Consider the following 72,089-nt stretch of genomic DNA (forward strand, 5'->3'; position numbering starts at 1 on the left):
GGATCCAAATCCTGAAAATTGAATTTAAATGTTGTATGACTTTTTGACCTAGATCGTTTTGACCAACAGAAAAGCGTATAGTAACGAACCCATTTTTCATGTTTCAATTCAGTGCTTCTGTTTTGTGATCATAGAGAAGGGGAGCAAAAGAGGCAGCATTACCCCAAATAAGAAGACCCATTATCATCCAGAAACAATTGGGAAATTACTGTACGGTCGTGTTCTCTGGACCAGAAAAACCCAGCGTATATGCTCTTTTAAAGCAATAACAAAATACTATTGGTAAATTTTTGTATCGAGTTATTGTAGACCCTGAGCTGGGGTTAAATTTTAGATTTCCATTTTCCAGTTTCAATAAACAGAATCAGCGGCCCAAAACGAATACATATTACCTTTCATATTATGAATTGTTCAATACAGTTACGCATGGTTGCGAATGTGAATTTGAAGTACTTTGATTAGCATTGTTAAGGTAAATTGAGAATAAAAGAGAGGCCTAACTAAAAAAAAAACTTCAGCTATTTCATCTGCTTTGAGGCAACAATTGATAGAAAGCGGAAATAAGTGGTCAACCCTTTTGGGCGGCTAGTGATTTTAGATTGTCACCACACACACACACACACACACACACAACCCTAACTCTATAAATAGTAGTCTGGCATTTTTTATTGGGGTTATCTTAGTTTATCTTAAAAAATAACCTAGCTGGATGAATCCAAAACAGGCCACTGAATTTGTTCTTTGATGTCCCCGCTATTTATAGGGTAATAGCTTGCTTTAAATGGTTGCGATCAAAGCCTCTCATCAAAAACTTTCGTTAACCGGTATAAAGATAAAGGAATCGGAACCAAAAAACGCACAAAATAGTTATTACGCACTTTGAAGGTATTACTACAGCAATATTGGAATAATTTTGATACTGGCGTTGTTTTCAGTCGAATTATTTTCATCCATAATAGATAATTTTTTTATAAAGTAATGATTTTTCTTGCAACTTTAATCAACAAAAACAAAAATTCAAACAACGAAAACAAAAGATAAATTTACAACGGTCCAAAAATTTTCATCAACAATATCTGATATCGTTCAAATCTCAATTCTAATAGTAAGTAAACTTTAGTTATCAAAACATACTATTTAAGAAAAAAAATGAAAAAGATGATAATTTAAAAAAAAGACATCAAGTTTATTTACCATAAAAGTTCGCCCTAGTAACCGATAAATCGAAAAACTGGCAAGAATCTTGCAAGTTTTCTTGCAAGATCTTGCAAGAGAATGCATACGGCTTCCATCTTCTTGCAAGATTCTTGCAAGTTTTTCCATTCACTTTCAAGATTTTTGCAAGCTTTTTAATTCGCTTGCAAGAAACCTGCATGTTTTTAATTCCATTACCTGGCTACAGGGGGCGACCGGTCGAGCTGTAAAATGAAGAATATAGCTGATATTATGTCGGAGGATTCTTGCTAGATTTCATATTCAAAAGGCGTTTATGAAAAAAGTCAATTAGTTTCAGATCTGCCGATCAAAAATTCTGATATCGGTCAATTCATTTCGTTTTCAGTTAGGTTTAGCTATCAAAAATTTACAAATAAATTTTCCCGAATTTAAAGACTTGCAAAATTCTTACAAGATTTTGATTCCGTGCTCAAATTTTATTATTGAATTCGGTTTTGTAATTTGTTCAATAAACAATAATGCGCTTCAAAGATGTTTGCTAAAATATTTGTACTCTGATTTATTTTTTTGCCTTGATTGATATCTTGCAAGATTTGTGCAAGAATCTTGCAAGTTTTAATTCACTCATCACTAGGGCGTTGAATGATTTAGATTTATCACTAGCGAAACCATCAATGACAATTGTACGGTAACCATAACAATCGTTTTTTGAAATTTTTAAATCCTCAAAAAGTTGACAGACCTGAAAACTTCCCAGAAGCAAGAACTTCACACAGATGATTTTTTTTTTGACATGGTTTTAGCGAATGTGGCTAAGATATAATTCAAATTGCTCTCTTCGTTTTCTTATTTTATTATAAGCTACCGTTCCTCAACGATTCATGCAAGCCTTGAACGTTGTAGCTGACAACTTTTTTGTGGCTGCTCTTTTGTTTAACATGATAAATTGTATAGACGGACAAATGATTTTCGTTTTAAAAAATTTTGCTGTGTTTTGAACTCTCATACTTAATAACTTTCCATTGTCTATTTGACAATTAAAAAATAAAAACAATGGCACACTAATCTAATGTGAGAATATTACTTCTTTAAAAGTATATCCAAAACTATACCTAGGTTCGACGAAATATTCAGACAGAAAGATTGAAAAATTCATTACTAAAAACAATTATCCATCGAAGTTCCTCAACTGTAACAAAAACCAAAAGAGTTCTCAATTTAATGAGTGACAATCGTTGTTCTTTCTCCGCTCAAAATCACTACTGAATTTTTTTATGAAGATTGATCTCACTTTGATGATTTCCTCTATGCTATTAGGACAAATGCTGGGCCCTCTTGTGAGAAAATATCGATGTTTTGTGCTAAAATATTAATCGAGTAAGACATGGATTTTTGTTTTCATTTTCCAGATAGTAAAATTTGAGCAGCTGGTATTTTTACGGCTTGAAATATTCCTAAGACATATAAAATCCTTACCCGTACCAAACAATGCACTTTGCCCTTACTGTTAACCTGCAAATATTTTTATGTGCTTTCCCAACTTCACTCTGTAAACTATCAAAAAACATTCCATGGTATTTCTAACACAGATCTTTTAAAGTCATCGGAAAGTTTTGTACAATTCAAAATTTGGTTGAATGCTGTACGCCAGCAGAAGAAACATTGAGATCTTTACTGCAGCAATCAGTCGTCAAATATTTTTTTTGTTATCAAGCCTAAAAATATATTAATGTTTTGCTTTTACAATTGTGGCGTAAAAAAGAAGGGATTTTTCATTGTCGTGTTTTATTGATTAAAGAGGTATATGCATTTATTTTACTTAGCTGACATCTATTTGCCACCAATAATTGTTAGTTTGAAAAATTTAGTCTTTTTAAAACTTTTTAGTGCCAGCATGAGCTCCGGAATTGAAAACGGTTTGCCATTCTCATTTTTTGGGGAAACTTGAAAATCATCCGTATTTTTAAGATTAATTGCGGTGTTTAATGCGAATTTGACCATTAATAAATTTTAAAAATTTGAGGATGGCAAACCATTTTTAAGTCTTAGATGTCATGCTGGCTCTGTAATTTTGAACGGCCAAAATGGGTCAATTTTTGGATCTTACGTATTCTGTTCCATTTATCGATCCGGAAGAACAAACTTCTCAAACACTTAATCTTTGAGTCATATAACTTGTAAGCAAGTTTCATGGACAAATATTTGTTATCAAGCGTCTCGCTATTTTTTAAAGTTTTAATGCTGGTATACATTACTTAGATAGGCAATGTTGTGATGCAAGCGACTGAAATGCTTCATATCTTGGGGGTATAGTTTAGGAGAAACAAAACGTACTTTTAACACAATTGAACAAACTTGAAATACAGGCGGTTTAAAATACTAGGGATATTCAAAAACAAGGTCAAAAGCGAAAAAACATACCGTCGGCAGCCAACCATAGAAATTATAGTAGTGCACATTAATAAACGGTTTTGCACAACATTTTTTTCTGGAATTTTTAAAACTCTCCATATTTGAAACTCGTTGCGTAAAGATATGTAAAAAGTGATGATTGATGTTAACTTTCATCAGATTCTACATTACGTTAGTAACAGTTTCACTCAACATTATCAGAAAAATTGGACATTTTGAGAATTTATGTATAAGAATTTCTGGCGAATGAGCGATTAATTTTTCAATTAATTGTGCGGATTTGTTTCTTACAACATATTCACCGCCATCAATGCAAATCTTATGAAAATTGAACGCAAATTTATCTTACAACTCTCACACCTTCTCGGCGACCAACCATAACACGGAAAAATCCAGAATATGTTGGGAACAGAAGATCCAATCTCTGATCATTTTACAACCTATTGCTTAAAAAATTCTCTTACACATTATGCGAAAACGAACATTGCTACAAGTCGCGAGGTTGACATTACTGCAACCGAATGTTCCCTGTAGCACATCTTGTCCTGAACGATCCTTGAGTTCTCATTTATTACTTGTTTTTAATGGTTACTTTGGCGCGTGAGTTACGTTTTTAAACAAAAAAAAACCGTTATTAAAAAACAATATGCGAGAACTGACTGATGGAGTAGCCTAGATTGTGTTTTGAACATGTGGCTCTTGAGTACATGAATGATTCTTGATGTTTTTTTTTGCTATAGGGATATAATGAGACTTTTACGAGAAGCTTAATTGTTTAATTATATCGAATTGGCAATAACAACTTTTTGGTAAGATTTTAATCAACTGTCGAGGATCTATTTTGTCCCCCGGGTTGCCATTTCTTAGGAGTCATACAACGAGTATATCTGATGTCATATAAATCGTAACTTATTTCCTAGTTCACTTTTTTCGTTATCAGTGTCACTCGTCAACCTATTGTGAAACGTCAAAGTACCATAAAAGACAAGCTAACCCGACATCAAGAACAATTTCTAAGCTAGGATATACCGTAATATTGTCGTTTTTGTGTATATGAACAAGCACCATGTACCTTCAGACTACATTATCCCTGCATTTTGTCAATGTTTTACGTTAATGTTTTTTACCTTGTAAGTTTACTATGAAAGTTTTGCAACTTCTTTCAAAAATAATAATTACACAATTTAAGGCTCTTATGATTCTTATATGATTCTTGCATGATTACCAGAAAATCCGACAGATCATATATGACCTTATACGAATAATAAATATCATATATGGTTTAGAATGATGGGCAACCAATGACCCTCAATTACAAACAAGGCGGCTCGGTAATGTGCAATGGCACATAAGGTTCCGACCCGCCCATCCACAATTTTGGCATAATTGTCTACCAAGTGAGGAACAGATAGAAAAACCCAAAAATTATTTTTTGCGAATCCCAAAAAAGCCCAAGTCTTTTTCAAAAAATTCTGTATGAACGATAAGATAACCTCCAAAACAAATAACTCAGTGGAGTAAAAATTGATGCATTAGATTGCTGTAATAGGTCAATATTAAGAAAGCGAGTCAAAACGAACAGCAAAATCAAACAACAACAACAACAAACATTAATTACATCAAAAAATTTATGTCCCTCTTAAAAACTAAATTTAATAACAAAGTCAACATACCGTCAGATAAACCTGAAACTAAACAAAAATAACTTATAAATCACCAGAAAACATATGCGACCAGTCCATAAAAAAGTTTGGTAACAATTATACAAAAAAGAACAAAAACAGAAAAGTAAAAAAAATTAACTTATGTTTTTGAAACAATTAACTTCAAAGTAATAAATACCATTAGGAATAAATTAATATTACCACAAATTTGCGCATACCACTGCTTCTATAGAAGGGCATTAGGACCTGACTTTATTCATTTTTTAGAGCGGCTAAAAAGAACAACAAAGAACAAACAAAATTTCAATTGAAACTTGCCAGAAAACGCTGTCAAAACCGTCAAGCCAAATTTTGGCACTCAAAATATATTTGATTGCGCCTTCTTCAAACAGCTATAATGTAGTACGTGGCCATTCATTAGTAAGAATAGGTAACAAGTAGACAAAAAAGCGAAGTGCTAAAGTATGTAATACTTTTAATTTTTCTTTCGAAACAAAATTACATTCAATGTCATGAAAGGCATTAATTACAAAAAGAGCTATTTAAGTACCGTCGTTTTTCCATGAAAAGGAAACGCTCGAGACCTGTAATTATCCAGAATATTTCTTGCATCTACAAAATGAACGTCGAATATGACATAAATCAAATTAATTTAATTTTTTTTTGTGAAAAAGCGGTGTCGAAGCCAGTAAGGTCATAACAAAATCTTTAAAAAAAAGATTTTGGGACACCAATCCCTTTTATTCCCTTGACACCCATAATGTCATATTTGCCCTGTAATCAACTAACGAGATTAGGTAACAAAAAGAAACATAAAAAGAAGAAAATTGCGAAGTTAAAAAAGTTCTTTTTTTAATTTTTGAAAATGATGGGTTTGAAAGTCATAAAAGCCATCAGCTATCTGCTAATATCAGAATATCGGTTTTTCTATTCCTCCATGAAAAGCCAATGAAAGCTATCACTATACAGGAAATTTCATACGACCGAAACGACAAAGTATAAATGACAGTTAAGACAAAATTAAAAAATTCAATTGATTTCTTCAAGAAAGAGGCGTCGAGGCCGTTAAAACGATGATTTATATCTTTCAGGATTTTAATATGTTCAATTGTGCTTTCATTTGAATGCTAATAAGGTGACATGAGAACTGTCAATAATGTGATAATGTGACAAAGTTAGAAAACGTGAAAAACTTGCAAATATCAAAACAAACAAAAATCTAAAATCTTGTAGTATCAAAGCCCGAAAACAATAATTTCAGGCTAAAAACTGCAACCAAGAATAAATTTTAACTCAGTAGAAAGAAGAAGCAGTCTTTTTTTGCTGACACTAAGCTGGAAGTTGAACAAATTAAGAAAAAAATAGAGGAAAAGTTAATTAAGCCATTATTTATTGAAAAGTCAATTATTTTTAAAAAAGAAACGACCATAAACTTTCAATTAAAAAACTAAATGCATTAGCCTGGAGCTGTTTAGCAAGCGAATTGGTTGGACCTATCACTCCTGAGCTTTGATTTGATATGTTCTGTTCTTTATTATTAAAAAAAAAGTCTTTTTTTTTAAAAAAAAAAGACCGACTGATTACAACCCGATTTTTTTTTGGATTGTAACAGTCCAAGAATGGCCCAAAACTACCCCTGTTAATACTTATTGTTCGTTAAGAACAATTGATTTTTCGAATGTTGTAGATATAGATAATTTCTGAGTTGAAACTCAAATTAAATTTTGCATTTTTGATAATCAACGAGTAAAGTTAGCAAAAAACGGCAAAGTTTTAACTACAAGGCACTCTCTGCGGACTCTGAAGTAGAAATAGCCCCCCTCTGAGTCTACAAAGATTGTATGAGTGTTGTTTGGGGGTGTACTGTAGGCAAAATTAATCAAAGTGGACTAAAGTAGCTTATTTCGTGCTGTTGTTGATGAAAAAGGCTAAATTTTGAAATGTTTATCCAGATTTTTTGACCAAAAAATTAAATCAAAACAATCAAAAATGCTTGTTCGTCTTCAAAAATAAAATCAACGACACTATTCTTAAACTTTATAACAAATTTTAGCAAAATTGACGAAAATTTAGGCAAAAATTCCGGAAAATGTGAATAAAAACAACGTGAATTCACTCTTCTTTTCTCAGAAGTTTAAGCCTCGATAACTCCCTGTAGAAAACGAAAATTAAAAAAATCTTTTTAATTCCATATTCTACGCTGGACGAGCTTTCTAATGATACCAGTCTCAACTCTCTACGATGAATATATCGAGCGGCGAAAATTCACGGAACAAAAAAAAAACCCAGTTGAGTATATAGTTCCTCCCCCCTCAAGAGGGTCGGAACAATTATGTGTTGTCATATAGCCCCTTAGTACGAAAAAAGCGTCGATTGGGGAGTAGGGTAACAATTTCCCCTCCCCTAAACTGGGGGAAATCAATCCCTGCGCGACGTATTTACTTCCGTTAGGTGAAAAAATTTTATCACTATTTTTTGCCACTGTTGCCTTATGCACAGCGCGGAGAAACACAAAATTTTGTGGTCTAAATAACAAGCGGAGTGTTATGATTGAGATTTTCCAGGTAATTAGAGCTTCTTGTTAAGAAATTATTACATTATTAATTGATTCAACTGTTTCAATCGCATAAGAATTTTGACTAACTGATGCAAAACAGTGACAAACTTCTATGGCAGCTCTTTTACTCTTCTATCTGATCTTTTCCGTTTCAGTACGTTATGCACACCCCAGTCACATAACACGTGCCATTACACAGTAAATCATTGTGTAAAAAGATGGCACGTACGTCTGGTTGGTGCAAATAATATGCACTCACTAAGCTGGGGGACACAAACGGAAAAAAATCCCTGATATTTATTCCGGGGACTGAATAGATCCACCCTGAGTTATTATAGCTTGTTTTAAGATGTACACTTTTCGCAGACAATTGTATGGTTTTTAGGAGCTGTTTTGTTTCAAAACCCTGGCAATTTTTTGCCCCACTTCCAAATTGTGTGTTGTATAGCACGTTAATATGTACAAAATAGCACGTGCAACTTGGTACTCATAATTTATATGTTCACAAAGCTTGGCGAGATAAAAAAATAGATCCAGTCTCTATCCATTGCTTCTTCGCCGAAAAGATAGCAAAGCTTCGTAAATTCATTTATTAAGTAAGAAAATCCGGGTCTTTCCCATTATATCCCCGCCATGAAAATATAGCCCCCCATTATGGTATATTTACCATGATTGGGGGGGGGGTATAAGTTATCTGACCACTAAACTGGGGTGGGGGGCTATAATGGGAAACACCCGAAAATCGGATCTATTCTGTTTCGGCCCCCCAGCTTAGTGAGCACAAATTTTTTATGACCCCAGGCCCACGTGCTATTTTCTTACTTTGTAACATGCTATATAACAACATATAATTTGTAACTGGGGGTCATAAAAAACACTGGAAGCCAAAACAGATTCCGAAAATCCTATGAGTTTCTCCAAGAACAATTGTTATTGACATCAGTTTCCGCATCTTTTCCGTTTGTGCCCCCACAGCTTAGTTGGTGCATTTTTTTCACCCCCAGACGCACGTGCCGAATTTTTGCACTATGATTAAATATGTAACGGCACTAGCTCTGTAACTGGAGGTTGCATAACGTGCTGGGGGGACAGAAACGGAAAAGATCCCAGTTTCCTTTAATTTAAAAACTTTCGTTGATGTTTGGTAATAGCTGGTATTAATTACGGGACATCATTTTGCCTAAACACAAGCTCAGCGGCTCAGCTAAATTGCAATAAAAGAAACCGAATAATTTTGAAATTTTCCTCTCAGTTGTTGCAATTGAATTTGGATTAGTTCACAAGTTAAGATGGCGTGTGAGAAAATCATCTGGTTTAGTAGCTAACACTAACTCTAACTCTCACTACCTAAAACAAAAAGTACACTTTTGCCCGTTGTTATCTCTCAACTTCTAGTTCTTCATAATGCTCTTTTTTTGGTAAATTTATCTGAGCTAAAATTTTACTGTTGCTGTTACAAACTTTACTGTTTTACAATAAAACTCAAATTATGGCCGGGTTTATGCTTTTTCAATAGTTTCTACACATTAAGCACCTAGGAAATTAATACAAATAGTGCATTGGTTAATAGGTTTGCTGAAACTCCTACAAACTTTATCTTTTTATGGTCTCTGAAACTGATGATTCGAATTAAATAGAAAGTTTGTACAAATGGAAATGGATTGACGTCAGGGAGTTGATTTTCAAAACTATTTTTTATACTTCTGCGTAATAAGAGAGAGCAAAAATAGATTGAACCATCGATTTTCAACATTTCAGCTGCCCATTCATATTTATCCCCACAATTCAGACTGCTTTTTGTGTGAGGAAAAGTGCCTTCAGAGGTCCTCTATAAGTGCTCTCTCAAGTCTGGTCTTTTAAGTCTGAAACTCTCTACAAGCGTCACAACCAAGGTAGTCTGCGGTTGACCAAAAGCTATGGCTAAGTGAGTGCTCATCCTCACACTGACAGCGTAGCGGACATAAAAAATTTAAGCTCAAAAAATAGGATCGGAGAAATAACCACAGCAACGCAATAACGAAAACTGATAATTAAATTTTAATTTTTAATTAAAAAATCTCTCACCTTGCTTTTTTTCATGTGGCCTCTTTCTTTTTATTTTCATCAGCGGAACTAAGTGAAGAAAAACTTATAGTTTATTTATAAATTGGACTTTCTTAATTTTATAAGTTCCGGAGATTCAAATCAAAATCATAGATACCAACTTTGTATAATTTTGCTGTTTTGCTCATTTATATATAGCTTTTCTGAATCTATTGTTTCCCCCAGTGTGTTGTAAATTGTGTTTCGCAGCACGTACGTTACTACGTAAAAAGAATAGCGTAAAAGGGGGCACTAAGCTATACGCCCACAAAGCCGGGGTGGGGGGGGGGTGGCGTAAAAGTTATATGCCGACTAACGGGGGGTGGGGGGGGGGGGGGGGGTGAGAAGGGGGGTCAAGGGGACAGAATAGATCCACTTTCCTATTTACCAAATAAAATGTCGTGCAGCCAAGTTCGAGAGTTAAAAAACAGCGAGAGCAGAGGTATTAAATTTTATAATACCAATGCTACCATACGAACTGAAAACATGCAATTTTTATGAAATTTCTAATTTGCCATGACATCAGACCAAAGAGAAAGAGAAATTAGTTGAGAGCCCAAGGGAATTGATGGAAAATTTGTTTTGTAACTATTAATTTTAACAGCCGTTTGGTTTCTAACTGCATAATTCCAGAGAAATTCGAGACATAACGAATCTCCAGAAAACTTTTAGGGCTTTTCCTTACATGAAGAAGTTCGCCGTTTGACCAAAAAATAAACATCATCTAGTTTCCAAGAAATTAATTTAATGACGTCTATTATTATTTTTGTTTTGAAGAATTAATCATTATTATAATCTCAATAGAAATATAACCCTCAGATAATAGTTTTTGGGCAATCAGAAATAAGAGGTGAATAATTTAATATATGTGAAGACGATTTATATGTTCCAAGCTACACCAGTAGAACTCCATTCATGGAAAATTTGTAGTCATAGAACTTCCATTTATGAAAAAGTTTCATAGAACTTTCTTATGACAAAGCTGTAGTATTTCAAGTACTTAAAAACTTTTTTGATTTATGAGTTCAACCCGAAATAGCTGATAATTTGGGTAGTATTTAGGCCGGAACAAGTATCGTTATGAAATTTTATTCTTTAATAAATTGCTGACAAAAACAAATTAATAATTACATGAGGTCTAATCTGTCAAATTAATTTGAACGTTGTTCTCAAATAACCCGAGTTTGTTGTAGCTTCCTAAAGTCCAGAGATTGCTTATATCTTATACGTTTTCTTCTCAATTTTATCTTTTCCCACTGAATATTTATTTAAATGGCCTTCTTACGCACCCCAATGATTTTTCTGATAACGTCTCTGCTTCCATTATCTTCCACATTTACCCTCGTGGACCCTGAGTACAACAAGAACGTGAGACCCAGAGAGGGAGAGAGACCAGATGAGGTCAAGATTGGACTCTTCATCAACTCCATCAGAACTGTCTCTGAAGTGGACATGGTCGCCGTATTGGATGTTTTTGTACAGGTGATTTAAAAAACTCGGATTTTTCATCGATTTTTTCTCGAGGTGAGAAATCGGTTGTGAACTTAATAAAACACATTAAACACCTGTCGAATGCTGACACTCTAATCCAATCAAATTCTCTCAGTCATTTTCCAGCGAAGTGATCAGCAACTTCAATTTTGACTGGAAGAAGTTCTTCACAACATGTTAGGTAGGCTTCAGATAAAAAACTAGAGAAGTTTCATACATTTTAACCAGAAACGTTCTTGATTTGACAACGTCATTACTGCTTTCTGCTCTAACACGATTCTTTCTTGTTTCTAGCCAAATGATTCTTCTGATCAGTCAAAACAATCATTTGGAAAACATGAGCAAAACATCAAGACAGTCACAAGGGTATTTTTGATGCTATTCTATTTTAAAGAAGGCATAACCCAGTTCTGTTTTCATGTTTTTTTTTGTACTTGACCGGAAACTCATCAAACTGCAGGAAATTGCAAAACTTTGAGTTTTTCTGTGTTTTCGGCAATTTTTGGCTTATATTCAACGGACGTCAATATTTGAAAAAGCAAATTGGGGAGCAGGATATTGCCAGATGATTAATTGCCCTCAAACGAAGTTTGTAGCAATTATATAACACCTGTCGGTCATTTTTTCTGCGATTTTTCGCTTGACCATTTTTTCGTCTGACGCTTTTGACTTTTCGTCCTCAAAAACCGGATAAACAGGTAGCGCCCAGCAGGCATTAAGTGCTCTTAGAGCCTTTCAGCTGTGTCTCAAATCAAACTGTTTTGGAGACTTATACTTATGGTGTGAAGAGCTGTTCTTAGAGGTTGAAGATACCCCCACAGTTGACCCCCCACTATTGCGCCCCACCGGGCTGCTGCCCCCACACCACTGTTGCTCACCCCACCCCCTCCCACTCCATCCTCCCTCCCCATCAACCCCCCCGGTGCACCCCCCCCCGTGGCTACTGACGAACAACTGATCGCGAAAAACACGCAATTTTTATACTAAATTTCACAATTTATTTGTTCATGCTTTTTGAAAGTTTTTATCATTTTTTGAGTTCTTTCAGTCCTAGGTGTCAAGAAACCTCCTCTAGGGTTTTATAATAGTTTACTGCATAGTTTCTAGTGGTAGTGGAATGGTTTCAACATTTTAACATCACGAATTTTAGCATTTTTTTTCGACAAAAACGCAATTTTTTAAAAAATTTTTGTGACATTTGTTTTTAATTATTCACGTCTTTCCAGACGCAGAGGCCAACAATCCTCCTTAGGGGTTTGATAATAAGTTTTGAAAAATTTTTATTTGCCATTGTATAGCTTTCATATGACAAATTTTAGCAATTTTTTTGTTGAAAAATTTTTTTTTCAAGTTTTTGAAGTTTATTGTCTGTTTTTAGGTTTCTCCAGCCTCAAGAGCCAAGTAACCAAGAATTTTAGGATTTTTTTCTTTACAAAGATTGCAATTTTGTTTTCAATTTTTCTGATATTTATTATCAATTTTCAGGTTTTTCAGCCTAGCAGAACAACTCCGTTAGGGTTTGATAATAAACTACTGGAAAATGTTTTTTGGCCATGGATTAATTTTCAACTTTTATTATCAAAAATTTGACCAGTTTCTTAAGCAACTTGCAATTTTTTGCAAAATATTTTGATTTTTTTCCTTTTATTAGATTTCTCTAGCCTCAAGAGCCACATAACCTCCTCTAGGTTTTGACTATAGGCTACTGCATGGCTTCTAGATGTAATGGAATGTTTTTTCAAGATGTCAATGTAAGCAATTTTTATAAAAACATTTGCAATTTTTTCAAGTTTTTTGAATCTTTTAAAAATTTTTTTATTATTTTTTCCGGCACCAGGGTCCTAGGGACCTCCTCCAAGGTTTGATAATAAACTCTCGCAGTGTTTCTAGAGTTAACGGAATGGTTATCAATCTTTTAATGACTGAATTGTTAGCAGTAAGCTTGAAAAACAGATACTGGATAGCCTCTTGAGACAATTAAAATGTTTTGAAGACTTTAATATCTTGAATTTTTTGCAAGATTCTTTTAAAATTTGTGACTGTTTTCAAAACTTTTGAATATTTTCGTCCTTTTCTGAGCTTAACGATCATTAAACTGGCCAACGAAGCTTTTCAAGTCTTGCAGATGGGTTACTTGACATAACTCGAGAGACAAAAAATAGTTCTGAACCTTTTCACTGCAAAATCTGGAAGCTTTTCTTTTAGTTTTTGCAATATTATACAAATTTTTAAAATATCAGTTTTTTATTTGATTTATTTACTAACAAGGCCAGAAAACTAAAAGTTTCAGAGCTGAATCAAACTAAAGCTAGCCTCAATAACCCGTGGCTAGCTACTAACAAAGCCTACCACTCGCTCGTTGTTTTAGAGCAATTCGCCCGACGTTATACGGTTATGTTTATGCTTCCGTTCTCTTTTTGCAAATATTTGCAGAAAATTGCATGTTTTCTAAAAAATTTACACTCTGCAAATATTGAAGTTATTATGGCAAGACGGAGAGAGTTTTCTACAAAATCTTTCAACATTTCGTTAATGATATGTTTTGATTAAGGTTTAAACTGATTCAAAGTTTTTCAATGTGCTAATTCCTTGTTTTTGACCTATTGTTTCTCAAGTAGCTCTGTAGTTTCTCAAGAAGTTTCTACTGTTAGAGTTATCCTGTTTATTTATAAAGTTTTAATGACTCCAGCTTTAGCAATTTTTCGATAGAATTTAAATTTTCGGAAAATTATTATGATGTTTACAAGTTTATGGATCTTTATGAGCCGTTGAAACTTTTTAAAGCTTGAAAAAGAGAACTCGTTAGGCGGTTATGTTTATGCTTCTATTCTCTTTTTGCTGACATTTGCATAAAATTGCATGTTTATTAAAAAACTTTCGCTCTTCAAATTTTGAAGTTATTATGGCAAGACGGAGAGAGTTTTCTTCAAAATCTTTCAACGTTTCCTTAATGATATGTTTTGATTAAGGTTTAAACTGATTCAAAGTTTTTCAATGTGTTTATTCCTTGTTTTTGACCTATTGTTTCTCAAGTAGCTCTGTAGTTTCTCAAGAAGTTTCTACTGTTAGAATTATCCTGTTTATTTATAAAGTTTTAATGACTCCAGCTTTAGCAATTTTTCGATAGAATTTAAATTTTCGGAAAATTATTATGATGTTTACAAGTTTATGGATCTTTATGAGCCGTTGAAACTTTTTAAAGCTTGAAAAAGAGAACTCGTTAGTCGGTTATGTTTATGCTTCCGTTCTTTTTTTGCAAACATTTGCAGAAAATTGCATGTTTTCTAAAAAATTTACACTCTGCAAATATTGAAGTTATTATGGCAAGACGAAGAGAGTTTTCTTCAAAATCTTTCAAACTTTCGTTAATGAAAAGTTTTGATTAAGGTATAAACTGATTCAAGGTTTTTCAATGTGTTTATTCATTGTTTTTGACCTGCTGTTTCTCAAGTAGCACTTTAGTTTCTCAAGAAGTTTCTACAGTTAGAGTTATCCTGTTTCATTATGAAGTTCTAGCTAATTTCGGGATGATTTGGACCTTACTCGTGCAGTTTTTTCTCTCAAATATGCCATATACCCACCACGAATGCTTTTCTTAGAAACCAAATCATAACCGGATTTTTAATGGTATTCTTAGATACCATGAGCATACAATCAATGGTCTTCTTAGAAACCATAGAGTCACCATTAGTTGTGATCTTAGACACCATAGAGTAACTTTAATGGCTATCTTAGATATCATACACCCGACCATGTGTGGTATCTTGGATACCATGTTAAGCTCATACCCGAATTAATTTTGCCCTCAGTGGATGGAACCATAAATGATCTTAAGTATGGTATCTAAAATGGGCCCACCCGCGTGAGTTAAAACAGGCTCACTGAATAATGGATAAACCATGTACTGGTATCTTGTTCAATTTCGTCATCTTTATTGATATCTTTAATTCATAGGTCCAATTGATAATAATTCTCATCACTTTGGTAAAGCGTGTGCTTATTTCTTTATTCTTCTCCTCCAATGTGACAAAAGTAAATTCCTTTGTAAAAGTGGGACGATCAGGCATAATTTTGAGTAAATACTCCATTTCATGAATAAATCACGAATGCAGAGACGTTTTAAATTTTCATAGCGAAGTTCATGCAAAAGTTTGTTTGTGATTCCTCTAAAATTGATCAAAAGTTTGAGCTCAAACACCAAATATCTATAACTTAAATCAATCAATTTACGAGCAATTCGAAACGGCTACTTTGAAATATATTCTTTCCCCACAAACAATTAACATATGCACTAAATTTTTTTAATGACTAATAGGTCACATCTCTCATGTTTTATTTTCCCTTCAAATCCTAAAGATGACATTTTTTGTATAGATTTATTTTGATTTTTCTGCGCCATCTGTCCAAGATGCTGTTGTTGTCATAAGCCTTTTTGCTGGCTAAGTTTACAACGTAAATATTGCAGATAGTTTTTATTATACGGCAAAGTTTTCCAAGGACTACAGGGGTTGTAATCTATTCATTTATGCCATTTGTTGCTTTATTAAGCTGACTGATGTTCACAGATTCTCTGATTATCTTTGTTGATGTCGGCTCCATATTTAAATTTTTGCTGGGTTTAGTTTTGAAAAAATCAGCTTGAAAGATTTTTTGGAAACTGACGTCTCATTAGCACAATATTATATGCTTCAAATAGCCAGCTTTACATTTTTTCTCATTGATTTTGAAATTCTGCACGCAAATGTCTGATATCCGTTTTACAAAAAATCTAAGAGTTTCGAATAAAATTTCATCTTGTCCAATATATTAGAGACAAAAAATTTTTTCTGCAACGATCCGTCAAAAGTTCGTGCAATGATCCTTCACGTCAAGTCTGGATCACACCAAGATCAGAAGCTTTTATTTGATTTCTGACAATGAGTAAAATGTTTTTTGTTAACTGAATGAAACATCATCCCACTATATTATGCCTTCCTACTTTTTAAATATCAGATATAAATATGTCAAAATTGAACCTAAAATATCAATTTTAGGGAAAAAATGCTCTCGTCTTTCTACGCTGTTAGAAATAGTTGTCCTTAGGAAAAGTGTATGCACAAATCTTTGTTAATTTCTTCTAAATCAACTTTTCTAAAAACTCAAAAAGTTTCTTCGGATGAATTTTTTTGCCTTTAACATGGTTCATGCTGCGCAGTAAAACAAACTCTGCTGTGGTATTAGAATGTTTTGAATGTTAGTTACTTGTAATGTTAACTTGTAGTGTTATTTGTGATGTTAACTTATTTGAGTTGAATGTTTCTTGTGTCAGAGTTGTTTTATTCTGACCATTCTGAATTATCAATCAAGTGGAATTTTAATACACTTTTCTTAAAACATTCATTAAATTGAACACAACAAATCTTTGTCGGAATCCAACGAAATGTATTTTTGGTTAATATGTTCAAGCGCATAGAATTAAGAACGGACTGAAGCAATTCAAAACAGCCATACAGAAATATTGATGACTGTTTAAAAGCATATACCAGCGTAATTGATTTCAGTGCGCGATGCTTTCAATAATTATTGATAATTAAAAATGAGCAGAAAACAATCTTATTCGTGTGAAGTACTGATAGAACCCTGTAACTATGGGTTAAATTCCCTAGGTTAAGCTAATTACTTCATTATAAAGATTCTACATAATTCGTTAGAGCTTTACTTCTCATAACTTCTGCCATTGCATCGAAAAAATCAGTTTACAAAATCGAAGAAATGCAACTGAATGTTATGAAATGCAAGATATCTGCCCTGCCAGATTCTAGGGTGCCAGATGTTCTGATATACAGTGGCAACCAGATTTTAATACTTAAAACGTGCTTTTTCAAGCTAGATTGCAAGATTCTGTCAGAGTCACAGTGAAGCTCTGTCTGATATCTGGAACTAGTTCATGGTTCTCTACAACAGACTGATTTTCTCACGGACTTCATCAGATTCACAAACAAGGCATAAGGTCGGTAACGCTGCCTGAATTCAATAAAAACTGCTGTCGTTTTTCCATAACTACTTAGCAATTCGAAATTTTGGACAGAATTTTAAACAGGTTTGTAAAGATTCACGCATTCTTGCTGAAAACACGCATAATGGCCCTTTAAATTGAAAAAAGTGAATGATAGTAAATTGCTCTCTAATTCTGTCATTTTGAGGTGTACAGTTATCCTTGGACTGGAGCTAAAAACAATTGATGAAAGCGACTGTTGAGTTACACTGCCTAATGTGCCTTAAAACAAATTTATTTTGTGCTCCATTTCTTTTCTTATCCCTTTAATGAATAGTGTTTGTCAAAAAATGGTAAAAACTGGCCAGTTTTGACAGACAGTTTTGATTGTGCCGTTGAACTGATCAATTAAAAAACAACATACGACGGCAAAATAATTTTCATTAATGGGTCGACTTCCATCATTAGTGATAAGTGCAAATGAGCAGAAAAAATATTATTTGCTGAGGTACTGTTAAAAATTTGTAGTTATGGATTAAATTTTCCTACGTTAAGCCAATTACTTCATTATATATATATATATATATATATATATATATATATATATAAATATTTATATATATTCTACATAAATTGTTAGAGCTTAACTTCTGATAACTTTAGCCATTCACTGAAAGAAATCAGTTTAAAAAAATTGAAGAAAGCCCCCTGAATGTCATGAGATGCCAGATATCTGCCGTGCCAGATTCTAGGGTGCCAGATGTTCTGATATACAGTGGCAACCAGATTTTAATACTTAAAACGTGCTTTTTCAAGCTAGATTGCATGATTCTGTCAGAGTCACAGTGAAGCTCTGTCTGATATCTGGAACTAGTTCATGGTTCTCTACAACAGACTGATTTTCTCACGGACCTCATCAGATTCACAAACAAGGCATAAGTTTGGTAATTCCGCCTTTGATAAGAACTGCTGGCGTTTATCCATAACCATGTATCGTTATTTCAGACAGAATTTTATAAAGGCTTTTATTAAATTCTATAAAGAGTTACGCAACCTTGCAGTGAACACAAATATTGAACCATTGAATTGAGAAAAGTCAATGAAATTCAACTTCTGGCTATGTATACTGCAAATTTTTTTGCCATTTCACGGATACAATTATTAATGGTCCTAAACTAACAGATAGGCATAGTAAAACAATTGATGAAAACTGCCGTTGAAAAGCAGTTGCCTAACGTTCTTTAAAACAACTTTGTTCTGTGGGGTTTTTTACAAATTGTAGAAGACTGGTCACTTTTTACAGACAGTTGTGTCGTACTGTTAAATAAATCAATTTAAAAACAACATACCACGGCAAGTTAATTATTATTAACGGGTCGACTTCGGTCATTAGAAATGATCAGGAAATATCTCATTCCGGTAAAGATAGAAAACTGGGATAATTGGTTTTAATTGGATTGTTTAAGCTAATTAGCTCATTGAAAGTGTTCGACATTAATCGTTACGGCTTATCTTTTCACCATTTCAGCGGTTGCATTACAGACAATAACGTTGATTCAATTTGTAGAATCCTTAACTTTTGCCCCCCCCCCTATTACATTAGGCACCCCTCCACTTTTCTTTTTTTGGCCCACCACGATAAATACTTAGTCAAAATGCTCCGAAATTTTTCAAGCTTTATTTTTATATAAATCTAATCATGTCACTTTACAAAATTGAAAACAGTCACGTGCAAACATTAAAATGCCAGATCTGTATAATTGCCAAATTCTAGAGTGACAGATTTTCGTATGTGCCGTGTCAGATTTTAAAACTTACAATAAGTGTTTTTCATGCTCAGATGCGTGACTCCGTTAAAATTACTTTAAAATTCCGACTTACATCTGGAACTACTACGCGCTTCTTGGCGACCGTCTGATTATCTTACTGACTTCATCAGAGTCAAGAAAAAACCTACTAAAGCGATTTTAATTCTTATCATTTAGCAGATTATGTTTAGGCCAAGTGGCGTGACGAAAGGCTGAACAAAACGTGGCTAGACCTCTACAGGAGCATCCATGGCTATGACTACAAAGAATGCGACACTAAGGCTGCATGTTACAAAACCATCGTCATGGGAACAAACTTTGCTGAACAAATTTGGAAGCCTGATTTTTATTTTAAAACAGGCTAGTAATTGACAAAAGCTACAATTTGCGCAAAACGTACATAATTTTAGGCATTTCTGGACGACAGACAAAAATATCTTTTAACCTAAAATTCATTTAGAATTAAGTATTCGAAATAAAATTTTTTCAAGAGATGTTTGCAATTTAGATGCTTCCGAAACGACAAAACCGACTCTCTCTTGCGTTTATTAACAACTATACCGAAGATGCCGCCCTTATATTGCGCCGTTTATATTCGGTGTTCTCGACTAGGGTTGTCTTCTTAATCCCAATTACTAAGTGACTTTCTCTGATATATGTCCATTGGCACGCTGTTAAGAGCAGTTGTGATCAAAAGTGACAAAATCAAATTAATGTAGATCAAGTGTACCTTTTGGAAATTAATGCGAAAATTTAAGCGTGACTCGGTTGGAAAAAGATGATGTTTCAAAACCCTCACCCTATTGTCAATTTTAAATGTACTGCGAATAGTCAACAGGCTGTTCTCTTTAATAAACAATACTCCAGAACTGGGACTGAGTTTGGAAAACCTCGGCGCAGGCTAATTTGGACATGCTCGTTATTGGGGCAAAAATTTGTTACGGCAGACAGAGGAAAAATGCGTTGCTTCTACTGTGTTTACTTTTGTTCTATTTATCAGCTGTCTCAATTGAGCCAACAGATGACAAGAATGACAATGTGGCTACTATCTTCTTCAGAGACGGAACAGTTCTCTATTCCAGCAGATACATCCTCACAAACTCGTGTCCCATGGAGTTGACTCATTTTCCATTCGACAGACACAGCTGTAAGGTAATAAACACCCACACAAGTTGAATGATTTCAGAGCTCACTTCATTGTCCCAGATAAGAGAACAAACGGGCAGAAACTAAAATAAGTTGTTGGAAATGAGCTTTGTTTGCCAACAATTTTATGTAATTAGTGCTTCGTTAGTTTTATCCACCGGTTTCTTCGTTGATGTCCGTTTTTGCCCGGTATTTTTTTAGCAGATTATTTTTCTGATAGTCTTTTTTAAAAAACCTCTCAAATCCCGATTCTCTGGCTACAAAAAAACTGAGATTTGTTTACGCAAAAGGTATTTCTACTATTGTAATAAAATTGTTCTTCATTTTTCGTCATTTATGCTTAGTAAACAATACCTAAATAGTTATTTTTGATTTTTTAACTAGCAAAATATCTATATCTATAACATTCGAAAAATTGAGTGGTCTTAATGGACAAACAGGGTTCGCAGGGTTAATTTAGGGTTAATTTTGGCTTAATCTTGAACTGCTGAGATCCAAAATAGTTCAGATTGTAATCAGTCGGTCTTTTTTATTAAAATAACTCGATCCTTTTGATATTAAATAAATAACAAAATATTTCAAAACAAAACTCACCATTGACAGGTCCAATTGATTTCCTAATTAGCTCCAAAATAGTGTGTCTAGTTGATTACTTGAAAGCTTGTGGGCGTTTTGACTTTTAAAAAAAATTGATTTTTAAATAAATAATGGCTTATTGAACTTTGCCTCCACTTTTCTCTTAATTTGGTCAACTTTGAGCTTAGGGTCGGCATTGAAAGAATGCTTCTTCTTTCTACTGAATTTGAATTCAATCTTTTTTGCGGTTTTTTGCCTTAAGTTATGGTTTTCAGGCTTTGATAATACAAGATTTCACATTTTCTTTTTTTTAGGTATTTGCCCATTTTTCACATTTTCTAGTTTTGTAACATTATCACGTTATTGACAGTTCATATGTCACATTATTGGTGTTCACAATATAGAACAATTGATAATATTATCATCCCTAAAGATATAGATTATGGTTATAACGGCTTCGACACTACTTTATCGAAGAATTTGATTGAACTTTTTAATTTTGTCTTTAACTGCAGTTTTTAGTTTGTCTTTTTAGTCGTATAAAAGTTTCTGTACAATGATCCGTTTTAATTGGTTTTTCATGAAAAAATAAATAAGCCGATATTATAAAATTAGTAGATGGCTGATGGCTTTCATGACTTCGGAAACAATTGTTTTCCAAAAAAAAACACATATAAACTTTTCAGTTGTGTTCATTTTTTGTCCTTTTGTTTACTAGTCTTGTTAATTACAGGCCAAATAAGGCTTTATTGTTGTCAAGGGAAGGTGTCAAATGAAATTGGTGTCAAGAGGTCTAAATTTTTTTAAGAATTTGTTATGACTTTACTGGCTTCGACATGCGTTTTTTTTATAAAAAAAGTAAAATAATTTTTGATTTTAGTCAAATTCGACGTTCTTTTGTAGACATAAAATATATTCTGGATAATTTCACGTCTCACGGGAATCCTTTGGAAGAACAAATGAATCTATTTCTTTATTTCATTTTATAATTAATGGCTTTCATCTCTTTGGAAATTATTTTTTTTTTCGAAAAAAATTTTTACTTAGTTTTGCCTTTCTTTTTGTCTATTTGTTACTTACTTTCGTTAGTGAGAGGTCACATAATACATACGAATTACGTACAAGTGCTTACTTTGGAAGAATAAACGAATCTATTTCATCATTTCATTTTACAATTAATTGCTTTCATCTCTTTGGAAATATTTTTTTTTTCGAAAAAAAAAAAAAGTTTTACTTACATTTGCCTTTCTTTTTGTCTTTTTGTTACAAAGTTTCATTATTGAAAGGTCACATAATACTTTATCGGTGTTCAAAGAGGGTGCAATCAAACATTTTTTGAGGGCCATAGTATGGCTTTACGGCTTTCAAAGCGTTTTCTGGCAAGCTTTAACTGATTTTTTGTTTGTTGTCTATTTGTTGTTCTTTTTGTGACCACTAAAAAATTGAATACTGACAGTTTTTATTTCTTTTCTATAGAAGCATTGGAAATTGTGTGTCTATGAGATAGTTACTTGATTTCTAATGGTTTTCATTACTCTGATTTTAATTGTTTTTTAAAAAAAATTAGCGAAATTTTTTCAACTTTACTGTTTTTGTTCTTTATTGTCTAATTGTTAACAGTCTTATTATTGACTGGTCCCATATCTTTGTTTAGTTTCAGTTGTATTTGAGAATATTTTGACTTTGTTATTAAGTTTTGTTTTTAAAACGGACATAAAGTTTTTGTTGTAATTAATGTTTGTTGATGTTGTTTGATCTTTGTTATTGCTGTTCGTCTTGACTCGCTTTCTTAATATTGGCATATCTCATCAATCTAATGCATCATTTTTACTCCACTGAGTCATTTGCTTTGGAGGCTATCTTTTCGTTCACACGCCAATTTTTTTGAAAATTACTTGAATTTTTGGGTTTTTCTATTTGTTCCTCATTTGATAGACATTTATGCCAAAATTGTGGACGAGCGGGGTCGGAACCTTATGTGCGATCGCACATTACCGAGCCGCCTTGTTATGTTTATAGAGTAGAAGAGAGAAACACACCTTAGTAACGTATTAAGATAAAATTGATAACATATCAATAGATTTTTTTGTCGAAACAGAAAACAATTACTCATCTCAACTAATTTCTAGCGACCAACTTCTTGCGACTTTAACGAGGTCATCTCATTGTTAATCATTGATGGTATCTATCAGTTTCAATCAAGACTTAGAGCACGTTGCGTTCTACCGTTGTGAATTCCTCAGGCTGAGGTTCCAGGCCTAAAGTCGGTATGTTGAGACGAATATAATGTAACAACCCAACTGTGGTATTAATTAACTCAATATACTGCTAAAGAATTTGAGCCTAGAGGACTCGAACCTACTATCCCAAGACCCGCGGCAGGCATGCTACCGTTGCACCAAAGCTCTGCTGATGTATCAATTTTGTTAACTTGATATACCACAAGCTGGGTTATTACAATAAATGCATAAGGGGCGTCTTGCGCTCATATTTACATAGTCTGGTAAGAAATTGGAGCACAAGAAAGTATGAGTATGGACTTAATTTAGTTTAGCATATCTTATTTTAAGGTAAAACAGTTTTTGAACGCAAAACGGGTAATATTGAATAAAACTTTTCTCTATTTCAAAGAAAATAAAAATTATAGAAAAAAAACGTTTCATTCTATTATCGACAAAAACTTGAAGCATACACAGAAACTGACTGAATATATTTTGCTTTATTATTTAAAGCTGCGGATGCATAGTTTTGAGATTTTAATCAAGCAACTATTTCATATTGTAAAAAGAAAAATTTCTGTACATGAAAATATTGCAAAAAAAAACAAAAAAGAATTTATTTCTCTGGGTTAACCTGACAGAGTCTATTCTGAGATTTTTGAACATTTGTGATGTTTTGAGCTAATTTTTGGATAGTTTTAAACAGGAATTAATCGGAAGTAGAATTCTTCGGTTTGGGACGGTCGGGGCAGGGACCCCTTAGATTGTCGGACCTATTTTGAACACGGAATTGACTTTTTGAATCTGCAAATAAAAAAAATGTTTGGCAGGGACTTGATTCAGCCATTTATTCAATCATATTCCTTGCGCAATTTTTGTTGACGTGCATTTCTCGAAAATTCCTACTCTGTAAAAGTACAAAACATTAACAAGTGCTGGTTTATTTAAAATCATTGCAAAGTTAAGCAAAATTTAAGAGGTCATTTATGAAAACCAATTGATACAAAACTTTAGAAAACCCCTGAAAACTGGTGATATTTGCAGCTAATGGTGAATAACTTCACTGTAATAATTCTCCATATTGAATGACATTTGGTATTTTAAATGCCCAATCTAAGGTAAACGCCCTTATCGAGGTTCCGTTAATGACAAACATCATTTACAGTCCAATGATACCCAATGAACAGAAAATTAGATTTGAAGGAATCGCTCACATTTTTTGGCTTCGACTCTGAGAGTTCGTAATTTCTAAGGTAATTTTGATTTTCTGTTTGAGATTTTACTGACTTTTGAAGTCCTATGCCGTAAACACGTTGACTAAAAGTGCAATAGTTGCCCTAATGAGCATTTACTGAACCTATTTAGTGCTTTGAGTGGACATCTAATGGCTGTTAAGACCTCAAAAAATAAATTTGGATTTTTTTTGAACGTTAGCTGATCTTGAATATTTTTTTGCGATTTCTATGTCAGTTTCAGTAATGACAGAACCCCGTTTTTTTTTAACTGCAAGCAAAACTAATATGATTAGTTGTTTTATCCTCAATTATTGGCTTTATGTCTACGATGCGACGAGTTCTCTTTTATTTTTTTCAAAATTTTTGGACAACTATTTTTCCATTTTTGTTTCCCTTTGGAATCTTATCACATTATCCTACTATTGATAGTTCCCATTGGCTCATAGAAGACGTTAAAAGAATCAAGGACAAAGTTTTCAGTGGAAAAGTTGTCGATTAAATGGATTCGACAATTTCTTCCGACTTTTTCTTAAGCATTTTTAAATTGTTGAGAGTTCTCATAAGCTTCTTATTGAGGATTGAATGAATGATATAACTCCAGGCAGTGAGATCATAGCGAATAGTCTTGAAGTTTATGATATTAATTGTTTTTAATTTTTTAAACAATTTTTTGGTTTTTTGTTTTATTTGTATTGTTTTTTAATAGTTTTTGTTGTTTTTTCGTCAAGTTGTATTTATTTCTCATTATTGAAAGGTCCCATTCAGCTCCTTGTATTAAAAAAATTAAAATTTCTATTGATATTATGTCGTATATGATGTTTTTTTATAGGAAAATATGCGTTTTCATAAATGTTTTGTGAGTGGTCTACATTTTATTTTTTTCTTTTCTTGTACCACATTCGCCTAATATCAGAGCCCAATTATTTTCAAATAAGGCCTACGTGATTTTAACTGTTCGTTCAGTTTTTTTTTAACTCAATTAGAGAATTGTGAGTGGTACCACTAAAAACCTCGTCCTGCCTAGAATTCGAAATTAAAAATATTTTTTTTGAACTTCGTTTTCTTTTGAGGAAGTATCGAGGTTTAAAATTTCATGTGAACATGGGAAATTGTGTTTACTTTGATCACTTTAGCGTAACTTTTGTTCGATTTAACATTTTTTCTATAAAAACTTTAATTCCAAAATACCTTTCATCCTGAAAATTCATCAATTTGGTGTTCCTAATAGACAAAAGGCAATTAAAAGAGATAGTTCCGGTCTCACAGGGAAAATTACCATAAAAAAATTCGAATTCTATTTGAGAGTTAAATTTCTTTTGAAAAATTTTTATATTTTTTCGTTTTCAAGTCACTAAGAGAATGGTGACATTTCTTATCGAGGTTCCGTTAATGACAAACGTCATTTACAGTCCAATGATACCCAATGAACAGAAAATTAGCTTTCAAGGAATCGCTCATATTTTTTTTGGCTTCGACTCTGAGAGTTCGTAATTTCTAAGGTAATTTTGATTTTCTGTTTTAGATTTTACTGACTTTTGAAGACCTATGCCGTAAAAACGTTGACTAAAAGTGCAATAGTTGTCCTAATGAAAATTAACTGAACCTATCTAGTGCTTTGAGTGGACATCTAATGGCTGTTAAGACCTCAAAAAATAAATTTTGAAAAACATTTTTGAACTTTAGCTGACCTTGAATATTTTTTGCGAATTCTATGTCAGTTTGAGTAATGACAGAACCCCGTCCTTTTTAACTGCAAGCAAAACTAATATGATTAGTTGTTTTGTCCTCAATTTTTGGCTTTATGTCTACGATGCGACGAGTTCTCTTTTATTTTTTTCAAAACTTTTGGACAACTGTTTTTCCATTTTTGTTTCCCTTTGGAATCTTATAACATTATCCTACTATTGATAGTTCCCATTGGCTCATAGAAGACGTTAAAAGAATCAAGGACAATGTTTTCAGTGAAATGGTTGTGGATTAAATGGATTCGACTCTTTCTTTCGACTTTTTCTTATGCATTTTTAAATTGCTGAGAGTTCTCATAAGCTTCTTTTTGAGGATTGAATGAATGATATAACTCTAGGCAGTGAGATCATAGCGAATAGTCTTGAAGTTTATGATATTAATTGTTTTAAATTTTTAAACAATTTGTTGGTTTTTTGTTTTTTTTGTATTGTTTTTTAATAGTTTTTGTTGTTTTTTCGTCAACTTGTAATTATTTCTCATTATTGAAAGGTCCCATTCACTTCCTTGTATTAAAAAAATTAAACTTTCTATTGATATTATGTCGTGTATGATGTTTTTTTATGGGAAACTATGCGTTTTCATAAATGTTTTTGTGAGTGGTCTACATTTTATGTTTTTTCTTTTCTTGTACCACCTTCGCCTAATATCAGAGCCCAATTATTTTCAAATAAGGCCTAAGTGATTTTAATTGTTTGTTCAGTATATTTCTAGCTCAATTAGAGAATTTTGAGTGGTACCACTAAAAACCTCGTCCAGCGTAGAATTCGAAATTAAAAAGATTTTTTTTTGAAATTCGTTTTTTTTTGAGGAAGTATCGAGGTTTAAAGTTTCATGTGAACATGGGAAATTGTGTTTACTTTTGATCACTTTAGCGTAACTTTTGTTCGATTTAACATTTTTTCTATAAAAACGTTAATTCCAGTATACCTTTCATCCTGAAAATTCATCAATTTGGTGTTCCTAATAGACGAAAGGCAATTAAAAGAGATAGTTCCGGTCTCACAGGGAAAATAACCATAAAAAAATTCGAATTCTATTTGAGAGTGAAATTTATTTTGAAAAAACTTTATATTTTTTTGTTTTCAAGTCACTAAGAGAATAGTGACATTTCTTATCGAGGTTCCGTTAATGACAAACGTCATTTACAGTCCAATGATACCCAATGAACAGAAAATTAGCTTTCAAGGAATCGCTCATATTTTTTTTGGCTTCGACTCTGAGAGTTCGTAATTTCTAAGGTAATTTTGATTTTCTGTTTGAGATTTTACTGACTACTGAAGACCTATGCCGTAAACACGTTGACTAAAAGTGCAATAGTTGTCCTAATGAGCATTAACTGAACATATCTAGTGCTTTGAGTGGACATCTAATGGCTGTTAAGACCTCAAAAAATAAATTTTGAAATTTTTTTGAACGTTAGCTGACCTTGAATATTTGTTGCGAATTCTAAGTCAGTCTCACTAATGACAGGAGCCCCGTCTTTTTTTACTGCTAGCAAAACTAATATGATTAGTTGTTTTATCCTCAATTATTGGCTTTATGTCTACGATGCGACGAGATCTCGTTTATTTTTTCTAAAATTTTTGGACAATTTGTTTTCTCATTTTTGTTTCCCTTCGGAATCTTATCACATTATCCTACTATTGATAGTTCCCATTGGCTTATAGAATACGTTAAAAGAATCAAGGACAAAGTTTTCAGTGAAACGGTTGTGGATTAAATGGATTCGACTCTTTCTTTCGACTTTTTCTTATGCATTTTTAAATTGCTGAGAGTTCTCATAAGCTTCTTATTGAGGATTGAATGAATGATAGAACTCTAGGCAGTGAGATCATAGCGAATAGTCTTGAAGTTTATGATATTAATTGTTTTAATTTTTTAAACAATTTTTTGGTTTTTTGTTTTTTTTGTATTGTTTTTTAATAGTTTTTGTTGTTTTTTCGTCAACTTGTATTTATTTCTCATTATTGAAAGTTCCCATTCAGCTCCTTGTATTAAAAAAATTAAAATTTCTATTTATATTATGTCGTGTATGATGTTTTTTATAGGAAAATATGCGTTTTCATAAATGTTTTGTGAGTGGTCTACATTTTATTTTTTTCTTTTCTTGTACCACATTCGCCTAATATCGGAGCCCAATTATCTTCAAATAAGGCCTAAGTGATTTTAATTGTTCGTTCAGTATATTCTTAGCTCAATTAGAGAATTGTGAGTGGTACCACTAAAAACCTCGACCAGCGTAGAATTCGAAATTAAACAGATTTTTTTTGAATTTCGTTTTCTTTTGAGGAAGCATCGAGGTTTAAAGTTTCATGTGAACAAGGGAAATTGTGTTTACTTGTGTTCACTTTTATCCTAACTTTTGTTCGATTTAACATTTTTTCTATAAAAACTTTAATTCCAAAATACCGTTCATCCAGAAAATTCATCAATTTGGTGTTCCTAATAGGCGAAAGGCAATTAAAAGAGATAGTTCCGGTCTCACAGGGAAAATTATCATAAAAAAATTCGAATTCTATTTGAGAGTTAAATTTCTTTTGAAAAAACTTTATATTTTTTCGTTTTCATGTCACTAAGAGAATAGTGACATTTCTTATCGAGGTTCCGTTAATGACAAACGTCGTTTACAGTCCAATGATACCCAATGAACAGACAATTAGCTTTCAAGGAATTGCTCATATTTTTTTTGGCTTCGACTCTGAGAGCTCATAATTTGTAAGGTAATTTTGATTTTCTGTTTGAGATTTTACTAACTTTTGAAGACCGATGCCGTAAACACGTTGACTAAAAGTGCAATAGTTGTCCTATTGAACATTAACTGAACCTATCTAGTGCTTTGAGTGGACATCTAATGGCTGTTAAGCCCTCAAAAAATAAATTTTGAAATTTTTTTTGAACTTCAGCTGATCTTGAATATTTTATGCGAATTCTATTTCAGTGTCAGTAATGATAGGACCCCCTCCTTTATTACTGCAAGCAAAACTAATATGATTAGTTGTTTTATCCTCATTTATTGGCTTTATGTATACGATGCGACGAGTTCTCGTTTATTTTTTTAAAATTTTTGGACAATTTTTTTTCTCATTTTTGTTTCCTTTGGAATCTTATCACATTATCCTACTATTGATAGTTCCCATTGGCTCATAGAATACGTTAAAAGAATCAAGGACAAAGTTTTCAGTGAAAAGGTTGTGGATTAAATGGATTCGACTCTTTCTTTCGACTTTTTCTTATGCATTTTTAAATTACTGAGAGTTCTCATAAGATTCTTATTGAGGATTGAATGAATGATATAACTCTAGGCAGTGAGATCATAGCGAATAGTCTTGAAGTTTATGACATTAATTGTTTTAAATTTTTAAACAATTTGTTGGTTTTTTGTTTTTTTTTTGTATTGTTTTTTAATAGTTTTTGTTGTTTTTTCGTCAACTTGTAATTATTTCTCATTATTGAAAGGTCCCATTCACTTCCTTGTATTAAAAAAATTAAACTTTCAATTGATATTTTGTCGTGTATGATGTTTTCTTTATGGGAAACTATGCGTTTTCATAAATGTTTTGTGAGTGGTCTACATTTTATGTTTTTTCTTTTCTTGTACCACATTCGCCTAATATCAGAGCCCAATTATTTTCAAATAAGGCCTAAATGATTTTAATTGTTCGTTCAATATATTTCTAGCTCAATTAGAGAATTTTGAGTGGTACCACTAAAAACCTCGTCCAGCGTAGAATTCGAAATAAAAAGATTTTTTTTTTGAAATTCGTTTTCTTTTGAGGAAGTATCGTGGTTTAAAGTTTCATGTGAACATGGGAAATTGTGTTTACTTTTGATCACTTTAGCGTTACTTTTGTTCGATTTAACATTTTTTCTATAAAAACCTCAGTTCCAAAATATCTTTCATCCTGAAAATTCATCAATATGGTGTTCCTAATAGACGAAAGGCAATTAAGAGATAGTTCCGGTCTCACAGGAAAATTTACTGTAAAAAAATTCGAATTCTATTTGAGAGTTAAATTTCTTTTGAAAAATCTTTGTATTCTTTGTTTTCAAGTCACTAAGAGAATAATGACATTTCTTATCGAGGTTCCGTTAATGACAAACGTCATTTTACAAACGTTAATGACAAAATCAAGATATTTGCTAATGATTTTAATGGCCTCGCTAATATGTTTTTTATTAGATTATTTGTAATTTTTTGAGGTTTTTTGCATCTTTAGTCCAATTCTGTGGCTTAGTCTGATCAGAGACGGGTCCCATTAGTTTTGTAATGACTTTATATTAAATTTATCGGGTTTTTTAAAAAAGTTAATGATTTTTAAGACTTTGATTTTTAAAAGCTAATGATAGTTTTTGAGTTTTTTAGAAGCTAATGGTTTTTAAAAGCTAAAGATAATTTTTGAAATTATTTGGATTGAAAAATGTTGATAGTTTTTTGATTTTCGCCTCATTATTTTTTCTTTTTACCTGTTGACTAGTCTCAATAAGGAAAAGTCCCATCTGATGTATAGTTAAGATAAAAATTTTGTGGAACAAAAGTTTTATAAAATTGCATCTTGACATTGTTTACTAGGTGCTTTTAAATTTAGTTATTGGGTTTTTGCAGTTAATTTTTTAGTTTTGTTTGTTTTGTTTGTTTTTGTCTCGCATTCTTTTTATTGTCACATATTGTGAGCGGTGTAATGAGGCATAGCATTATGTTATTCAATTAGTAGTTTGCGTGTGAAATGGTTTTTTAAAATTTACACATCTATTTTTGGCAATCTGTTCATTTGGTTGACAATTAAGTCAAAAATATAGATCAGCTCGGGTCAGAAGTTCATGCGCGAGCGCACATTAACGAGCCACCTTGTTTTATTCTGCTTTTTCTTTAAAAAGCTCTTCCAGCAAAGATTTGAAAATTTAAAAGATTTTTTGAATTTCCTTGTTTTCGAGGTTTCAAGTTTCATGTGGACACGGGATAATTGGTTCACTATTAATCAGTTTAAGCGTAATTTTGTTCAAAGTAATATTTTGTATGTAAAAAAATCCGATCAAAAATTACATTTCACGCAACAAAATGCTTCCATTCTGTGTCCTTAATAGACGATATGCGACTAAAAAGACTAGCTTTGGTCTCACAGGGAAAGTCACTATCGAAAATTTTCTTATTCTATCCGAGAGTTGTTTTCTTTTAGAAAATTCAAAAATAATTTATAATTCATATCGAGGTTCCGTTGAAGACAAATCTGATTTAAATTTCAATGGTGCCCATTGAACAGAAAACTAGCTTTCAAGGAATCGCTCAAATTTTTTTTGGCTTCGACTCTGAGTTTTTGTAATTTCTAAGGTATTTTGGTTTTCTTTTTGAAGTTTTACTTATCTTTTGAAATCCTATGCCGTAGACACATTGACTAAAAGTGCAATAGTTGTCCTAATGAGCATTAGCTGAACCTATCTAATGCTTTGAGTGGAAAATAGTTTTTGAAAATTTTTTGAATGTTAGCTGATCGTAATCATTTTTTGCGAACTCTAAGTCAGTCTCAGAAATAACAGGACCCCTGTCCTTTCTACTGCAGGCAAAACTAACCTGGTTAGTTGTTTTATCTTCAATTATCGGTTTTATGACTTCGATCCGACGAGTTTTCATATATATTTATTTATATATATATATATATATATATATATATAAATTTTAGATGATTGATTTCCTAGTTTTGATTCCTTTTGGAATCTTATCACATTATCCTGACGTTGACAGTTCCCATGGGCTCAGAGAAGACGTTAAAAGAATCATGGATAAAGTTTTCAGTGAAAAGGTTGTGGATTAAATGGCTTCGACGCTTTCTTTTTGTTCTTTTCTCACGAATTTTTGGTTTTTTCCCTCTATTTGTTATTGTTTACATAGTCATACTGTTTACATAGACTTATTGTAATGTCTTGTTGAAGACGGGTCAACGACAAAAAGCACTCTCTTCTTATTGAGGCGTTACGTAACGTGTTACGTAACGTAGCGTATTGGTTTGACTTCGTTGAAAGCTATTAAATATAAAGTCGTCGATACTACGCGTTTTCTCGAAGATTTCGCGGTTCTAAATTATTTGTTCATATTTGTTGATTTCTTCAAGTCTTATAGTTAAGGAAAGAGGAATCCTTTTGTTGTAAATTTTTGTTTAAAAAAATTGAAAATAGTATTTTTTGCACTGAAAAGTTCACTTTTTGATGGCTTCGACACTTTTGTCCCATTTCTTTAGATTTTGCTGTTTTTGGGGTTTTTTATTCATTATGCAGTCATAAAATGCTGCGAAGCTTCAAAAGCTTCTATTGAAGATTAAATAATTGATTTTGCTCTATGCAGTCAGTTAAAAGCGAATAGTCTTAAAATTTATTATTTGAATTGTTTTCATTATTTTTATTTTTACGTTTTTTGTTATTTCTATTGTTTTTTGTACACTTTTTGTTCTTCTTTTTGTCAATTTCTTTCTAATTCTCATTTTTGAGAGGTCCCATTCAACTCCTTGTATTTCAAAAATTGAACATTCTATTGATATTATGTCGTAACTGATATTTTGTTTGTGGGAAAATATGGGTTTTCGTTAATGTTCAATACTTTTGCTTTTTTTCTCTTCTTTCACCACATTCGCGTAATAACAGAGCCCAATTATTTTCAAAGGGTTCAATTGAACTTATTGTTTTGTTCAGTTCAATTTTAGCTCAATTAATATGGATAACAATTCAAGTTAGTAAAATATATTTAGATAATTGGTAAAGATTTTAATTGGCTCGATAATATGTGTTTTAGCAGATTGTTTTTAATTTCTTGAGATTTTTTGCATCGTGAATCCGTTTCTGTTGCTTAGTCTAACCTAGGACAGGTCCTATTAGTTTTGTAATGATTCGATATAAAGTTTATTGAGCGCTGTAATGAGGCTTGGCTTTATGTAATTCAATTAGTAGTTTGGGTGTGAAACGGCTTTTCAAAACTCAAACATCTAATTTGGTTATGTCTTCATTTGGTTGACAATTATGTCAAAAATGTAGATCAGCTCGGGTGGGTGGAACTTCATGCGAGAACGCACATTAACGAGCCTCCTTGTTTTATTCTGCTTTATCATTAAAAAGCTCGTCTTGAGAAGATTTAGAAATAAAAAAGATGTTTTTTTTTGAATTTCATTTTTTTGAGGAGTTATCGAGGTTTAAATTTTCATTTGAACACAGAATATTTGCTTCACTTTTGTTCACTTTTAGCGTAATTTTTTTCTATAAAACAATCCAACTCAAAACAAATATTACGCTACAAAATGCATCAGTCTGGTGTTCTTAATAAACGATAAGTAATTGAAAAGACTAGCTCTGGTCTCACTGGGAAATTCACTAACAAAAAAGTTTGAATTCCATTTAAGAGTTGTTTTTTTTAGAAAAATGTCCATATTTTTTTGCGTTTGAAATCACGAAGAGATTAGTCAACTTTCATATTGACGTTCCATTGATGACAAACCTCATTTACAATCCAATGAGGCCCAACGAACAGAAAACTAGCTTTCAAGGATCGCTCATATTCTTTTTTGGCTTCAAATCTCAGGTTCGAAGTTTTTAATGTAATTTTGAATTTCGTTTTAAAATTTTTTGAATTTTCGAAATCATATGCCAAAGACACGTTGACTAAAAGTGAAATAGTCTTCCATTTGGGCATTAAGTGAACCTATCTAGTGCTTTGAGTGGACAGCTAATATGAATTTTCGAAATTTTTTTGAACGTTAGCCGATCGTAAATATTTTTTTGCGAACTGTAAGTCATTCTTGGTAATGACAGGACTCCATTTTTTTTACTGCAAGCAAAAAATCTGGTAAGTTGTTTTATCTTCAATTTTTCGCCTTATTTTTTCATATAATTGATTTTTATTCTTTAGAAAATTTTTTGCGTAATTTTGTTTCCTTTTGGATCTTATCACATCATTCTGATATTGGCAGTTCCCATTGGCTCCTTGTATTTTAGAGGACATTTCCCATTAGAGGTCCCATCTAATTCCTTGTTTTTCAAAAATTAAAATTTTTTATTGATATTTTGTCGTAATTTATATTTTGTTTCTGGGAAAATAAGTGCTTTCATAAATTGTCAATTTTTGTGGTTTTTTTTTCTCTTACCACATTCTCGTAATAACAGAGCCAATTTATTCTCAAAAAAGACCCAATTGAAATTATGTTTTGTTTACACGCTTTAATATAGATAACAATTAAAATAAAAAATATTTAGACAATTTGTGAAGATATTAATTGGCTCAATAATTTGTGATTTAGAAGATAATTTGTAATTTTTTGAGCTTTTTTCATCTTTAGTCCGTTTCTGTGGCTTAGTCTAACCAAGGACGGGTCCTATCAGTTTTGTAATAACTTTATATTAAACCTATCGAGATTTTTAAAAAGCCAAAGATTTTTAAGACTATGTTTTTTAAAAGCTAATGATTATTTTTGAAATTTTTAAAAGCTAATGATAATTTTTGAAATTGTTTGGATTAAAAAATGTTGATAGATTTTTGAATATCGCCTCATTATTTTTTATTTTTTTCTTGTTGACTAGTTTCAATAATGAAAAATCCCATCTGCTGTATAGTTAAGATAAAGGAAAACTTGTGCAGCAAAGGTTTTATCTGATTGCATTTTGACGTTGGTTACTAGGTGCTTTTACGTTTAGATATTGAGTTTTTGCCGTTGATTTTTCAGTTTAGCTTATTTTGTTTGTTTTTTTTTGCCTTATTTTTTTTCTTGGCAGATCTTGTGAGCCCTGTAATGAGGCATGGCATTATGTAATTCAGTTAGTAGTTTGGGTGTGAAACGATTTCTTAAAACTGAAGCATCTTTTTTTGGTTATCTTTTCATTTGGTTGACTATTAAGTCTAAAATGTAGATCAGCTCGGGTCGGAACGTCATGTGCTAACGCTCATTAACGAGCCTCCTTGTTTTATTCTAGTTGAGTACTATTGCAGTAGTTTTTTTTATAATGAATTTGCACATTGTTTGGGAAAGCTAAATCTCATGCAGACACTAAAAATCGGCCGCACTTTTTAATGAAACCAGTCTCGAGCAGAAGCTCATGATTCTTATATTTTTGACAACAACGAAGTGTGCTAATGTATTAGAAAAGTCATACCAACATTTATAGTTAGAGTTGAAAAAACATATAGAGACCTGTAGCGGAATAATGTCACATCAGACGTTTACATTGATGGTAATAAAAATTTTAAAAATATTTCTGGATGTTAAACTTTGCTCAACGCCGCGGGAGTAATGAAAATATGGTGCAAACGTTCTAAGAATAGACGTGCTTTGATACTATTGTTTAAATTCCGAAAGTCTGTTATATGCACTTGATATTATCAATCACTGTACCCTGAATGCCCATCATGCAACTTTCCTTGATTTCATACAATGTTATATATGGTCCCCGGTAATCATACAAGGTCATATATGATTTTTCTGATTTCCTGATAATTTCATTTGATATGTAGTCTAATTTTTGGATATTTTAGATTGGAATCGGCAGCTACAAGTACCACATGGCAATCCTTCACCTCGCCTTTGATCCAGATCTAACTGGCATGTACAAAGGACAGTCCACGGCCAACTTCCAGTTCCTAGACTTCAACTTCGGAAGAGACTACTCAAATATTTCCACAGTTTACTGGGGGAAAGACTTCATTGAGCATGATATCCAAATTCACATGAGGAGGAAGTTTGGCATCTATCTACTCACGATCTATTTGCCAAACTCCTCATTGTCAGTTCTCTCGTAAGAGTTATTCGTAATAATACAACAATATATAAATTGTAACGGGGGGAGGGGGTTAAAAAAACGGGAGGGGGTCGGGGAGGCAAAACAGAATAGATCCCTATATCGATAAACTGCTTGAGAATTAGAGCTTAGAGGACCCAAACATAATATCTGCAGAACCGCGAGCAGACATTCTACCATTGCACCAAAGCTCTGATGAAGTGCTAACTTTGTCAGCTTGACATACAACAAGCTGTATTGTTGCAATATAATGCACATTTATTTTTTTAATCCACTTTTGCTTTGCTTAAATACACTCATTTGTGCTAATTATAATAACTGTGTAATGGTTAATTTCACGTTGTAAACTTTTCTCCCATTGATCTCGCATTCCTTTTACCCTATCCAATTCATACCTATTGCAATCCAAAAAATTTGGATTGCCTTGGTGCTCTGTGTGTCTTTTTTGTAAAATATTTTCACACCTTTTTCCATGACTTTGAGCTTTTGAAGCGTGATAAATAGGTACAGCTCGGCGGGAATTAAGTTGCAGTAGAGTACCGCAGCTGGTTTTAGTAGTTTATCTTTTTATAGAGTACTGCAGGTGCTTGGAAGGATTAATTGAAGGTTAAAGAGTCATTTTCAGTAGTTTTTTAGCCCAAAATTACGTTTTTAGTCTTTTTCGAGTTTTTTGTTTGATCAATCTGCAATTAACGTTTGTCAGAGTTGAAAGAGATACTTTGCAAGAAAAAATTATACTTTATGATCTTTTTGTGACCTGTAAGGTTCAAAACTGCAAACATAAACACGCAAAAGGATACTAATACTTGCAATTTTTGACAAAGATTTAAATTTTTAAAAAGATTTGCCAATTTTTTTTTCAAATCTTTTCAACGTAGGGGCTGAAGAACCTCCACTAGTATTTGATAGTACGTTACTCTATTGGTTACTGTGGCAATGGATTGGTTTATAACATCTTAATAGACAACTTTTCCTATTTTTTTAAAGATTTTAAGTTTTTTTTTGAAAATTTTTTAAATTTTTTTGAGTTTTTCAAGACCTAGGGGCCATAAAATTTCCTCTAGGGCTCTATAAAAGGTTCTTGCGTAGTTGCTAAGGTCAAAAAAAGATTATCAACTTTTTAATATCAGAAATGTTTTCAAATTTTGATAAAATTTGAAATCTCCCAAACTGTCTGAATATTGTCATATTCCGAGTTTATCGATCTCTATAGTTCATTGAAATTTATTTAGGCTTCAAAATGCATTAATGGGTTATTTGTGGAGACAATAAAAGTTTTCTGAAGATATTATTTTGAGTGCTTAACAACATTGCACTAATATTTGCAATTGTTTTTGAAACTTAAAAAAAATTTTATTGTTTTTATAAGTTTATCCATCATAAAGGGCCAAAATTTTAGGCCCTGCAGAGGGGTTACTAAACAGATTTGATAGGCGAAATTGGCCTTAATGTTAATAATAATGGAAATTTATATGCGTACATTAAAATAATTTTTGCCATTTTTCCCAGAAAAGATATTTTAATTTTTTTTGCCATTTTCTGAAATAATCGATTTTTAAGTACAAATGAAATTTTTGAGCTGGTTTACTGGACAGATTCCTTAATTAGAAAATGGTTTTTGACAAATTAACAGAGCAAAATTTATAAAATTTAAACAAAATTGCAATTTTCAATTATTAAATGTATCTTAGCTCTCAATATTCTCTTGAAGGCTTGTGAGTGGGTTAGTGGGTGTATTTAAATAGATAAAATTTGGCTTTCAGGGTAAAACCTGCAGGTGTTTCAGCAAAATTTTTTTAGTTCATTAGATGTTTTGCTTATTTTAGTTTTCAGATTTTGAGATCTCTTGTCTTTTTAGCTCACGTTGTTCATTTGATCTGCTGGTCAGACAGAAACAGTAATTCTAATTTTTTCTTTCAATTCTTTTCAATGTATTTCAGCTAACGCTAGTTTTTTAAATTTAGGCACCCGTTGTTTCAAGTAACCCTCCAATCTTGATTTTTACAATTTTTTAACATCTGCTCTTACATTATTACAAGCATGCTCAAAGAGGGGCAACTTTATATATCCTTTTTTTTTCGATATAGCCCTTTCAATATTACCAATTTGAGCATTAATTTTAAGGGTAGCACCTGAATAATTTCTTTCTTAATTTCGATTTCCCCATCACACATCATTGTACTCCATAAACCAAATTAACCCGCCTTGAGTGATTACCCCAGCTTTGAGTACATCGTTTTTTGGTAATTTTTGGAGATTCATTCTATACGTGCAGCTCTCTATTTCCTCGTCGTCAGAAGTTGATTTCAGAATGTCACACTGTATATACAAAAATTATTGGTTCTATTCTGTTTCGTCCTCTGTCTTATCAAATCACAGAGAGCTGATCCTTTCGCGCAAGTTGAGTTTTTATAGGGCAGCACTCTTCCAATTCAATGTTTTCTGATCTTCTTCGCTCTTCTTTTTGCACTTGGGGAATTAGAAATTGCGTTTAGCAGATTTGTTTAAAATTAATAACAGGTGAACGGCTTTTATCGTCTCAACTCATTCGTTTCATTTGCTTTGTTTCTTTGCCTCTTCATTCAGCTGAACTAAGGTATGACTTTAAAGTTTTACATCATTTTCACTTAATTACTTTGTGAGGCCAAAGCGAACCCAGGCCGAGACCGGATGGTTAACTTGTAAGAACTTGCAAATTTTTCTGCAAAAGATGACTAACTTGTAAGAAATTGCAAGTCGAATGGTTAACTTGCTAGAACTTACAAGTCGAATGGCTAGCCTATAAATTTTTTGAGAGTTGATTCCTGTCGTTGTCAATTGTAATTGGTTAATTTAATTTAACATTCTATCGTTTTCTCTTGAAAGTGATTGAAAGCGCATATCTCAATGCGCTTTTTATTTCCATTTTTCGGCCAAAATTTTTGCTGCAATGAAATTAGCCCGATTAATTTATTTTCAGAATGTTCTAAAAGTCTTTGCTCTTTTTGGCTTTGATTAAATGATTTTCATATCAATGTGTCAGCACATTTCCAAAAAAATAATTAAGTTACCATCCATCCTTTTATATCATTTTTTTCAGTTCAATTTCTTTTTCTTTATGCATTTTTCCTCCGTTGATGCACAGAATATGTACACATTCATATCTTGTGACGGTTTTTTCCCGTAGCATTAGCAGAATAATTTTCTTTTAAGAACTCGTGATTTTCTATTTGAATATATGTTTTTAGTCGTCTTGAATGGGAAAGCAGTTGACCTAACCATTTTTTCATCCAGAAACCTCAGAGGAATGAAACATGTTTGAAAGCAAGGTTTTAGCAATCTCAATGAACTAAACTGTATAAAATCAAGTATCAAGTTTGAAATTGTTGTCAACGAGAAAATCATTTACGCAAATAGTAGTTTTATCTAGTTCCCTTATTGTTAAACTTCTAATTGTGATCTAATTTGTTTTTCAGCTGGGTAAACTTTTGGATAGACCCCAAATCTACGCCTGAGAGAGCAGGGCTTACAATAACTCTGGCACTGGCCCAGATAGTGTTGATAACTGGAGTTGAACAGAACTTTCCTTCAGTTAGTGACTTCAAGATGGTCGACATCTACTTGATAGTCAACTTCCTGTTCAACATCTCCTCTCTAGTTGAAACTGTGATGGCATCAGTTGTCACAAAAAATGTCCCGACATCGTTGAAGAAGAAAAGCTCGACTTCGAACGTTAATCAAATGGTAGTATCCAATTTTGATGCATTGGTTTCTAGATTTCGATAAGATTCTGTAAATTTTGCGCTTTTAAACTGTTTTGCGGATTGACGTACCATTCTAATGGTTTTTTATTCCGTGGGTCGGGGTGTTGGGGGTGACTCGATGCTAAAAATTACAAATTGTGGTGAATGCGATGAGTGGTGGTAAGAAATCGTGTTTTTAGAACTTATTACGGTGTTGAAAGGTTCCCTAGTTGAGAATTTTTCGGTTTTTAAGCATAAAAGATCGTCGGTATCGTTCCTTTATTCTAGCCAAAAACGACAAAATTTCCTATGATATTTTCATATTTTCGTCAGTATCGTCTTTGTTTGACATTCAACATAAGAAAGATTATGTATCGTCGTTTTTAAACGTAGGGCAGATTCTGTATGGTCGTTTCTAAACGTACAGAATTGGTATGGTCGTTTTTAAACATAGGGCCGATTGGTTAATGTCGTTTTTAAACGTAGAGATTTGTTATCGTCGTTTTCAAATTTAAGATTGGGTATTGTTTAGAGAAACACCAGGATGTTTCAAACTCTGGGTCTGAAAAGCAGGTTAGCCCAGCAGACCGAACAATAAAAACGATCGGCATTGGGCGTTTTCAAACGCAACCAACCGTCAAAAACTTTGCTTGCAAACTACAAGAAAGCGTGTAAAAACTCAGTGAAAGCGAATTAATCAACAGAATTTTCATCATTGTTCAATAAGTATTTTACATTTTTGAAATCAAAATTAATCAAGAAATCTAAACTCGTTCATTTTTTTGTGAATGAGTTTAAACAGAATTTTCAATGAATTCGCCATTTTTGCAGAACTTTCTCAAAGTAAAGCTATTGAAATTCCTGCAAAAAAACCGAACTCTAGAGTTTGATTACATTATATACAGAAAAATAAAAATTTCCAATGGAACAAACCGACAATTTCTTATGTCTAAAACCGAATCTGCCGATGATCTCTTACGTTTAAATACCGAACATATCGAATCTTAAGAAACCGCACATACCGAATCTGTATTGCGTCTAAAAACGACTACAGCAAATTTTTCCTACGTTCAAAACCGACAATACCGAACAGACCGAACATACCGAAGCTTTCTTCCGTTTGAAACCGAAGATTTCTTACAAATTTTTTGTTTTGTTTTTGTTCGGTTTTCTCAACTAGTGTTTTGCATCTCTAAAAACCAGAAATTACAACAATTCACAGCAAAAAATTTAACGCAATTTTTTAAACGTTGTGTTTTTGTAAGATTAACGCCAAAGATGGTTTTTATCAGCTCTTCCTGTTGGTAACTTTTGTTCACCTAAAAACATCTAATAAAAATTTTCCACGAACCCTTATGAAAATTTTACCTCTAAAAACCGCCAATAAAATTGTATCTGCTAAAAACAGCTAATGGTACAAAAATTTACCGTGTATGTTTCATATAAAGTGGATCGATTCTGATTTAAAAACAAAATGAAATGACGGTTGAGCACTGGAAAAGAAGTGACTGACTTTCATGAGGGCAGAGGATTTTTTATGTAATCCGGATTTTTTATGTAAAAAATCCGGGGAACGAATTGGAATCATTTTTTTTCACCACCAGAAGCCATAAATATTACACCGCAGTCACCGATAAAAGATGCGAGCGCTTCGTTGTGAAAAATATTCATTTTCACCGCTCTTATCTGCAAAAAAACTGTTTTTCTCTTTAAAACTTTGACCCGAGTTACAATAAAGAAATTGAAATACACGATTTTAAGGAAGCAAAAGAAGTCATGCGAGCATTTTTGTAAAACAGAAAGTTCCACCGTTTTTTTTAAGCTAATAATTATAACGTTTTAAAAAATATGCAATATACAGTTAGAGCAGTGTAGGGAAGTTGTCTTTTTCGGAAAAAAACTTTGCTCTCAGAAAACAGACAATGAGTAATTGTTATCAACAGATCAATCTGACCATATCAACGACAATGGAGAGGAATTGACCTGTTAGAAAAATTATGTTTTACACAAGGTCTAGCTGAAATTTCCCACTTGTAATTGGAATAATTTTGAAAATTGTATTGATATCCTTTTTCCTTCTTTTCAATCAAGGAGAAAGATCTAATCTATCGACTTGGACGATCAATCGCGTGTCGTAGTTTGCAGAAAACAGTCTGGTGACTGGAGAACAATAATATTGTTGGTTATTTTGTCAATTATTATTTTTTGCAATTATATTGCAATTTTAAGTTTTCAAAATTTTTCTTGAGTTAAGAATCGTACCTTTTAGAGCATATGAAAGAAATAGAAACCTATCAGAATCTTTATACTACGAACTCGCTAACTCATCCCAAGTTTCTTTTGCTGCAGTTTTTTTGAATTTTTCGAAGTCAATTTGATTTTTTTTCGAAAACCGCGAAACATACACTGTCTATTTGATCCGATACGCTAGAATGTAGGTTAAGATGACAATACCGATTAGGGAAGATATAATCACATAGAGAAGAGTTATAAAAGATATATAATTTTTCAAGTAAAAAAATTCATAAAAGTTTTTCATTTTGAGTTAGTCTAGATATGATCAATCCTATCCATATTTTTATGTTTTCAGTCACTTGTCAGCACCAGTTTTCACAATCCACGCGAAAAATACCTGAAACGGAGAGAAGAGGTTTTCGAGTTTACCTACACAACAGATGACCAGTTAAATAACGAAGAGAAAGAAGTGGAAGTCGATATTGAACCCACTAATCCGGTAGACTCATGGAGCAGAGTTGGCTTCCCGTTAGCATTTGTGATCTGGAACATTTCCTTCTTCACCCTCACTCTCCGCGTGACAGAAGAGACCAGATAACGGAAAAACTAAAAACGGCCTTATTTTCTTGCTATTTTCGGTTAATTTATGATACCATACATGAATGTAAACAACATTAAACTTGAGCACCAAAGAATGTAAAATATGATTTTAACCTTTAATTTTTTTTGAAAAAAAAACTGAGAAACACAAACTGATGTTTAAACTCAGCTACATGAAATAACTGCTGGACGATAATTTGATTTGCCTAAAAACTTGAAGTTTCGTGAATTTTTTTGATCATGGCGTTATTTCAGTATAGGTTGCGTGAATCTGCTTGAAGTCACTGAGAACTTCTGGTGTTGATCGAGAACCTCGTAACGGTCCAAGTTAAAAATTCGATGTGGTTTTGCAGAGCCGCGTAACTTTGCTTAAAGCGAGCAACTTGCAAGTTTGGAAATTCCGAAAGTTTACGGTGAGCAACACGGGCAATATCACTTTCTGGCTATGCATATAGGAACTTCCAGCATTTGAAATTCTGGCACTGCAGGCCTTCGGTATTTAAAATTGCAAGTGTTTGTTTTAATTTTATTTCATTTGTTATGTGTCTTTTGTGAATTTAGATAACCATGGATCTTTTTACATTGACAAAACTTATCCCTAGTATAAATTCCCACCAAAAAATAAATGGAGATGTGATTGCCCTAAAATCTGTCTTGAGGTACAATTTTACTCGTCGTAAAGTGTCGCGTTGGCCTTATAAGTGAGCAACAAATGCAACACTACACAATTGTTTGAACAAAGCATTGAGTATCAGTCTATGTTAAATCATCGAATTTTAAATAATGGGCCTAAGAAAAGTTTTTCTGTCTCCAAAAACTTGAGCCAAACTTGATAAAAGCAGTCAGATAAAACCTTAAATACACAAATTTTCTTTTTCCTAACTAAACAGCAGATGGAAATTTTTCTTAATGAGCTTAGGTAACAAGTCGACAAAGAGAACGAATAATGAGGCGAAATTCAAAAATTAATCAATATTTTTTAAACCAAGAAATTTCAAACGATTTGCGAAAACACATACTTTTGATACAATTAAAATCATTAGCTATTACGTGAAGATTATGTACTTTTAAATCAATTGTTATTTCAACTAATTCAGCTAAGAATTTATATTGAGATGTTAACTAAGTTTACCTGGGCCACATTTGAAGATTATTGGGATCTGTTATTACGCCTTTGTGTTGTAAGAAGAGAAAAAGAAACACAAAACTGACCACTTGAAAAACGTTTATATATATGCATATTGTCCAACAAACAAAACGTCAGTGAAAAATAAAATACGTAGATATGTTATTTTATGAAATACAAGAAACTGAACGGGACCCCTCAATGATGAAATTAAGTTACAGGTTGACGAAAAGAACAACAAACACTGAAAAGTTTGAAAAAAAATTTAAAATGTTTATCAGAAATTTTTAGACAATTTGCTATAAACTGAGAGCTTTAGGTAACATCATTTATTCAATCTTCAATTACTAGCTGATGCGATCGGTCAGCAATTTACGGCTACCTAAAGAGCAAAAAACAGGAAAAAACAGCAAAATCAAGAAAAAAATTGAGCGAGAAAAGTGTCGAAGGCATTAAAGAATGAATTTTTCACTGAAAATTTTTCTAAGTTCAATTAATTGTTCTAACAGCAATGGAATTCTTCTTTTTTCTCAATATAATTTCAAAAAATCAAATATGAACAGGAAGTTTTTAATAAATACTGTTCTAGTTTCAAATATTTTTTTAACAGCAAAGGAATATTTGTTTTTATCAATAAAACTTCAAAAAATCATCAAATATGAACAAATACAATAGATCTACGAATTTTTTGAGAAAAATTGTAGTATTAACGCCATAAAATTCAATAGCTTTCAACGGATGCCATTAAATACGCTAACTTGATGGGACAACAAAGATGTTTGCCATTTGAATTTCATCAAAAAACCATTACAACACGTCCTTGACTATGACAACAACAACAACAAAAACATGCAAAAACCAGAAATTCAGTAGGAAAATGCGAGAACAAAGTGTCGGAGCCATTTAAAACATAAGCTTTTGTCTGAAAACTTCATCTGTGATCCACTGAACGTCTTCTGTAAGCCAATGGGAGCTATCATTTTTGGGATTATGTGACATGTGTTCAAAATTAACCAATAATACGAAAATATCCAAAAATATATAAAAAAAATTGAAATTTGTCATTGAAGTCGTAGAAAAAATAGTTAGAAGATAAAACCACTAACGAGAATAATTTTGGTTGCAGTAGAGAAAAGGGAGTCCTGTAACTACTGAGACTGACTAACAGTTAACGAAAAAAAGTTTATGATCGGTTAATGTTCAGAAATATTTATTCAGAAAATTATTTTTTAAGCCTTAACAGCCATTAAAATCATTAGTTTTCAATGGAAGTCAATAAATACGCTCATGTATAATCCGATGCGAGGACTATGACGTTTTTCATTCATTGGTAATCAATAAGACATCACAATACGCTTTATGACTATGAAAACAACAACAAAAACAGTCAAAAACCAAAAGTTCAGTAGAAAAGTGCGAGAAGAAAGTGTCGAAGCCATTTAAACCATGAGTTTTTTCACTGAAAACTTTATCAGTGATCCACTGAACATAATTTTTAAGGCAATGGGAGCTATCATTATTTGGATGAGGTAATATGAGTTCAAAAGTGACCGATAATACGAAAATAAGCCCGAAAAATTTGAGATCTTGAGTCATTAAAGTCATATACCAAATAGTTAGTAAATAAAACCGCTAACCAGATAAAATTTGGTTGCAGTAGGAAGGAAGAGGGTCCTGTGATTACTGAGACTGACTTACAGTTCACAAAAATAAGTTTATGATTGGTTATTTTTCAAAAAAAATTTTCAAAATTTTTTTCTTAAAGTCTTAACAGCCAATAGCTGTCCACTCAAAGCACTAGATATGTTCACTTAATGCTCATTTAGGAACACATAGCGCCTTTAGTCAATGAGTTTATGCCAAAGGGCTCCAAAAAATTTGTAAATCCTCGAAAAGAAAATCAATTTTTCATTTAAATTTAAGAAAACTCAGTGTCGAAGCCAAAAAAAAAAAACATGAGCAATTCCTTGAAAACGAATTTTTTTGTTCATTGGGCTTATTTGACTGTAAATGAGGCTTGTCGTTAAAGGATCCTCGATATGAAAAGTGACAAGTCTCTAGGTGAATAAAAAACAAGAAAAAACTGATAAGTTTTCTAAAAAAAGAGCTCTCAAACAGAACTCGATTTTTTTATAGTGAACTTCCCTATGAGACCAGAACTATTCTTTTTTATCGCCTTCAGTTTATTAGGAACACACAATTGGTTCATTTTGCGGCATGAAATATGAAAATTTGAAATACTGTTTTTTTAGAAAATATCTTAATTTGAAGAAAAGTTACACTAAAAAGTGAACAAAATCATGCCAAATATCCCGTGTTCACACAAAACGTCAATCCTCGATAACTCCTCGACAGAAACGAAATTCATTTTTTTAAATTTTGAATTCTGCGCTGGAACAGCTTTTTAATGATACCACTCACATTTCTCTACAATGAATATATCGATCGGCCAAAATTGACTGAACAAAAAAACCCATTTGAGTATATAGTTCCTCCCCCCACAAGTGGGTCGAAACAAATAGCCCAGAGAAAGAGCCTTACGTTTTTTTCTTTGGTTAATGCATCTACAATAGCTTTTGTTTGAAAAAATTGCACTCACTATGTCCGGCTTGTTTTTACATGATTTATAGATAGATAGCTTATAGATAAACCGAGGGGAAATTTAATTGAAACAAACTTTTACTGAGCAGGAGCACACTCGAGGCAAGATCGGATGGTTAATTTGCAAGAACTTGCAAGTTTCTTGCAAATAATGGTATACTTGTAGGAATTTGTAAGGCGAATGGTTAACTTTTAAGAACCTACAAGTTCATGAAAGAAAAATTTGCAAGTAATCACGATGCATCGCCTTATACAGAAATGAAAAATGTTGCAGGTTTTGACAAGTTAACCATTGAAATTCGACCCGGATGCTTCTGATGTTTAGCAACGTTTACGGTAAGTTTCACTAATGTTTACTCTGGCTTAGGTGAAAAGATATTCAATATTTTTCATAAGTAGACTCAATTTTCGTTTTTCTAAAGAATATTCAATCCTAAAATCATGAGCGAAAATTCGATCTTGAATTTTTACAAATATTTTTGCTTCTTTTTGCAATGTTTGTTCTTCGTCCGGAAAAACATGTACGGATGCTTAATTTAATAATGACAGAATGAGCAGTTGGTATATCACACAAAATTTCAGAACGAGACGTGAACTTCAGCGCCTCACTAATGAAAGAAAATTAAAAAAAAAGTTTCAGGTGTCTTTACTCATCACATTTTACTACATGCTTTAAATGAGCTTGAAATTCATCTCTGTTTTTGAATTCTATGAGAATGGATTGCTGTTTATTCATACATGTATTTTTAGGCTAAATAGCGTAAATATATAGGTGTCACCTCATTTCGTCACGTATTCTTCAGTTAACTTGAGGTAGTTGATGGTCTGCTAGGGTCAAGCAAAACTACCTAACCTTTTTTTGATGGTTAAGGTGTTTTTCTGTTGAATTTACATGAGGTTTTAATAATGATCACGCTTCAGTTTATGATTTTTTGTGCATGGTGGGTCATAGATGATCAGGAAAGTCGGTCTAATGCCTATTTGCGACAACTATTGATATAAAGAAGTTATAAAGTCATCGTTAATCAAGCGCAGCAAAAATTACCGAAGTAATGAATTGGAAATTGAAGTTTGTTTTAACGTTAAGTAGAAAACGGCCGTAAAATGTGGTTACATAGAGGAAAACATAAGCATGGACGTTTTATTTATTATCACACAAAAAATCCAGTCAAAGTGCTTCGCTGAAAATTTCCGTACTTTGAGTTTTCTCACAATCATGAACCAATTTGATCGCAGTTGAAATATTTCAGACTTTAAGAGGGAAATATATTTGGTCCACATTTATCAGAGTCATTATTTTTTAAAGAGCTTCTTTCAATCATGTCGCTATGTAATCATTATGAAAGCACTATTCATAGTTCAAAAACTGAACTGCAATTTGAAATTACTTTTCGTCTGTAGATTAGAACAGTAACTAGCATCAATTTCCCTTGACTTTCAATTCCCCGATTGGTCGTTATCAAAAAATGAAAGATTTTCCAGACATTTCCAGATCTGCTTCATTTACAACTATTTAATTCAGTGGTAGTATCAGCTTTAATGGCTAATGTTCCAGGATTTCCAAACTTTTCTTTGCTTCTTTTTATTATTTGCTGCCAAATTTACGCCGTTTTCTCATCATCTTATTACTACGGAAACTAAGAACAATTCATTCTTCTAATTTACATAAACTCCTCGATTTTGTCATCTTAAAATTTATACCTAATTTATCATATAAACTTGTTCCCATTTTTGAAAAACTTTGTCATTAGTTTGCAAAAATTTATACACTTTCGAATTCCATATGCCAATAATTTCTCAACACAGCTCAATTTGAAAAATAAAAACAAATTAAGTAAAAATAAGTGCAAAACAGGATCTGCTTCACCAATCAGCAAGAAAAGAAAAGTTGGCGCCATTCGCAAAAAGCATAGCTATTTAAGTTTTTTTATGTGTAATTTCTGTTCTTGAGTGAAAACTTTGAACTAAAAAAGTGTAAAAATAAATTAGACTCGCAAACTACAACTAGCTGGTTATAAATGTAATTTAACTATATCAAAGAATTTTAAAGCAATTAAGAGCTCAAAAGCTCTTAAATATTCGTATACCAACAGCTGTTGTCGGTTAAAAACAGACGAACATATAAATTTCCTGGATTACTTTTAAGAAAAACACAAATTGAGGAAAAAAACTGATACAAATTTTCTTATACGAGAAAACAAACCTATATTCAAAAAACATCCAAAGCCCATAACATAGAATACAAACCCCTGACAACCGAAACAAACTGTTTTCAAACAAAATCTCAGTGATTGTCCACTCGTGATAACAAGCATTATTTATTGGGGATTAAAGAGAAAATAATAAGACTTTTGATTTAGACTGATGCGTCCAAAACTCTATCCAACTCTTAACTGTGGATTATACTCTTGAGTTAAAACATTGAACTACAAACGTGTAAAAGTGATTTGGACTCGCAAACTACAACTAGCTTGGTTATAAATGTAATTTACCTAAATCAAAGAGTTTTAAATTAATTAGCGACTCAAAAGTTCCTAAACATTCGTCTATCAACAACTGTGTTCGTTAAAAACAGACGAACATAGAAATTTCCCCAATTACTTTCAAGAAAAATACAAATAAAGGGAAAAAATTGTTAAAATTTTATTTATGAGAAAACAAACCTATATTCAATAAATATCCAAAGCCCATAACAAAGAATACAAACCCGTGACAACTGAAAAAAAAAACTGTTTTCGAACCAAATTTCAGTGCTATTGATAACAAGTGTTATTTATGGGCGATCAAACAAAAAACAATAAAACTTTTGATCTAGACTGATGCGTATATAACTCTATCTAACTCTCAAATTGCATTACATTTTCAGATCAATTTACAATAAAATCCAAAAATTGATATTTTTATGGAATAAATCCATAGGACACATTAGATGCCAATCTTTGCAATTCCTTTAAACTGACAAATAAGATTGAAAAGTTTAAAACAGCTACCTGATTCATTTGACAGGGTTAAGGTTAGTTTTTGATTACCTAGACACATAGACATCACAAAACAGTTTGTAAAATCGCATTTCTGTAAATAAAACAAGCTTTACGTAATTTTTCAAACCAGTTTACGGTCTCTAATACCAAAATACGATCATATTTAACCAAACTCATTTGCTTGAATTTTTCATAAAAACTACTAACCAGTCAAACGATGAGAACCTTGTTATAATTTATTTTTAGGGGAAAATAATTGATTTATATCCACCAAATATGTTTGGTTACAGGAAGCAGTGCACTGGTATCAGTTGCAGACCTTTTGCCATCACCCATTTCATATCGTAGCGCATCACTAAATTTCTTGCAGAAAACGGTTTTATTTATTGTAAAAAAACGTTTTGTTTAGTGATGACCTTAATTTTTTATATTGCAGATAAACAAAAGGCATTCACTATATTGGCTGACCGTCGAGGCTTTGCTTAGAAGCATAAACTAAGTTTAGCAATTTTTTTGCGAGGCCCGGCGTTTTCTGGTGAGAATCTTAAATCTTGATAGACTTCCTAATAAAAAAAATTTAAAGATATAACTGTTTGTGGTACCATTCTTGTTTTTTGAGTGCTTGTTTTTAGGTCCAAAAAAGTTGTCAAAAGCTTCTTAAAGAATTTCATTTTTTCTAGAAATATACCTCGCAACCCTCTGAGATCTTTTGTGCCAAAGCTTTCGTTTTTTAAGATCAGAGAACTGCTTATAAAACTGTTGAAAACCGTACCGGATCGGATAAGCGTTGTCTGTCTCAAGCATTTTAAAGCACGTATTAAGTTCTTAAATGGTAATATCATTCGTTTGGATCATTTACTCGATAGAAATTTATTCATAGTCATAAGTAGACAACACACAAAAATAGTTGTGTCTGATAGGATGCCGCTATGTAAAATTTCAGTCGTAGGTGTAGAAAACATTTTCAATGAGTAACGCTGAGCATGTTCTAGAAGGAAAAAAGTCCGGTAAGATCTTGTCCACAGATGAAAACAACTAACGAAAGCTCCATGTAAAGGCAAAAAGACGACAAGATGAGCAAGCAAGCTACCCAAATTTGCACTGAACAAAATTAATTAGTAGGCATTGTGAATTCTAAAAAAGGTTGTTGAATATTTTTTTTATCTAAGATCTTATTTAGGATGTAGACTGGGCGATGCAAAACGAAATAGACTAATATAAGTCAAAAAACTATATAAACAGTTCTGTCGGTAATTATCATTTGTTCCTGGGACCTTTTGAACACAAGTTTATAGCTTCTTTTTCTTGATTAATCGAACAAAATTAGCAAAAATGCTAGATTGAGAATTAAAAATGGATTACTTTTTTTAAAATTTTTAATGCAACTTGATGCTACTCTTATGCGCAGATACCTTTATTATATGATCTCCTATGTAAACGATTTTGTTGGGTCAAGAAGTCCTATTAAAAGTCTTTTATATGATTATATTCGACCTTCCAAGCTCTGATAAGAGCCCAACAAAAGTTTCTACAATTATTAGTTATATGATTACTTATAAACATATGATCTTATGATAACTGACCAGAAACTCATAGCTTATAAACTTTTTTTAAAATCGATGTTTCACTGTGTACAACAAAGAGTGAGACCTAGAGCTCAAATGATTTACATAAAAACACAATAACCATTAGAGTATTCGCTGAGCAGTTTTTTCGAAAAAAATATTAAATAATTTTCATCTTTTTTCTTTTTTGTCAACTTGTTTCCTAGTTTCAATAATGAGATGTCACATAATACATTTGTGTTGTTCGAATAAAGCGCAATCGAACATATTTTGAGGGCCAAAGTATGGCTTGACGGCTTCAAAAGCGTTTTCTGCCAAGTTTTAATTGATTTTTTTGTTTGTTTTCTGATTGTTGTCCTTTTTGTAACAGCACAAAAAAATGAATTTCGACAGTTCCTAATTTCTTTTCAAAAGAAGCATTGGTAATCGTACACCTATAGGATATTTTAGTTGATTTTTAATGGTTTTCATTACTTTGAAACTAATGGTTTAAAAAACAATCGAATTTTCAACTTCACTGTTTTTGTTCTTTATTGTCTAATTGTTACCAAGCCTTATTATGGACTGGTCCCATATCTTTTCTGTTGAATTACAAGTAATTGTTTTTAGTTTCGTTTTAATCTGACGACTTTTTGAATTTGTTATCAAGTTTTGTTTTTTAAAACGGACATGAAGTTTTTGATGTAATTAATTTTTGTTGTTGTTGTTTGATTTTTCTGTTCGTCTTGACCCGCTTTCTTAATATTATCAAATCTCATCAATCTAGTGCTTCATTATTTACTCTACTGAGTTAGTTGCAAGTTATTTGAAAAATACTTGAATGTTTGGGTTTTTCTATCTGTTCCTCATTTGATAGACAATCATGCCAAAATTACGGATGAGCGCGGTCGAAACCTTATGTGCAATCGCACATTACTAAGCCTCCTTGTTGGATTTTACTTAAATAATGAAATTATTTAAAAAGCCCTATGTTTAGTTTTTTTCTTTCGATGGAAAACTTTTTAGCTCTGGAAGTTCGAGAAATTCATTCTAGAAGAATACCAGAAAAAAGTCAATTCAAAGTTTTCACCAAAATTTTGATTTCTTTTAAAATTTTTGTGTAGTTTTTCCCCAAAAATGATTATTAAAAATTTTCTTTCAATACTTTCTTTTCTTTTTTTGGGTCCTTTCTCATACATGCTTTTTCTTTGAAAAATACTTTGCGACGTCTAGTCATTGATAAGAAGAGCTTACAAGCAACAAAAAGAGCAACTCATTGTTAGAAAAATATGGCCCACACATCAAAATGGATCTTTTGGAAAAACTTTGCAAACAAAACGACAGAGAAAAGGAATGTAAATTTATTGCAAAAAATAAACCAATGCTGAGCTTCAGTGCATGTAAATTACGCTGCCGTTGTGTTTTGATTAAAAATTAACTTTGGCAGTATAAAATCAGCTCAGTAAATGCCTTTTTGAGCTCGGCTTCTGGAATGATGAATTATCGACGCTTGTTAAAATGACGATTAAATTTCGTAAACCTTGTCGACATGATCACAAAATAATAGGAAAGGACTGTTTCCTAAATGTAACTGTCCGCAACCTTTATTTTTAAAAATTGTTTTTCATAAAATAGCTCACATATAAAACCTCACTATAAAACCTCACATATTTCAAGATCACATGCATTATTTACAGTGAGCAACTTATTTTGTGAATTGTTCTACATACTTTTCAAGACTATACACAAGCAAGGCCGTTTAACAATTATGGGCCATCTGAAAAAATTGTTCCACTGCCTAGCAATCAAGGGACGAGAAATGAACTGAGAAATTCCGAACGAAATCAGTTGAATGAGAAGTATGTCCAACCTGAACACATTGACTTGAGGTCTGAGTTTGTAATCCAACGTATGAGGAGTGTATCAGAAGTAGAGAACTCGATCACATTCGACGCCGTAGCCAAGGTCAGTATTCCCATGGGGGTGCCGGGGTGCCAGCCACCCAGTAATCAAGGTTTTATTTTGTTTAGCAACTTCAGCATCGAATGAAACCGATCATACCAAACAAACCGAACATGCCGACCATTTCTTACGAAGAAAACCGAACATACCGAACATTTCTTGCGTCGTTTTTGTTTTCTTCTCAACAAGGGTTGGTCTATAATTATAGGAGTGAAACTGTCCAAAACAAAGCAAAAATTTGGATGCGAATTTTCCTGAGTTCAACGTTTGAACTCATGTGATTTGAGGTTTTCTTCGAAGAAAGCTTTCACTTGAGTGAGTACTCCAGTAAGAGTGTTTATCAGTTTTTTGGCATTCTTGTTTCCATTCAAAAAATTTACGTGCGATCCAGGGTCAATATGTTTAGAGTTTCGTTCGTTCAAAGTTGTCTATGCCCAGACTATCATGCTTTCAAAGTTACCGATTTCCAGACTGTCTTGAGCTCATAGGCGCCTACTTCGAGACTATCGTGCGTTCATTCGTGTTTCCAGATCGTGTAATTTTGAACGCACGGCACACCCCTTGTACTTTCTTTTTGGTCTGGACATATCGAGTATCGGTCTGGGACCTCAGCTTGTGCAGGCTGATTCCCGATAGTTACCTTAAAAAATATCCAAAAAGCAAGATGAGATTTTATATATGTTTTAGCATAATTTATAAACGTCGGTGCGAACAGCCTCAGTGTGATCATTATATTAAATTGACAACACATAGCGCTTAGTGATTTATAACTTGCTTTTTCTAACATGTTAGAAGTCAATTAATCTAGTTATGCTTTTCAATTTACATGTTTCTTACAACTGCAGAAAATATGTAAATTAAAAAGCATATCTGTTTGGTTCATGCTAAATATGCTAAAAAATAGCAAATTACAAACCACTGTGCGTTATTTATTTATTACCAATTAAATATAATGATCATACTGATTTGTTTGTGCCTATAGATATGCAAATAGGATTTCAGGGACTCAATATTTCTGTTGAAAATTATTTTTTCAAATTGACCAAAAACAGATTGTACTAGTCTTATAAAATAATCATTTTCTACACGACTTTTGTTGTATCCTACTTGATACCAATCCGGAAATTTTATGGAATTTATTTAGAAATTTGTGAGCTTTAGTTATCAAGTTTTGTAGCTGGTTTGCGTTTTTGAATTTAATGAATTTTAACAAAACACACTTATTCTGAACCTATCGTAGAAAGGACATTGCTTTGTTTACACATAGCAACGTAATCCAAATCCTAAGTGCAAAACGAACCAAGATAAAATATATCTGTCTTTGCCTTAATATAATTTTTTTCTAGAGGAACCAGTTTGCAGCCTTTTTAAGGCTTCAGAAAAGAATTTTTAAAGTTTCAATTTTTTCAATATTGAAAATGTAGATTATTTTCACATGCAAACTGAACTGATTCAGATTGACTTACTGTTATAGTTTTGACTACTCCTGCTTATACTGCCCCCGTGTAAGTTCAAAACATCGTTATCATGTCTTTTTTAGGTTATAAAATTTTATACTAAAATTAATTGCAATCTGTGCCCTATATATGGTTTCTCAGTGACATCAAAATAGACATATTTGACATTCAATGTGCTGACAACTTCCCCACTTTTTTCAACTATTAAAGATTAGTTTTATCTTATCAAAGGTCTTATTGAAAATCTTATTGACAATCTTTTTATTAAAAATACAATTTCTAGTGAAGATTAGTCAAATCCGCGGCAGTAACAAAAGTTTTGACATTAATCTCACGGTTTCGTTGCTCAACAAACGAGTTTGATCTACTTTTGGTATTGAAAAAGAACTGTAGAGGGGAATTTACGACTTGTTACTATTCAAATATTTTGAATTGTATTGGGGAGCTGTGTTTTTTTAAGATGTGTTCACACATTTTTCAATGACTTTGATCTTTCAAAACGGGATTAACAGGTAAAGCCCACAGGGCATTAAGTTGCATTAGAGGCCCAAATTGGATGTTAGTAGTCCTACAGGTGCTTAGAGTGATGCAGCTGCTGAGATGGTCTCAATTGAATGTTAAAAGGTCATTTTTCGGAGTTTTTGGGCTCAAAATGGTGCAATTTTTCACCTTTTTTTGTGTTTTTTTTTAGTTTTTTTGTTTTATTAGTCTTAGATTTAAGTTCTTAAAAGTTGTTGAAAAAGTTTTGCAAGACAAAATTAATTGTTAGGACCATTTTATGAGCTATATGCTTTGGTGCTACAAACACAAACACGCAAAATGTTACAAATTTTTGCAATTTTTTTCAAGTATTTTTTGAAAAGTTTTGTCATTTCATTTCAGTTTTTCCAGCTTCAGGGGCCAGGAAATCGCCCTTAAGGTTTGATAATAGGCCACTGTATAGTTTTTAATAACAATGGATTGGTTTTCAACATTTTAATGTCTCGAATTTTAGCATTTTTTTGGGATAAAATCTGCAATTTTTCTAAAGGTTTCCTAAAGTTTTGGTAGATTTTTGATATTTGTCCATTTTCGATTGCCAGGAAACCTATTCCACGGTCTGCAAAAAGTTAATGCATGGTTGCTAGTTTCAATGGATTTGTTTTCAACAATTTAACATTTCGGATTTTAAAAATTTTCTGTTAAAATTTTCAATTTTTTATAAGTTTTTTCAAAACATTTGTTTTTATGCAGTTTTTCTAAGTAGCCAGATAACCTCATACAAGGTTTGATAGTATGATTTAAAGAGGTGCTAGGGGCAACTGAATTGTTTTCAACATTCTATTAGAACGAATTTATATTTTTTGGGCTCGGAATTGGGCTACTAGATAGCCTCTGAGGACACAGAAAAGATATTAATATCACATTTTTCAGGAACAGTTCATTAAAATTTGCAATTGTTTTTCATATTAAAAGAAACTTTTTGGGTAATTTTCGAGTTAATCGAATTTCAAGGGTCAATGAATTTTTTCAGGTCTTGTAGATATATTACTGCAGCAATTTCAAAAACAAAAATTGATTTCGAACATTTTTTCGATTGATTGTTTGTTTCCCATTTTTTAAATGATTTTATTTTTGTTTTGGCTGGCATTGTTCAATTGATCTGCTGGTCAGGTAGAGTACTTCTAAGGTTTTCATTCAATTCTTTGAATTGTATTTCAGGACTTGTCCTGCTATGTTTATTTATTTTAATGAAACAACGCAGATCAGAAGTCACACTTCACAGTGAAAAACACAAATTTTTTCGAAGGTGACAATATCCGTTAGGAAATTGGCTCAAAAAGGCAGAGTCGAATATTAGAGATTGTTTAAATATACATTTAATTTGAATATAAATTGGTTTAAGTGAAATGTAAATCTTTGACATCCTGTTTTCTGCTAAGCTTGATTTTGGCATGTAAAATTTTTGCATCCAGGGGATAGATAAGTAGATTCCGTTCTGTAATAAGGTTTTGCAAACAGTTGTTCATTTTTAGTTTTCATTTTCATCTTGCAGAAATCTTGCAAAGTCTTGCAAGGCGATACATCGTTTTGCAAGATTTTTTTCCCAATACCCTACAGGATCTTGCAAGATAAACTTCCGGTTTTGCCGGGGGAAAATAAGGATTCGGTAAGCATCTTATCTATTGGTGAGGTTAGAGGGGCACGCAGAATACGCAGTTGTTGTGAATATCAATTTAGTGTTGTTTGATTATGGGTGGCAAATATACGTAGTAAATCAGCTTATATAAATAGTGTAAATTACCCACCAAAACTTGATCTGGATGTGTGAAATTAGCTCGAAGTTAGCGCATGTGCTTTCTCATTTTTAACTTTCAGTGTCATGCTGAAACCCCTCCTTTCGAGCTAGGTTTCACCAAGAAGATATGCACAAAAATGAGAGTGTTTTCTTATTCCAAACGATTTGGTCAGAATATCTGCAGGCATGTTTTCTGTAGTCAAATATGACAGTTCCAGTTCCTGGTATTCTACCAGTTCTCGCACAAAGTGCAGTTTTATGGCAAAGTGTTTAGTTTTTCCATGATGCATTGAATGCTTACTTAATGCAATACAAGCCTGATTATCGACAAAAATTTTCAGAGGTAGTTTTCAGGAAATTCCTAAGTCCTCTAGGATTCCACTTAGGTGGATGGCTTCTTTACTCGCCTCAACAACAGAATTAAACTCTGCTTCCGCAGTTGATGTTGCTACAGTCTTTTGGGCCTTACAACCCCAACTTATTGCTACAGACGACTCACTTAACTTGAAACAAAAACCTGAAGTGCTCCTCCTATTATCTATGTTCCCTGCCCAATCCGCATCAGAAAAATTCAACAAATCCAGAACCTGAGTCGTACGGAAAGTTAAAGTCTGATTCATTGTTCCTCTTAAGTATATAAGAACACGCTTGGCTAATTTCCAATGATCTTCTCCGGGATTTTCGACAAATGAACTTCGTGCATTAGCAGCAAAACAAATATCAGGTCTACTCGACAAAGCTAAATAGTTAAGACAACCTATCCAACTTCGGAAATTAGTTTTGCTCATTCTAAGTTGCTCCTCACTCCCCTTCTGAGGGCAATCTTTTTTTGAAAGTTTGCAATTTTCTTCCAATGGTGTGCCAATTGTCCTACAATCGTTCATTTTGAAAGTTTCTAATATTTTTTCTATGTATTTTTCTTGCCTAATTTTTATTTCCGATAAAGTCCTCTCAATTTTCATTCCTAAAAACCACGTCAATTCTGAATAGTCACTAATTTTAAATTTGGAAAATTCAGCGTAAAACTAATCACAAAAATTTTCAGAAAGGCCACAAATTATTAAGTCATCTACCCACAAACAAAGAATTCCAACTGTTTTTTCATCCTGCTTTTTTATAAACAAACATTCATCATGAAATGAGTTAACAAATCTTATTGTAATCAAGAAGGCCTTCAAAGTCAAAAACCAGTTTCTTCCAGATTGTTTCAAACCATACAAGCTCTTTTTCAATTTACAAACAAATGGTTTTCCATTTTCATCCAAAAGTTCAAAACCTTCCGCTTGTTTAATGTCTACATCTTCTTCAATCGGAGCGTTTATATTAGAGTCACACTTCACAGTGAAAAACACAAATTTTTTCGAAGGTGACAATATCCGTTAAGAAATTGGCTCAAAAAGGCAGAGTCGAAAATTAGAGATTGTTTAAATATACACTTAATTTGAATATAAATTGGTTTAAGTGAAATGTAAATCTTTGACATCCTGTTTTCTGCTAAGCTTGATTTTGGCATGTAAAATTTTTGTATCCAGGGGATAGATAAGTAGATTCCGTTCTGTAATAAGGTTTTGCAAACAATTGTTCATTTTTAGTTTAAAAATAAGTACAGAGTTTAAATTTTTGGAGATCCCCAACTTTGATAATTTTGTTGAGTAAATATCATTTTTTTTGAAGATAAGGCATTGCTTTTTGTACAATGTCATTACTCTAAATCTTTTCTTTTTTTGTCATGATTTAAATAAAATGAACGAGCAATTGTTTTGTATCATAGCTCAAGAAAGAAATTTTTAGCACAAAGTTTGAACATCGTGACACAACTCGGAAAACTATGAAAAATGGAAAATGGAACACTGACACATTTTTTTCTGGTTTTCAGTTATTTTGAAAAATTTTTGACAAATCAGCTAAGTAAAAATTTTGTCAAATGAAGATCTGAACTATTTTCCAAATAATAGAATGCTCACAAACATTTAATTGAAAAAAAAACAAAGTTTTCTTCGAATTGCGATGCAATCAATGTAAGATTAAAGTTGTACTCAGAAAAGTGGATGCCTTTTTTAAGCATAAATGTTATTTGCTCATTTTTTAATGCAACTTTGACAAACTGTTATAGTGTAAGTTCCAATAATTGACATCAATGGCCCATTTGAAACGCTAGCAGGCAAATTGGTACTTACTGTGGAACATGGAATACTGACTCGTTTAACGATATAATTCAAACAGAAATCATTCACAATGACAAAATATTAATATTTTTTGGCAAAAATATTATCGGTCTTAAAACATTAATTCTTTCAATTATTTGCAATGATGTCAAATAGTAGGGCGATTCCAATTTCAACTTAAATTTAGTTGCAAATTTATTTGAAGTTACTCAGAGCGACTTTCATTGGGACACGGATGACGCAAAATGCAACATTTAAAGTTTGGAATGAGTACAATTTTTAAATCGATCTAGCTAGTTTTATCTTTGCTAGTATTTTGGATAGTTTTCCCCCAGTCGACTTCGAATGGTTATTTTCCAAGATCTTGCAGGAATCTTGCAAAGTCTTGCAAGGCGATACATCGTTTTGCAAGATTTTTTTCCAATACCCTACAGGATCTTGCAAGATAAACTTCCGGTTTTGCCGGGGGAAAACAAGGATTTGGTAAGCATCTTATCTATTGGTGAGGTTAGGGGGGCACGCAGAATACGCAGTTGTTGTGAATATCAATTTAGTGTTGTTTGATTATGGGTGGCAAATATACGTAGTAAATCAGCTTATATAAATAGTGTAAATTACCCACCAAAGCTTGATCTGGATGTGTGAAATTAGCTCGAAGTTAGCGCATGTGCTTTCTCACTTTTAACTTTCGGAGTCATGCTGAAACTCCTCCTTTCGAGCTAGGTTTCACCAAGAAGATATGCACGAAAATGAGAGTGTTTTCTTATTCCAAGCGATTTGGTCAGAATATCTGCAGGCATGTTTTCTGTAGTCAAATATGACAGTTCCAGTTTCTGGTGTTCTACCAGTTCTCGCACAAAGTGCAGTTTTATGGCAAAGTGTTTAGTTTTTCCATGATGCATTGAATGCTTACTTAATGCAATACAAGCCTGATTATCGACAAAAATTTTCAGAGGTAGTTTACAGGAAATTCCTAAGTCCTCTAGGATTCCACTTAGGTGGATGGCTTCTTTACTCGCCTCAACAACAGAATTAAACTCTGCTTCCGCAGTTGATGTTGCTACAGTCTTTTGGGCATTACAACCCCAACTTATTGCTCCAGACGACTCACTTAACTTGAAACAAAAACCTGAAGTACTCCTCCTACTATCTATGTTCCCTGCCCAATCCGCATCAGAAAAATTCAACAAATCCAGAACCTGAGTCTTACGGAAAGTTAAAGTCTGATTCATTGTTCCTCTTAAGTATATAAGAACACGCTTGGCTGCTTTCCAATGCTCTTCTCCGGGATTTTCGACAAATGAACTTCGTGCATTAGCAGCAAAACAAATATCAGGTCTACTCGACAAAGCTAAATAGTTAAGACAACCTATCCAACTTCGGAAATTAGTTTTGCTCATTCTAAGTTGCTCCTCACTCCCCTTCTGAGGGCAATCTTTTTTTGAAAGTTTGCAATTTTCTTCCAATGGTGTGCCAATTGTCCTAAAATCGTTCATTTTGAAAGTTTCTAGTATTTTTTCTCTGTATTTTTCTTGCCTAATTTTTATTTCCGATAAAGTCCTCTCAATTTTCATTCCTAAAAACCACGTCAATTCTGAATAGTCACTAATTTTAAATTTGGAAAATTCAGCGTAAAACTAATCACAAAAATTTTCAGAAAGGCAACAAATTATTAAGTCATCTACCCACAAACAAAGAATTCCAACTGTTTTTTCATCCTGCTTTTTTATAAACAAACATTCATCATGAAATGAGTTAACAAATCTTAGTGTAATCAAGAAGGCCTTCAAAGTCAAAAACCAGTTTCTTCCAGATTGTTTCAAACCATACAAGCTCTTTTTCAATTTACAAACAAATGGTTTTCCAATTTCATCCAAAAGTTCAAAACCTTCCGCTTGTTTAATGACTACATCTTCTTCAATCGGAGTGTTTAGATAAGCAGTTTTTATGTCCATTTGTTTTAACTGATAATCGCTAGAAATAGCCAGAGACATCAAAATTCTAATGGTTGAAAGTCTAGTTGTAGGTGAGTATGTTTCATAAAAATCTTTTCCGAAAACTTGGCTAAAACATTTGCAACCAAACGAGCTTTATAGCGACATATATCACCATCAGGACCGAATTTCAAAGCAAAATGCCATCTGCTTCCTACTGGTTTTTCATCACTTTTCACTAAGGATCAAACATTGTTTTCAACCAAAGAGTCATACTCATTTTTCATTGCTTCAAACCATCATTTTTCATTGCTTCAAACCAATTTGGATTTTGCAAAGCCTCATCAACATTTTTTGGAAGCAAAGGATCAATAGCCAGTTGACTCAAAAAAGAAACTTCATTTGAATCGTTACCAATGTCTGCGACTAACTTTTGTGTTTTCTTCTGTTTAAAGTAAAATTCATTTTCATTAAATCTTACGTTTCGTGATTTTCGGATTTTTAGTTCTCCTTTTTCGTCTTCAAACCCAATCAAATAACATTTACTATTATCAGAATTCCCAAGAAAAATTCCCTTTCTTGAGGTTTGATCTAATTTTTTGCGAAATTGTTTTTCAATATGCATAAATGCCACACAACCAAAATGTTTGACGAAAGATAAATTAGGTTTTTCATTGTACATCAATTCAAAAGGTGTTTTCTCAAGAGCTGAATGCAAAAGCATGTTTTTGACGTAAAAAGCCATGTTCAACGCATAAGTCCAATATTTTCTGTCCAAGCAAGCGTTGTCTAAGAAACAGCGAGCCACAGAAGTTCCCCAAATTCTTTTAATTTTTCCATTTTCTTGAGGAGTATATGGAGCAGAGTTTTCAAAACGAAATCTTTGGTTACTACAATAGCGCTTAAACTCATTTGAAATGTATTCTCCACCTCCATCCGAAACTAAAGTTCCTGGTTTTCCAACATCAGCACAAAATTGTTAAACTTATCCAAGACCTCGTCTTTTGTTTTCATAAAATAAATTTTTGAGAAACGACTGAAACTATCTACAAATCCAATGGCATAACAATGGCCATCAACGGCTTCAGGAGAAATTTTTCCTAAGACATCTGTATGCACAATGTCCAAAGTGTCTCTTGCTCTTGTCACTCTTGTCATGCAATCTTTGGGAACAGGCTGTTTTTTCGACTTATTTAACTTACAAACTTCACAACACAAAATATTTGAATTACTTATTTTCATACCCTCAACAAATTCTGGCAGACGTTTTAAATCAGAAAAATTGTTATGTCCCATCTTTGCATGTCACATTTTTAAACTGTCAACATTAAAGCAATTTTCATTAGAACAAGGAAAAATTTTCCACACAAAAAATCCGTTTTCAACTTCAAAAGGAAACGAGACTTTATTAAAAACAAGTTCAAGTTGTTCACCGAAAGAAACATCGACACCCGCTTCTCTAAGTTTTGAAACAGAAATTAAGTTTTTTGAGTTATCAGGTACAAATAAAGCATCTTTTAAAACAATTTTTTTCAATTCTTCATTGCTATTTTTAGCGAAAAACTCAACATCCCCTTTTCCTAATATTGCAGAGTGCGTTTTGTTGGCATTGTGAATTATGCCCGAAAAACTTTCATCCAGGTTAGCAAAAATACTTTTATCTTTAATCATGTAATTTGTTGCACCAGAGTCAATGATAAAATCTTGGTGTTCAACACAATTCTCACTCGAGAAAAAGCTAAAACTTTCCTCTTCTTGCTCCTCCGATACTAAATTTTGACTTTATTTCGAATTATTTTTTCGTTCATTTTTCATTACATGGGATTCAAGTAAAACAGTTCTTGGCATTATGTCCAATTTTTTTGCACTTAAAACAATTCATTTTTGAATTAGGTTTCTCTTTGTTAGGTTCCGATGGTTGTGCACGACAAAATTTTGCAATATGCCCCCTCTTGTGATAATTAAAACATTGGTAAAGAAAACGGATTCTGATTTCTCTGTATTTCTTTCGTTGCGTTTCTCACTTTCAAAATTTATCAAATCACGTTTAATTTCATCCAAGGTTTTATCTTGACCATATTTTACCAGAGTGCAAAAACTTTCAAATTCACGAGGAAGTCCCTTCAAAAGTATCAAAACAAACATTTTTTCACTTATTGACTCATCGACTTCGGAAGGGTTCAATTGCATGTCCTCGGCTCTAGTAATATAGTCTACTATGCATTCGTTGTTGTATTTTCTCAAATTTGTTAAATCACATATTAGTTTTTGTAAACGCGGCCTCTCAAAACTTTTAAACCTCTTACGCAACACGCTCCAAGCTTCAGATCCTTTTCCCCTATATGGTCGCAAAAATAAAACTGACTTCTTGTCGAGGCACTGGACAAGTTCATACCAAATGGCCATTTGTTTTTCGTCAAAAATCTCTTTTCCCTTTCTATCGGCCGCATCAATTTGCTCCTGTGAAGTTCGTCCCCTCAGCGTAGGTATAAACTCCCTAAATCCTACAGTGCCGTCAAGAATTTTATTCAACTTCAAAACATACATTCGCGCCTCAAACTGTTCGGAAAAATAGACAAAGTCTTCTTCTTTACCGCTAAAGAAAAATTTATCAATTGTTTTGCTATTCATGCTTAAGAAGTTGAGCTATTATTGTGTGTTAAGAAAAGAGTTTGACTCTCTCTCTCTCTCTCTCTCTCTCTCTCTTTCTCTCTCTCTCTCTCCCTCTTTCTTTCTGTGTCTTTATCGCTCTCCCTCTCTTTCTCTCTCCTTTTCTTTCTGTCTTTGACACTCTTTTGACCAGGACACCCTCTCTTTCTCTGTCCCTCTTCGTCACTCTATCAAACAGGCAGGCCACCCCTTCTCTTGTCTTGTCTCACTTGTCAGTTTTCTGGGCCTATAACCTATTGGTGAGGTTAGAGGGGCACGCAGAATACGCAGCTGTTTTGAATATCAATTTAGTGTTGCTTGATTATGGGTGGCAAATATACGTAGTAAATCAGCTTATATAAATAGTGTAAATTACCCGCCAAAGCTTGATCTGGATGTGTGAAATTAGCTCGAAGTTAGCGCATGTGCTTTCTCACTTTTAACTTTTGGAGTCATGCTGAAATTATCTGCTTTTCTTCTATTTGTGTGAAATTCTGTCCATAGGCCGAGTGGAAGGATGATCGTCTGCAGGGATTTCTGGGCATAACAGACGATATGTGGAACAAGAGGAGTGAGTACGTGGAGCTGGACAAAGCTGTGCTCAAAAGGAATGGGATTGACCTTGTCAAGTTTGGACAGCTCAAGTTATTGATGCCAACTTTAGGAAGTGAAGGAACGATAATCTAGATTCGAGTCTATGCTCAGGTCATCGACTATATATAGACTTTGATCTATGACCAGACCGCGCGTCTCTAGTTTTCGTACAACTTTGTGCTAAGAAGCCTTCTCTGGTGAGACCAATTTCCAGACTCTGGCCTAGCCTGATGGTCAGGATCTTGACCTCTTATCAGGCCATGCATTATATTGTTAACATATGTTCAAGTTCCATAGAAATCATATATTGTATGCAATTTTGGCTTACTGTACTCAAGTTAGGATTGGGAAGCAAATTAACGGAAAAAGTTTTTTAAGTTTATTTTTAGGTTGCCTCATTGGAAAAATAATAGGGAAAACATTACAATTGATTACATTAGAAACAACAAAAGATACCTCTTAGAAGAGAATGGAAAGTTATTTGGTTAAAATGAATGTAACTTAAAGTTTATTTTGAGTTTTTGCAATGTTTAATGATCTTGATCGAATTTGGAATTTTTCTGGTGAGAAACTTGACCAGTAACAGAAAAAAGTTTGGAATGAAATATAATGTGATTTCTATGGTTTAAAACTGATTTTTTTCTGGTACCAGTAAAAGTCCCTGATTGATTGTGTCTTTTAAGAGTTATTTATCAAGTTGCACTTCTCTAAATAATCGGATTGACTACAGTGTACAAAGAAAAATCACCTTTCAAATAAATGAGACGAAAACTCTCAAAAGCTTTCTGGTAAACTGATAATAAAATGTAGGTAAACTTACCGAGAATTTGCTAGAAATTTTTTCTTTAATGCAACTCACCACGCAGTTACCTGTAAGCACTTTATTTGACTTCAAATTACCTACAAGTCACCAAACGTTTGTCCTTATACCCTCTTTGTTTTTTTACTGAAAAAAATGCTGGGTAATTCAACCAGCAAATGATTGTCCTCATGAAGACCTACATGCTTTACAAAAACCAGTTGTCTTCAGTTTGCAGTTAATTTCTTGGTAATGCATTCAAAATAAATTTAGATATCATGCATCATGTCTTAATTTTTTTAAATGGCGATTTTGTAGATTTTGTTACCTCAAATTACCCTCACTTGCAAAACTTGCTGATGAATTTACCTGGAATTTGAGTACATTGAGTCTCAAAAATTGAGACTTTGAACAGTTGTCTATAAAGTCGGAAAGTTCTTACAATATAGAAAGTATTATCAAATTTGACGGAAGAATTTTTCTTTTAGTTTTTCTTTCAAACAGTTTTTCTGCTTAACTTATAATCAATGCAATACAAGACATGGTACATTTTCTTTTTAAAAGTTTCTTAGTTGAAAAACAATCCCAGCATAATTTTAAAAATTTCTCAAGCAAAAGATGAAAGATATTCAGCGAATCTTTTAAAATCTTCAATTATTCTTGAAAGATCTTCAAGAATAATTGGAGATTTTAAAAAATTCGTTCACTCAAAATGAGAACTGAAACAGAACAAGAAGGAATTGAAACATAAAAACAAAAGGGTTCGTTCGACTTAGTAAATAGGAGTTTTCAAGTTTTTGATAGCATGGGACATTATTATTGATAGTCATTGGACAACGTTAACTGATAAATTGTCATTTATTTTTTGCGCACTGCTTTGACAGTGAATTAACCTTTAGAAAAAAACAATGTGCCTTTTCTTATATTTTTTTTTGTTCAGGATTCTCAGCGCCGACATTTTTGTTTTACTTGTTATTACGGTTGATCTTGAGTTGGATAAGAGAGTTTAATTGAACGTAACGATCCTTGACAAAATTTGCTACTCCTGAACACAGTCTTTTTGCGCTGAATGTGGAAAATTATTGTTTCTGAAATGCCAGTCTTAACTCTCATATGTAATTTCATAACACTCTTCAGCTCATGAGTAATTTCAAGGCTATATAAATTTTTGGATTTATTCTGTTTGTCCCCCCAGCTTATTGGGCTTATATCTTTTATCAGGCTTTATCAGGCGCACGTGCTATTTTTTTGCATAGTAACGTGCTATATAACAACATATAATTTGTAACTGCGGGGCATGAAAAACACTGGGGGGGGGGGGGGGGGAAACAAAATAGATCCAAAAATTTTAAAAATATATTAATTCAAAACAAAGTCACATCGTCCCTGAAGTATCTGGATGCCAGAAGTACACTACGCCCCATTGATTTCTGCAGTGGACTCAGAAGAGAGCAAAATTTTGTTGTACAAGTCAGGCAGAATTGCGACAGAACTGTACGGGAGATACACTTTCTCGTGTGAAATGGACCTCACATACTTCCCATTCGACCATCAGTTCTGTGTGGTAAAATTAATTTAATTTCTAGTTTTAAAATTGCGTATACTGGTTACGAGAAAAGTTAACCTCGCAAACTTTTGCAAGATTTTAAAAATGCTGCAGGTTGTATCGTCTCGCAAGATTTTTATTGAAAGTTCTTGCGAAGTTAATTTTCTATTACAAGAATCTTCTGGTCTCGACTGGTGCTATAAAACCAATATTTGAAGGAAATTTGCACAAACGACTGACAGGGAAGACTTTTTCTATGGCAACGTTACAAACAATTGCCTATAACTTTTTGTGAACAGATTTTTTCCATAAACCCCCACAGAAATACACCCCCATTTCTATAATGCAGTTTGTTCGGTTGTAATAGTTTCTAATTAAGCATGGGCCAACCTGTGGGCCATTGTCAAATGAGCTAAATCGGCAACTCTTTAATTTTCAGGTGGGGATTTATTTCCATAGGGGTTTATTTACATGGGGGTATATTTCCGTGGGGGTATTTTTCCTCTGGCGAACTATTTCCTGTCTAAAATCAGGTGTTTTTTTTTCTGGGGGTTATTCACGAATGAGATTATCATTTTTTTTTAAAAAAAAAAAACTAGCCTTCAGAGCTACTAATGAGCAATTTATGACGTTGATAGAAACTAGTATGATAATAAGCTTTCGTTAAAAAAACTAGCAAATCTCATTTTGAAGACATTTCAGATCATGACGTCAGCTGGCAACTTAGACATTCAGTATAAAAACCCGTTCCGAATGGCACCCAACCAATCAACAGCTAACTTTGTTGTTCAAGATTTGGACTTCATTGTTGATTACAACAGCCGATTTCTGCAGACGAATGTTGATTTCGCAACTGAGTGGAAACACTGGATTCGAATTCGGATGTCCAGAAAGCATGAAGTTTTTCTGACTACACTTCTATTGCCCAATTTGACCCTGACCGTTCTCAGGTGAGACTATTTTTCAAAAGTATAAGTATCATTTAGGAATTTAGCGTAATCCAAGTTGATAAACCTGTTGCCTTACACCAAAAAATGCACATTTTGTTCAAATTTACTCAAAACTCGCAATGTTAGACGTAGACAACGTGTCAATTAGTCATGAATGTAATAAACCCCAAGTTGAAAATTTTGCAAAAAAGGCTCTGATCACATTGATAATGGCGGATTAGGGAATCAAAATTTCTTTAACTAACCTCCGAAAAATTTCTTATTACCCCCAACACTAAAACTCATTCCCCAATCGTATACCCTTCTTCACTTAAGCCAGTCTATTTTCCTATACTTTTCAACCGTTTTCAGGGAGATTCTAAATCTTTTTCGACGAGTTGTTCTGAGATCTTAACTTAGAGACCAGCTTTTAGCTCTCAACGGGATCAAAGTTTTTTTCAAAAATTTTTTGCAATAAATGATAAAATAGTGGATAAATCCTACATAATTATCCGCTTATTGAGTCGAACAATCAACGCTGTGTTAAATTAAAACGCTGAATTTTTTTCGGCGACTGTCAGTGCAGAGCCTGAATTAATTCAGAGATTTTGTACATTATATGTGCAAAAATTTGGCAGTTATCCTAAATCGTTTAAAAAAATAGGACTTTCTTATTATTCACAATCATTTCTTCATCTTCCGAAACCAAAATTCACATTTTAGTATATCTCTTTCACAATTTGTACACTCTCAGCTCGTGTCTTAAACAATGTACACACAATATTTTCATATTTCCCAGACACCTTTTCTGATTTTTCATACGCTTTGCTAGCATTTTTTTCCAATTTTAAAGTCTTCTCTCACATATTTTCTTCACTTATAGCACAGTTCCTATACAATATCAACACTCTCCCGACACCTAATTGTGTATTAGTTTTTGTATTCTACTTATATTCCTTCCATTTTTTTTGAATTAAAATAACATAAAATTTTTGTTGATGGTCATCAAGGAAATCAAAAACAAAAAAGGATTTAATAATCCTTGCCATTGTGGTGAAAGGAGAGCAAAATTTTCAATGCAAAAATATTCAGAACAGAACCATAAGAGGTGTCAGTAACGTTCAAATTGAGACATATTTGACAATAGGAAAACCGCCAGAACTAAAAGGCCTAAAAATTAGGAGTATTGTGCTTGCATTATTTCGCATATGCCTAATTGATCTTTCGGGTAAAATTTTTTTTGAGCAATACGCAAATTCGTTCAAATTGCTTGTTAGTGTGGTTGGCTAGCTGTTTATTTTTGGGTAGGGTTTGAGCCAGATTTGCATTTATTAACTGTTTTTGGTTCTTCTTTTTTAGACATGTAAGGTGATCCTTGCGCAAAAGATACCTCGCGGCCAATATTGTCCTAACATAAAAATGAGTGGCTTGGAAGAAGCTTTCATTCAATCTGTCTTAAGACAAATGCGGGGCAAATCTTTTTCTTCCGCATTAGATAACTTCTTAGTTGAAAATAATATCACGAAGATTAAGAAAGAGCGAACAATTCTGGTTGTACTAATTTGAGAGCAGGTGGACCAGATCGGCGACAGTTTTGATTGCCAAGGCACCCGTACCTAATTGTAAGTTTGTTTCAGTGCTGGTCCAATATAAATGCAATTCCTCATCATTACTGAATAATAGACTGATTCATATCACTTTTTTGAATTGTCAGGCTTGCGTTCAGTCTGATTTTACTAGGGCCAGACTTGGGCCAAGTGCAAAAATGAGGTTGCATGCGGTGATAGAACCTACGATCTCCCTCTCCCTAGACGTCTGTTTTCCTTTCTACAGCACCATGAGAGTTGCAAGTTAGTCTTTTGAGCTGTTTATATACGATTGAAAGAAGCAAATTTCAGGCGAGAAAGCGAGCGAAATATATTACAAGGGAGACTTACATTTACAATTGATCAGTACTGATTTACACTTGGCGTTCAGTAACGGTAGTCTAATCAGAGAAAATGTCCTTCAATGGATAGTCATATTAAGCGACGATTTTGTGCGCATTGAAATCTGATCAGAGAAGGACCAAGAGCCAGTTGAATCGCAGTTGAATCAGAGCTGGACTAAGGCGCACTTTTCTGTTCAAGAGAAAACTTGAGGCTGATGAGGCTCACTCACTTCGGTCTGAGATGAACTGAACAGAGGCTGAACAGAGTTATTTGCTCTTTATCATGGCAACTTTCTGCCTACGTTCAATCAACACTCGTCGCGATAACAACAATTAAAAAACTCATCTGATAACACGTTAACGCCCACACTAAACTACCAACTACTCACCCGTTTTATAACTGTATGTTTATTAACAGTGGCGATAAACGAATGTGATAATCTTCTAGTAGTATTAATTGGACGTTAACGTGTTATTCTTCTGGCAAGTTACGCAACTGTTATGCTTAGCCTCGGAGTTAGATATCTTCTGGATGGCAATAGCAACCATGTGGTATTATTCATTAACACAGCCCGTACCGAACGCCAAGTCAATAGCAGTGCTGAGGAACTGGCATTGCAAGTCTAGGTATCAGTAATAATTTAGAGCTAGGATCAGAATACATTTTAGACTTGCCAGTTTTGTCTTGCAAGTCTTAATCCAAGTCTTGGCAGTCACAAAAATATCTGAAAAAACATTAAAATTGGCAGAAAAAAACGTCACAATTAGACCAAAAAAACGTCTTAAAAATAGCCAAAAAGCATCATAAATAGCCGAGAAAACAGCAAAAATAGAAAAAAAAAACCCTGAAAAATGACCAAAAAAACGACAAAATTAGCTTGGAATACGTCATAAATAGCGAAAAAACCATCAAATTTAACTGAAAAAAACGACAAAAATAGCCGAAAAACGTCATAAATAGTCGGAAAATGTCAAAAATAGCCAAAATAGTCAAAAATGACCAAAGAAGAGTCGAAAATGCCTGGAAGACGTCAAAAATGAGCAAAATTTAACATCAAAATTCGCCAAAAAAAACGTCAAAAATTGTCGCTTACCACCGTCATAAAAAATTTTGATATGTTGCTAGAGGCATGTTTAGTGCGACCGCAAGGGTTGACTATACGGGTTGTAATTCGGCGAAAAACTGTTGAAAGTGGCCAAAAACTGTTAAGAACCATTAATATTGCATCCTCTGACCTCACGGGGTGCTAGTTGATAATTTTTGATGGCTTTGGGATGTTTTCAAAGCACCCTGGGGAACTGACAGAAAATTTTTCTTGAAATCTTGACACTTTATGAAATTCGAAGTTTTTACTAGAAATTTGTTGAAAAGTTGGTTTTAATTGAGAATCAACTTGCAAGTGTTACCCAAATCCTGGCCAAGACTTGTCAGACTTGTAAGACTTGTGTTACGACTTACCCAGTACTGCAAAAATGGTGAAAGACTTGCATTTAGACCTGTCTAGTACTGACTTAGACTTGAAGTTCGGTACGTGAGTTGGCTTGAATAGGCATTTTTTAAATTAAAAAATCTTCTAATGTCCACAAAGACAGCAAGCTGATCTATATATAATTTGAAGGCAATCTATATAAATCGTTTTTATTACTTTTTTCTGAGAGCTATGTTTCCAAAAAAACATGTTATAAAGTGAGGTCTGAAGCCCATTTATTTTTTTTTACAAAACTTGATGTGATCAAAACAGAAACAGAAAGCTAATAAAACTAATTTTATGAGTTACTTTTCATCATCTTCCTCTGAACATGCAAAAATGCAAATATGAAACGCTGAGTTTTTTAGGCAAAAGTGATCCCAATCTAGATAGACACTTAATTAAGATGAATATATTATGAAGAATCCGAAAGAGCAGACTGCTTTTATTGGACTAGTTTGAGCACTTTTTTGATCGGACCCCCATTTCCTCGAGGTACTGTAAAATCAAAATACTGCTCTCTGAGAATCTTTATGAAATATTCAATTCAACTAAGAGTTCATCTAATTGGGAAAAATTGCCTACAAAAAACGCAAGGTTTTAAACGTTGCACCTCTCTTGTGCTTAAGATAGTCCTATCAGAGATGATTTTGAGCGTAGCTCAGTCAAATCAGAAACGGTAACGAGAGCGTTTGAGTCTGATTGGAGCCGGACTTAAGCGCTCTTCCGACTCAGTATAAAACTCGAGCACTGTAGAGTCTTATCAAAAAGTCATTTCGGTCTGGGCCAGTCTGAATTGAAGTCATTTCGGCCTTGACAGTCTGAACAGAAGCCATTTTGGTCTGAGATGGTTCGAACAGATGTCATTTAGGTCTGGGAATGTCATTTGATACGTGATAGAAGCGACAGTAAGGTCGAAACGGATAAATCTCCAAAATGAAATCAAACTTTGTCCAGGAAAGCGACAAATAAAACTACCTTTTTAGAACAATATGAAATGCGTTGACGCATGACATGATAAATGCAGCTAATTCATGCCGTAATATAGTTGAAGTCCTTTAGCAGTATATATGTTGTGAAAGAAGCGCACACTTCTGTGGTTTTTCAGCTGGGCTGTCTTCTGGATTGGGGCTGACAAACTGCCAGAGAGAGTAAGCATTTGCATTGCTCTTATTCTGGCCCAGCTCATTCTCATCGTGGGCGAGGAGCAGGAATTCCCCAACACCAGTGACTTCAAACTTGTTGACCTCTACTTGTTTGTAAATTTCTTCATCAACGTGGCTTCCCTTCTTGAAACAATTTTGGCATCCTTCTGCTCCAAAGCGAGTTCAAGAAAGAGGTGTAGATCGTGCCTTCGGAGTGAAAAAACGGGAAAGAGAGATAGGGTAACGTTTTTTGAAACTATCGAACTTTTGGAGCAAGCTTGGTTAATGGATCGTTAAATTTTTTCTCTCACCATCGTAGTTCAGAAATAGTCGTTGGTAAACGTGAGAAAAACTTCGGTAGGCTCGGTTTCACTTAGACAAGATCGACGAAAGCCCTTACATTTTCTCGGTGTTATCGGTATGTTTGGTTTTTAAACGTAGCAGGTCGTTGATATGAACTGTTTTAAACGAAAGATAAACCTGCATACTTTCGGTGGCTTAGTTTTGGTGTGTTCGGTTTCAAACGTAAAAAGTTATATAGTAAGTCCCATAAAGTTGCAACGCAAGCGAAC

At 33.0% G+C, this 72,089-nt stretch overlaps 2 protein-coding genes across 5 annotated transcripts in view; both read left to right on the forward strand.

The window, feature by feature from the left end:
* The first annotated feature begins 682 nt into the window (after positions 1-682).
* Positions 683-42,868, forward strand: LOC142339763 (glycine receptor subunit alpha-2-like). 4 transcript variants are annotated; one of them, XM_075390019.1, is made up of 7 exons: positions 683-764; positions 10,954-11,373; positions 19,356-19,524; positions 20,165-20,316; positions 35,589-35,848; positions 39,307-39,574; positions 42,164-42,868. In XM_075390019.1, exons 2-7 carry the CDS (start codon positions 11,164-11,166, stop codon positions 42,404-42,406), a joined length of 1,302 nt encoding a protein of 433 aa, XP_075246134.1. In that variant the 5' UTR covers positions 683-764; positions 10,954-11,163; the 3' UTR covers positions 42,407-42,868. The 4 variants fall into 4 exon arrangements, with proteins under 4 accessions (XP_075246134.1, XP_075246138.1, XP_075246137.1 ...); XM_075390023.1 differs by having other exon boundaries at positions 709-764; positions 11,085-11,373; XM_075390022.1 differs by lacking the exon at positions 683-764 and adding an exon at positions 3,866-4,188 and having other exon boundaries at positions 11,085-11,373.
* Positions 42,869-65,897: 23,029 nt separating this feature from the next.
* The window catches only part of LOC142339704 (glycine receptor subunit alpha-2-like), an 8,796-nt gene continuing 2,604 nt past the window's right edge, over positions 65,898-72,089 (forward strand). Inside the window, exons 1-3 of the mRNA XM_075389924.1 lie at positions 65,898-66,062; positions 66,747-66,994; positions 71,481-71,757. Coding sequence (XP_075246039.1) covers positions 65,898-66,062; positions 66,747-66,994; positions 71,481-71,757 — 690 coding nt within the window. The remainder of the gene's footprint in view (positions 66,063-66,746; positions 66,995-71,480; positions 71,758-72,089) is intronic.

This window comes from Convolutriloba macropyga, chromosome 5 (genome assembly GCF_964194025.1).
Source record: "Convolutriloba macropyga chromosome 5, txConMacr16.3, whole genome shotgun sequence".
In the NCBI taxonomy this organism is placed as follows: Eukaryota; Metazoa; Xenacoelomorpha; order Acoela; family Convolutidae; genus Convolutriloba; species Convolutriloba macropyga.

Bases quoted from the DNA above. Each gene is read 5' to 3' on its own strand.
- LOC142339763 (XM_075390019.1), top strand. From the start codon at position 11,164: ATGGCCTTCTTACGCACCCCAATGATTTTTCTGATAACGTCTCTGCTT. The intron at 19,525-20,164 runs GCTAGTAATTGA...TCTATTTATCAG, and splicing joins TGATTTTTATTTTAAAACAG to CTGTCTCAATTGAGCCAACA. The intron at 20,317-35,588 runs GTAATAAACACC...TGGATATTTTAG, and splicing joins TCGACAGACACAGCTGTAAG to ATTGGAATCGGCAGCTACAA.